Source organism: Abrus precatorius, unplaced genomic scaffold (assembly GCF_003935025.1).
Source record: "Abrus precatorius isolate BTA unplaced genomic scaffold, Abrus_2018 Scaffold11, whole genome shotgun sequence".
NCBI lineage: Eukaryota > Viridiplantae > Streptophyta > Magnoliopsida > Fabales > Fabaceae > Abrus > Abrus precatorius.
In genome coordinates this window covers 22433417-22499679 of record NW_020874303.1, presented here as the reverse complement: position 1 = coordinate 22499679, position 66263 = coordinate 22433417, and the positions used below count along the sequence as shown (strand labels likewise).

The following is a 66263-nucleotide window of genomic DNA, read 5'->3' as shown; positions in this document are numbered from 1 at the left end:
ACATAAAGTCTGACCCCTGGAAGCTTGTGCTTGACCTGTCTCCACAGCATATTAACAGCATCTTCTCTTTTTGCAGGGTACTGGAATTCATAATGATGGGAGATGTTTTTAAGCTGCCTCCACATTTCAGTCCATTTCTCCTTTGGAAATCTATGAAGCTGATCGACCATGTAGCCAGGCTGTAATGCCTCTTTGAAAGAGAAGAAAATCGAGAACTGGGAGTAGTCAATCTCATCCTCAAATGGGAGTTCAATTTGATCGCTCACAATGACAGGAACACAGTGGCTCACAATGGCATCAAAAAGACGGCAAGATGATGGTGTGTCTCCTGCTGGATGCAAACAGAACTTTGATGAACGCATCCCTTTAGACGACTGTTGTATCAAAAGCATTGGATAGAAGAAAACTCATTAATGATTTTAGCATCATAAGAAAAGGGGGACAAAAGGAAAGAGAAAAACCAATTGACTATAATTCCCCTCCCGCAGCAAAGATAGTAACTGATTTAGAAAATATCATAAAGGAAGTTTCAAGCTCTTTGCACCCTCAAAATGGAAGATGTTAGACTCAGGGTTGATATGAATGTTTTAAGAGAGAGCGAGAAATTAAAACTAGTACTCTTTCACAGATGCAAGCTTTCAGGACATTGGTGATTGTATGGTTTGTCTTGCAAAATAAATAAATAAATAATCCCCCTTTGGAGACGATGCATTTTGTCCACAAAAGGCAAAGCAAATTGTGTGTCAGCAATCAAATTGAGCGTCAGAATGCATGGGGAATACATTACATAGAGAAGAACATCACACAGTCATTTCCTTTTGTGTAAGTTATCCAAATTATCTTTTGCTTTTCTAAAGTGATTCTCACTTATGCATTACAATGATGAGGAAGAAAAATAATAGTAAAATCAATCTTATAAACGGTTAACCACAAAAATTCTAACTGCAGGTAAGCCATAAAAAAGGACGATTCAAATATCAATTACATAACTATACTGCATACCGCTTTTATGTTGTCTCCAGTAGCAACACTTCGCTCATAGTGAACATCATCATAACCAGACAATATCTTTGCTAGTTTAACACGAACAATGCCATCCTGCAAACATCACAGACCTCACAAAATCAATAATCATGGAATTTAGAGAAGAAAAAGCTCTTCTAAAGTGAGATTGTTTTTAAAGGGAGCTAAAGGTATATCCACCATTGAATTATAGTGAGACAAAATCACAAAGCAGTTTATATTAAACAAAAGGGTGGATACAGCCTTACATGCCCACTTTAAAGACAAACTTACTTTAGGGGAACCCCGTCATATTAAGAAATGTGTTATTCCTATAATTAACTCTTGGTTAGACATACATCCTTCCTGAAAGTCCTCCCTCGGAAGAAAAGCAGTGTGGAGCGAGACTCATACGGATCTTGAGACTCATCATGTGTAAAAGAATCCACAACATGGACGTATGGGGTCACTACATCTTTGTTCAAATTAGACATGCCTTTGGGGTAACGGCCAAAATCCACGACAACCTGAATAGACTCATTCAATTGATCTCGTAGGAACCTAAAGGCATTTGGGTGTGTAATGGGAAATACGTGGTCTCTACCTCTAGACCTTTGCCAGTATTTGGATTTCTTTAAGAATTCCAATAGATCAACCTGACACCAGAAACAACCCTGTTTAACATTGATAACAGAGATTTAAAAAAACAAGAGCTCCGATGCACAGTTAGGCACCACCCTGCATTTTTTTTTTAATTACAATGAAGGCATGGCAAGATAATAATACACATAAACATGTTTACATCAACTTATAAAACACTTAAAAACAAAAGAGTATTATCATAACACATCATACATAGAAAATAGCTTTTATTTTCAGTAGCACAAACACAATTAAACGCTAGCATTTATCAATTTCTTATGATTTTCAGTATCTATGCTGTTTGACGAATATCCTATATGGTACATCTTCAAGTATCCTTACTAATTACATTCTATAGCTCGTTAAACATGCAAAGGAAAGCAGTGAAACTAACTGCATTGTAATTTTGTAATCGAACCATTCATCAATCAATTTCCAGAGAAAGAGACAACCAACGATCAGTTAAAGCCTTCGTCAATTGCGAACGAAGAAACCTAGCAACAAATCGGTGACGCACCTGCAATTGGCGATCAATCTCCGTGGCCGAATCCGTCATGGTGTGGCCATGCGTGTTGAAACTCAAGGAAGAGAAAAAAGGCACAAAGAACGCATCAGCGAGTTCCGGATCCAAAACCCTAACCGCTTCTCTGCCCTCGTCACTGTGAAGGAGCGAGCCCATCATCCAGTACTCCACGCTGTGCTGCTTTTTAAGCCCCCAATTGTCCGGCCACGGCGGAAAGTCGCGGGCGATGACGGGAGTTTCCGCCTTGTTCCGGTGATCAATCATGGCGACATTGAATCGGCGAGGAAGATCGTACATGTAGACACGAAGGGGTGGGTCGGGTGCACATGGAGCGGGTGCACCCGCTGATGACTTTAAGTTGGGGTTGAAGTAAGATCGAATGTCGATTGTGCCAATGAAAATTGAGTAAGAAAGAATGAGTAACAGCACGAAAATGAATGAAAGAATCACTTTTCCATACATGTTTCTGTTCTTTTCTTCTTCTTCGTCTTCAAATTGTTTTGCGGTGTTTTAAATAATTAATATGTTATCTTCTTCTGTTGCTTCTGCTACGAGGTGCTTTCTTGTGATACCCATTTTCATAATTTCGTTCTTTCTCTCTACCTATCTAATTCTGTCGGGAAAATGTGCAGTGCACGAAGATGCACTTCTTCGTGATGAGCTTCTCTTAGCTTAAGTTGTTCCCTGTATTTTTTTGAGTAATGACTAATTATTCAATGAAAAATAATATTAATTATGATACAATTATGTTGATTAAACATAATAATAATAGTAATTAAGAATGTAGGAAGCTATGTGTTATGTACAGTAGATAAAATTTACAGTTTTTTAATGTTAAAATGTATTCCTTCATTTTAAATGTGTTAAATATAAGGTCTAAGGTCAGCACCTCTAGCCTTGCACGCTGCATTTGAAAAAATAACAATACGCTCAAATTGAGACCTTAAACGGCTTCGTTTAGGAGACGAAAAGCACAAACGTCGAATCCATAAATACCAGCAAACAATAAACCAATGTGAAGCAATAAAATCAAATAGAACTTACACTTGGTGGGATTATCGGGCTCTCTTGAGTACTTCACCTACGAAACAAAGATTGCAAAATAAAAAAATAAGTAAACAATTCAAAGAATCCTATTAACGAAGTGAATAAAGTAGAAGCATATATGCAAGAGAGGGTACCATGCGGGCTTAGTTTAGCACACCTTCACAGAAGTAAGAAATGGCTCTCGGCAACGCAGGATCAAGGGATCACGGAGTTTATATAGCGGGGCTTAAAACCCTTGTCTCATAGCTTTCAGACATTTGTTATATGGTGGGTCGATGAGGCCCAAATATTTTTGTCAAGGGCCCAAGGTTTAACTCGTCAATGCCTAGGAACCAAGAAAAGTCATTTGGGCCGAACCGAATCATGTAATATTTTTGTCAAGGGCCCAAGGTTTAACCCTTGCATATGAATTTTTATCATCTTGTATTCTTACACACATTTAAAAAAATGTATTATAAAATATACACTAAATAAAAATGTGTATTTATGATCTTGAAAGCATACAAAATTAATAGTTTTTTTAATTTTAATTAAGAATATCTGTTATAGTAAAAAAATTTAGTGGCTGTTTTTGTTTTTTATATTCTTACTTATAATTCATATACTTTTGTTTTTAATAGCAAACACATTTCATATGTTCTAATTATAAAATATGTTCGGTTACATTAATGCATTATTTTGTTCTCATTTTTTTCAAACTTGTCTTTCAATATTTTCTTTTTCGACATTTTGCCCGGTAAAATATCTGAGGCAGTAGCTGAATAAATACAATGTCCGAATCCTCAATCCAAACTTGTTCTGGGTGGGATAATTCATATTTTGCCAACACATGAGCTGGGTCATTAGTCCTTCTCCTAACAACATGGTTAATATTGAAAGCATGGAAAAGTGTTCCTAATTTTATACAATTAACTTTAAGTATAGCATCGTAATTATTTAATGTCCCTTCTCTTATATCCTTCATCATTCAAGGAAACAGCAAGCCACTTCCGAGTCCCGAAGCCTGTGTTACCATTTTTGTTGGTGTGCCATTAAACTTCATAGCTGTCACGGACCGCTGCTCCAATGCCCCACTCTGCATCCATTGACAAGGGGTCCACAATGATGAGTCTCACACCGACAGGCAGTACTTACGAAAATCAATTGTTAAAAATAAAATAAAATTATGACTTTTGTTAAATAGATAATAATAATAATAATAATAATAATAATAATAATAATAATAATAATAATATTTTATTTAGAAAAATATTTATTATATTTTTATAATTTTAATACAATAATTATATATTTTTTATTAAAAAAAATTATTTATAAATGCTTAAATTCAGTTCTTAATACTGAAATTAATAAAACTCATAAATTATATAACTTTACCAAAATCTGTTTAAATAAAAAAAGAATTTACAAATCTTGCGATTAATTAATAAAAGGGCTTTACAAATCTTGCCATTGATTGTTTAAATGACTTTGTTTTTAGTTGTAAGTCAAGTAAAATTTATTCTTTTCCTTATTTGTAATTGATAATTCTTATTGTTCTCTGTGTCTTGTTATTATGTATGTTAACAATTATTAAGACAATGCTCTTTGTTGGTTTTTCTTATTTTTAATATTTAATTTTTTTAATGTAAAATTACTAATTGTGTTTTTAATAAAATTCATTTATTTTTTAAAATCAAATCAAATATATAATTCATTTTTTTCATTTGTATGGAAGTTGTTTTCATTAATTTAATATTTATTTTATTGATTCACTATATTTTTATATCAAAATTGATTTTAATTTATTGAATCCTCTTTCGAATTAATTATTAAATTTTTACACGGGATTGGAAATAGACGGTCTTATTCTGTAATTTATCATGACATGTCATTTTAAGAAATCTGAACTGGTCACAATAATAACAACTTCGTTAACAAATCAAAATCAAAAGAATAAATAAATCAAAAGAAAAAATTGTTATTTTCTTTTAATAATTGTCAATATTTTAAAAGAAATGTTTTGGTTTAGGACATATTAAATAAAAAGAATAAATATATTTATATTTTAAAATATAAAAAATCAATAATTTCTTCGTAAAATTTATAAATATAAAAAATAGAAATATTTAATATATTTTTAAAAAAATTATAAAAGGAAGGTTAATAACATATTTTCTAATGCATTTTTATTATTAGATAAAATTTATTTAAAAATTTAAAAATATGGTGAAAAAATTAAGCTTATATCATTTTTATATTTTTAATAAATTTTAATTAATAATAATATATATTAAAAACTATATTTCTATCATTCATCGTAAATAGAAAAGTGACATTATTTCAAATTTCTTTAAAATTATTCTATGATTTAGATTCTCTCTAATTGTGGTAAGAATTGAATATCCAGTTCTATTTTTGCTTAAACAAAAATATATCTGCTTAAGTAAAAATATAAAAAATAACAAAATTTTTGTAAAAAAATTAATTTAAATAATTTTTTTTGGCTTAAACAAACTATTCTAATTTAAATGAATTGTGTTTTCTCTTTTTTTTTTTATACCTAACACTCTCTTCTCAACTTTCATATTCAATCCTCTTTAATCTCTATATTCAATCTTTATCTTACTCTCATACCTAATTTTTCTCTTCCTTTGACATCTCTTTCTTCTCTTCACTCCATATTCAATTCCTTTTTTCTCTCACCTTACCTCATAGTTAACTCTTCTTCTTTTGTTCATATTTAACTCTTCATCCACCGCTCCCTCTACCATAATTTTTATACCATTCACTCTTTTTATCTCTATCTATCTTTAGTCTTCTATCTTTTCTTATACTCATCGTCCATATTCTCAAATTCATAAATTTCATTTAAGGTAAAATAATTCAAACTATAAAAATACGTTGAAATTAATTTTACATAATTTTTTTTAACTATACCGTCCACTCCGTCAGTAAATTTTGCACCCTTCAAACAAAGTTGCAAAATTTTCCTTGACTGAGAAGTATAGTTCTCAAAAAAATGAGACTGCATCCCGATCCTATTCTATCAGGACCAGTTATCGAATGGGACATGCTACAAGTCATAAATGACCAGAAATGTTCTTTGACACGGAGGTATGCTGTAAACAAGTCAACAATGACAGCACTTCCTCCTTTTTTTTTTTTACAACCATCGTCCCTGAGACGTTGAAATTCTGGAATAATATTTATCAAACCCTTTTAAATTAATAGACATTTACCAAAATACACACAATATTAAAATAATAAATTATTTTGTTTCAAATGTAAAAGTATAAACTAAAAAAAGAACAGCTTTATTCAATATTTTAAAATTAATTCCATGTATCTCATAAATTAATTTTTATCAAACAAAGATAAGTAATTCTAACGTTTAGCATTTTTTAGTAACTGGAGATTTTTTTTGTGGTTGAAATATAAGAAAATATATGTCTTTAAAAAATTTATGAATCTTGTTCTCAAAATTAGTTATGATCTTAAAAGTTAAGTTTTACTTTACTGGAAATCAGATTTATTTACAGAAGAAAAAATAACAAGAAAGCCTCATATTGACCTATAATTAACACTGTATTTAACTTTGCATACTTAGAATTATTTTTTAACTGATTTTTATCTTTATATACATTTATTTTTAAAATTATTTTCTAAAATAAGAAAATAAAAATTATCAGTAAAAATCATTGTTCATTCTTTCTGTCTGAAATTAGTTGTCTCGTCATTTTGATTGGTTCATTGTTTGATGATTTGAAAATAAAAAATCAACGGTTGAGTTATGACTATGAACAGTGCATGCTTTATTAAGTACGTGGATGACAAGATATTTTCTTTTCTTTATAGAAACATAGTTTGCCAGAGTACCAAATAAAATTTTATATATAATAATTTTTTATTAAATATTATGAATTTTAATAAATATTTATTATTTATTAACTTTTTATCATACACCTTCGGACACTACATTGAAAAAACTGATAATTTAATGCAACTTCACACTTCCAACGAGCTCTCTTAGTTATTTTTTGCAAAAAGCTTTGATTTGGGATTTCTGTTTCTCATATTCCCACTTAAAAATAAGGTTTATTTATTTTGTACCTATATTATAATTATAATATCTTTTAATAATGATATATTTTTTAAAACACAAAAATATGGAAAAATATTAAATTTAAAATAAAAAAGTTATAGTTAGTATTTTTTATAAAAAATATTGAAGAAAATATAATATTTTTTTTTCTATTTTATTTGACGACACTTTTGTATCCAAAAACAATTTCTCATAGTCAACTGTAAGCATTATTAAAGAATGTATATTTCCTAATTTTTTTGGCATGCGATGACATCAACGGCGGCATGAATGCCAAGATATATCCGTTATTACTTTTATTTTAAAGAATACCATATAAAATAATTTTCTTATTATTATAGGTATAAGAAAATATTTTAAATAATAATTATTTAAATAAAAGTGAAACAAATATCTAAAAGGACAATAGACATATATACTTTTTAAAATATAGAATTTTATAGTTAATTAAATTTTCAAAAAGTTAAAATAATTAACTCATAAATTAATAAACTTTTTTAAAAAAATTAATGTTTAAAAATAATTTTTATTTTTATTCTTATACATTCCTTTAATTACCAAATAGAATTTTTAAATATATTTATATTTTTAAATAATATATATCTTATTTTATAAAATAGTAAGAAAGTTAATAAATTAAATAAAAATATAATAAAGATATAAAAAAAATATATTGCTAAAATTTGTATAAAAATCAATTCCAAAGATGCATCGAAAGTTCATTAGGTTGACTATTGCGCCTCCTCCAACGTACCTTTTTGAAAATGTGTATTGCCATTTAAAATATTATTATTATTTTAACTGATCAGTCAAAAATATAGTTTATATAAAAATAATTTTTAAAAAGGTAATGATAAACAGCGGCTTACTTTTTTTGAAGGTCACAATGTTCTGCAAGTCACTTTTTGACAAACATAAAATATGTTTTGAAATTTAAAATATAAATTTTTATGCTATATTTATTAATTTAGAATTTTCAGGTTGTGTGAAGTATTTTTACGATTGTTTACCGTGGTGAGAAATGCTAAATTATATATATTGGAGAATATTTTTCATGATGGTAATAGGTGAGTTTGGGATGTTAGTTGGCGAAAAAGACTCTTTCAGCATAAGATCTCAAACTTTAATCTTTTGTTGGAACTTGTGGATGAAGTTTCTATTAAGTTACTACAAGAAGATAAATAGGTATAGAGGGCAGATTCTTCAGGTTGTTATTTAGTGCAATCTGCGTATTTATGGCTACTTGAACTTTTTGATAGTCTTAATAATGTAGATCAGTGTAGGCAGATGTCTTGTAAAGGCTATGGAGAGGAAAGGTTCCTCTTAAGTGTCTGGTATTTTTTTGGTAATTGTTGTTGAATATACTTATTTGTAAAGGTTTGCTGATTGATCATGGTGTTCAAATTGATGATATAACATGCTGCTTCTGTCATAGTTTTGAAGAATTTTCAATTCATTTATTTTTAACGTGCTCAGTTTCATCTCAAATCTGGTACTGAGCATGCCTTCAGATTTATCGACTCACTTGCTTTATTGGGTTAATGTTGGCTGTAATAAAAGAGAAGAAATATGCTTATTAATTGTTTGGGTAAGTATAGTGTGGTCTTTATAGTTACATAGAAATAGAATTGTGTTTTTTAATGGTATTTTGGATGAGAGAGAAGTCTTAAATTCTATTATTCTGAGGTCCTGTAAATAACTATCACTTGTTAGTAAGGGATAAACTATTTTGTTAGTTGATTGATATTTATACCCACAAAATTGCATCTGTCTTAACTTTGTATAAGTATATTTTTATATTCTATTTCTCTGAGTAAGTAAATTTTTTTTGAGTATATGAGTTTTGAGTTCCCCTTGAACTCTCTCTGATAATATTTATTTTGCCTATCAATTTTTTTTTATTAATTTAGAATAAATTTTATTAAGTAGCAAATCATGTTATTACTATGTTTTATACATATATTTTGTTTTTCTCTAACTAAAATATATTTAAAAAATTAATTTAAATATATTAACAATATAAATATTTATATTTATAATATATTTTAATTGACCGTCGTCGATACATTAAAAATAAATTAAAAAATTTGCAAATGACGTGTTGCATGTCTTTCTTTCCATGGGAAAGTGAAGCACGTGTGACAATACTCCATAAAAAAATATTCATTTATTTATTTATTTAATATCGTTAGCTAAATATACCTAATTTAGTTATAGTCAAATATGAAGACAAGACATTTTTATTTTAGTAGGTTTCATGTTGAAACGTTCGTGTGTCATTGGGCGGGAAATAAAACAGGTTAAGATATATTATTTTTTGCATTTTTTATTTGACTGTTTAAAAACTAAAAATTAGCATGTTATAACTAAAATAAACAAATAAAAATAAATATCTTATATTAAGATAAAAATATAATGAATTATATTAGTTTAAGCTAAATTTGTTTTTAAATCATTATAATAAATTTTTATATTATTTATTCATTTAAATAAATAAAATTAAAATTTTAATTATTTATACATTTTAATTTTTTTCTCTTTTATTTTAAATAAATAAAAAATTGTTAGCAATACATATTTCAATAAACTTTAATTATTAAATAAAATTTATAAAAAATATAAATTTTTAATCTTAATTTAATAAATTTATATTTAATTTAATAGTATATTTCGTACTCTTATAATTTATAATATATTTTACTTGTATATTAAAAAATATAGTTCTAATGTCTTTCTTTGCCGCAAAGAGGTGATACTCCCAATGCAGAGGCGGCTACGTATTCAAGTTGCCTTGTATCAACATGCAAATGATTTTTTTTTCTATTTTTCATGATTATAAACTTTAAATTATTAAATAAAAATATTAAATATTTTATTATTTAAGAAATATTTATATATATGTACATTTCATGATTATATTTATTAATAGATAATTCTTTTATAAATATTTTAAACTGGTCAAAAAGTTTAATATTTAAACCGACCTAGCATTTTAACATTTTAAAATATTTTCAGTATTTATTTATTTTAAAAAATTTAGATCGATGAGGGCAATCAATTTAAGATTGAATAAAAAACAGTGTAACTTAATCGTTAATAAGACTAGTATTGACTTGTACTTTCTAAAATTTGAAGAACTTGATCCAATTATATTATTTAAGACAAATTCCCTCTTATTTTATTTATACTATTTTAATTTTTATCAATTTTTTTATTGAGCATTTTGTGTCTATAATATGAAACATATTATTTTTAATGTTGAGTATATCTCAAAAACAACACGTGTATATCTTATGACACAACCCAATTCTTTTCGATTTTGATCAATTAATTCAGGTTGAGTTAGTTAATTTTTTATAAGTATAAAAGTTCAAATTTTATTTGAGCTCAACTCAATCTAACTTGACTCTAAATTACTCGTAACATTATTGTATGCGAATTTAATTAAATAAAGTTTAAGTTTAAAGTTGCTTTTTTGCTAAACTTATATAAAAATAATTGAAAGATATAAATATACGTGTTATCTAAAGAATTGTTATATTGATAAAAATAATTTTATAATAATTAATCTAAACATTATATTTATTATATATTTTAATTGATTAACCGTGTAAAAATTTTCCAAAATTAAATTCAACTTATGTAAACAATAAGTTAAAAAAGAACAAATTGTTACTTAATATTCTTTTATCAGTCAAAAACTCTATTCTTCCTTGACGGCGGGAGAGTGCGGGTGCTTATTTTTCCACTGGTCAGAATCTGAGCTTTGAAGTTTCACCATTTGCTCCTTTATATAAACCCAGAACTGAGAACAAAGTCACTCACCAACAGAAATACTTTGCAGTTTGCATTTTACGTTTATTATCATTATCAATTATTTTATCGTAAGTTTGCATTAATTGCACTACTAACCATGGAGGGTGACACATTAAACAAGAACATCCTTCAGAGTCCAGCACTTCTTGAGGTAATTAAATTGAGCCCATTGCTTACTTCATTTATTTATATGCTTGAAAGCATGTGTGTTTGTGTGTGGGTCTAATTTGTGAGCAAAATGAACATCTTCATCGTTTCCTCATCAAGCCCTGTTTATCAAAACTAAATTTGTTTAACAATTTTTTAAAACCAATTATAAATCAAGCTTAAATGTTTTCTCAAAATTGATATGGAAAATTATTTGCAAATCTTTATCTCTCTCCTGGGACTCTTCCTCAATAATTGCAAATCTTAATCAAACTATACCAATTGAATAGAGATATTAAATTTTCCGCTAATATATTTTGCACAGTACATCCTGAAAACGAGTGGCTATCCAAAAGAGCACGAGCAATTGAGGTTACTCAGAGAAACCACCGTACAAAAGTACAAGGAAGATATGTAAGTTAACTGGATTCGACTTTTTTTTTCCCTTCTTTTTGTTTTGAACATATAATAATAGGAAATAATATATTAATCTGTAACATGTTGGCAGGAGTTATCTGATGAATGTGCCAGTGGATGAAGCGCAGTTCATGTCGATTCTTCTTAAAATCATGAATGCGAAGAAAACACTCGAGATTGGAGTATTCACTGGTTATTCTCTTCTTGCTACAGCTCTTGCTCTGCCTGATGATGGCAAGGTACGTTGTATCTTGGCGTCCCTCGTCTTACCTTTTCAAGGGGTTATATGTATAAGCCACAAGTACCAGCTTAAATCAACAATATTCATTATTTTTGTTTTTATGATGTCATTTATGCGATGTTCCTATCATCAAAATGAGAGTTTAATTCTTCATATAATTATAGTTAACAAGCTTTTGATAAAGCAAATTAAAAGGATTAATTTTACTGTGTGCTCCAGATAACTGCAGTTGATGTAGATAGAGATGCCTACGAGGTTGGGTTGCCCTTCATTCAGAAGGCAGGAATGGAGCACAAAATTGACTTTATCCATGGTGATGCATCATCAGTCCTCAATGATCTTCTCGCTGTAAGTTTTCCTCTTTAAAATTATTGATGTCTTCTTTTTTGCAAATATAATAATATTAATACACATACGCGCATTAAGATTATATGAAAAATTTATAATTAAACTCGAGTGATCTTTTTGTTTATAAATTGTAAATTACGTTATAAACCTTAGTCAGATTCACGCTAGCAAATTATCATCACTAGCTGTATTCATCATCTTTAACTTTTGGATTGGATAATTTCAAGAAGAAATTGATAAAAAGAAGAATATAAAGAAGGGGGTGGGGGTGGTTGATGTATTTATTGACCACAATATGTCATTCGTGGACAGAATTTAGCACCGAACATACGGAAAGAAAAATATCTGATTGTAGTATTAAAATATCTGTAGTTTAATTAGTTTTATAATCCTATACAGCCATCAGTCACGATCTGCCTTTGTAGTTTTGTCGTTGTTATGGGCATGATGTCTCGTTAGTGATGGAGAAATTATAATTATTATATGAGCTTTGTTTTGATTTTATTTTTTATATTATCAGTATTGTTATCATTCAAATTCTGATAAGGTATTATTATAATAAACCATTCTAATGATGCATAATCTTAACAAATCAAAAATAAACTCGACCATTATCGGTTTTGATTTTCATTTTTATAATTAACAATGGAAATGAACGTGTTAGATGATTGATTATTCTTTTTATCTAATAATAACTTGCATATTATAATTAAACATGTATAGTATACAAAATGTTTTAAACTAATAATCAACCAAAATTTAGTTCTTTACTGTATGCCATGAGATTCAAATTTTAATCAATTAGAGTTATGGGGTTTTCTGATAGTATTTCTAAACAAGATGATTGTTGTAGTATATTCAATATCTTTTATTATATTGTTGCCCTTGAATTACCATTAAAGAGGAGAAGAAGAAAAAGTAATAGCCAAAAATTGCAGGACAAACAAGAAGAATCATTTGATTATGTATTTGTGGACGCGGACAAGGCAGAATACATTAAGTATCACGAGCTGCTTCTGAAATTGGTGAAGAAGGGTGGAATTATTGCATACGACAATACCTTATGGTATGGTTCAGTGGCCATGCCTGAGGAAAACGTAAAAGAAGACATCATAAGGAAGAAAAGAACGCCTTTGATTCAATTCAACAACTTCATCGCAAACGATGCTCGCTTGGAATCAGCCATTGTTTCACTTGGGGACGGCATAACCTTCTGTAGACGTCTGTGATTCCTTCACAGTGAAGAGAGATCATAAGGACAATTGGGACATCATATTATCAGAATAATTTTATAATTTATTTTTCCTAATAAAAGAAATAAAAACACTGAATAAACCATCACTTTTAACGCTACGTGGCACTGATGTTGCTGAGTCAAAGTTTATGCTGATGAAATTAAGATAGGCCCAATTTGTGGCTTGTTTGAGTTTGTATCTTGTACCGTTGTATAAGAGATTTTCAAGTTGTATTAATGTTATTTTCATTTTGATCTTATTACAATGTTCCAATTTTAAAGCCACTTTTCTATTGAGGAATTCTTTTTTCTTTTTTTCAATTATGATTGAAAATAAAATAAATTAATGAACTTCGATAACAACTTACTTTAGCCAAACAATCAACATAATGCATTCATTTTTACATGCTGCAATTGTATCTTGTAATACTTCGCAATTAAAATTATGATTAAACTAAGATTAACCGAAGCGTAGGTCATGCCAAGAACACTGAGTGCATGAAATTAGTTTCCCAGCAAAAGAAGCTTGGAAACCATGCTGGTTACCGTTTGGATTTGAGATTTCCAATCGGATAATTATAATTATAAATTTATTAAGTAATACTTTAAGGACGATATTTAAGAAATATTTTTTATTAAAACATGTAACGGTGAGCTTAATTTAATATAAATTTATTGTTTATTAATTTTTTAACTAATAACTTAAAATTTTGATTAACAAAACCTCCTAGAAGAGATCCAAGGATTGCATCCCATGGAATGTAAGGAATATGGAATACATAGTATCACTTATGTAAAATGTGATATTCTAGGAGTAAATTGATATGCTCTAGCTCGTTAGGTAATTATAACTAAAAAAAATTAATTACTCTACGCGAGTATTGAGCGTATATATTTATTTCTTTTAGGGTGCCTTTAGTGTATATGTACTTAGAACTGTACTCATCATTATAATTTTATTAAAATAAAAATTTAATTAGGATAATATTTTATGTGTGTGGATTACCCAAAAAATATTATATTTATTTTGATGCGATTGATTAGAAGTGATCATAGGTAGGATTATATTAAACTTGAGTAAAAAAGTGGATGTAAATCAGTGAGCAGAGTGACTGTTGAGAACAGAAAAAAATTATCAAGAAGCAAAACTCAAATAGAAGAAATGGAAACTTAATCTAAGATAAAGATTTAAATAAATTAGAAAAAAAAGGTAAAAAGAAAACGTAAAATTTGTCAGTGAAATAAACATCTAATAAGTGTTCTCGTTAAATGGTGAGCAATTATAAGGAAGTGACCAAGACAACAAGTGATCATGATATTAGCATCGTGAAAGTGTAAAATTTAAGAAAAACTGAAAAAAAAATATTCTAAAATAAGGTGAAGAGCAACAAGACAGAGTCTTAAATCGTAGAGTCGTGAATCGTTGAGTGAAGATTGGAACAGTAAAGGAGCAGCCACCATGAGGACAGTATATGCAAGGGCATCTTTTTAATAATGGAGACATAACGCTTTAGCTCTCAACTCTATGGCTATGATATGGGAAGAATGAAGCAGCTGAAAAAGTAATATTTAAAAATGATTAAATGTATCGTATGGGAAATGATGGAAATACGAGTCATTATTATTGATTTTTGTGTTATTTAAAGACAAAAACTGTATGAGAAATAATTGATAGAAAATAAGGAACTTTTTTTCTTTTTAAATTATGCACTTTGGAGGTTCTATGAAGAAGAAGAATAAAGGAACTTTATAAAAATTTTATTTTTAAAGAAACCTTTTCATAAGTGCGCTTCATAAGTTTATAGACTCAAAATATGAAAGCATATGAGTACTACCTATAATACTTTATTTATTTCAAAATAAAATATTTTTTACAATTTAGAGGAGATAATAAAAATTTTATTTCAAATGACTTTAAATATAATGTTTCAATAAAGTATTTCAAAATATGAAATATGTTACAAATTTGAATCAAAATAAATGTTACAGGACTTGTTTAATATATCATAAATTTTAAAATAATTTTTTAAGTCTTATAGCAGTATCATCCATCTTATTTATTGAACTTGGTGTTGATTGTCTTAGTCACATGAAAAATAAACGTAAGAGTGAGTTCTTTACACTATCACATACACAAACGTAGAGACTCATCTTACATATTTCAGAACATTCCTAATGTAATATAAATCATACATTGAACAAGCACAATTCAATTAATTACCATGATGCACACATCGATCATTCACATATGTATGCTCATTGTACATGGAATCAATTCACGCTCACTATGACATTGTGATCACAGTTTCTTAACGCCTTCAATTTCAGGGACTTATTTAGTTTCACACTATGGATGGTCATCAGTTAGCTCCCGCCTCACAGATGTGTGCGGTCACAGGCTCCTTAGCAAAGGTAGTGGTCAGATGATGAGTTAGGAGAAGAGTGTGTGACCTGTGATGTACTCACGCTTACTGTCCACCCTTTTTTTCTAAGGTATTTCTACCACCTAATCTTCCACACCTAGTGTATCGCTGTAACCATTCATAGTTCCAACCATTTTAGACACATCACAATCAATATGTCATTCACACATATTCATCTACATTCTCAATTATTTCGTAGTATTCATTCTCAACCAATGGCACCTTCACACATATTTAACCACATTATACTTAATATCTACCACATCATGCTCAACACAAAATTTCCATCAAACACACATATTCTCACGTTCTATCTCAATCACATTTCAACACATAAACTAACATTAAACACAAAGAAGTAGAGTAGAGTGCTCCCTATATGTATCATCACCCTAAATACATGAAATAATCCATGAGAACTGAGAAGAACGAAGATTAAATAAAAACGAAACCCTAACTCATGAAACTTATCTCCAAACGTCTTCAAAATACAATCTCAATCTTCAATTTAGGGCACACACGACTTTAGAGGTAATTTAAGTAGTGAAATAGGGCTGAGAATTGAAAGAGGGATGAAGGGAAGAGTGGAAAAATGTGTTCTCCCAAACCCTAACCCCTCAAATACTCTCATGAGTCGCGATATTCTCGCTACAAAGAGACTTTTTCTCTACAATAAAAATATCAAACAAAATTGCGCTTAGTTTTTTTGCATAATCTCGCTACAGTGATGCTAAACCCAAAAAATACACCATCTCTGTTGCCCTCTCACTACATTGAGGAGTCTCTCGCTACAGCGAGAACGTAACAAAGACACTTACATCTCCTGTGACTTTTTCGCTACATCAAGGATCTTCTCACTATAGTAAGAACGCAACAAAGATACGTTAACTTACCTAGGATTTTATTGCTACCGCGAGAATCCTCTCGCTACAGTGAGAATGTCCATGCAGTACCACATCAACCTCACTCTCATACATTTTCAATTCAATCACAAGTCAACATTTACAGTTCAACCACAACATAGGTGTATATATCCATTACCAATATAACTCAAGATGTACATTCAAATAACAATACACACACTTATATTAATAATCAAATAGGAGTTACAAAACTTAGGGCATTACACTACGATGTATAAGAAAGCGTATTTAATGAGGTGAGCATTTCTTGATATGCTTAAACAAAACTAAGAGAGTATTTTAGGGAACGGAAACTCATGATTGTTATTTGGTTTAAACGGTGTCTTTACTTTTAAAAGAGTGTTCTACATCTTGAAAAGAAGGTAGCAGGTGTCTTTGAGCATAGCTTGCATATGGAGGCATTAATCAACTTTCTACAAGAAGGAGGCATGTTGAGATATTAGGTAAACTCATTCTCCCATAAAAGCATTTGCTTAATTCACTCCTAGAAGTTAAGTATCTATGAACTCACTTCTTGTAATTTTTCTAGTCCAAATCAATGAAGATAATAATAATAATGTTTGAAGTAGTGATCATGACAATCAATATTTGTGATAGAGATGAAGGTGATAACAACCTTAAATGATTGTAATGATGATAAAAATCAACACAACAACAATAACATTGAATATAGTACTAGTAGTGATGATCATAAATTAATGGTAGTGATGATAATTATGTTAAGTGAAGAATGATAAACAGTGAAATATTAAGTGACGCGATGTTAAAGTTTCTCATTTAAAAAATAAATTAAAGTTAAAAAATTAATTTTAATCTTATTATAATTTCACATAATTAGGGCTTAAAATTATTATTTTAATTCTAAAATAATTTTCAAACATAATAATTAGAAGTGGCAAAAATTATTCATATGTTTGAAATTCAATTAATCCACCCGTTTTAAAAAATAAAAGTAAATAAAATGAATGCATCGTGGATGGTTAATGATCCATTCATTTTCTCTGAATTCATATAATTATTAAAATATTAAAAATAGAGTAGATGATTCTTTGTCCCGTTGCTATTGAAAATTTGTAGTATTCAAAATTAATTTTAATCTTAAAGCGTAAAACTTAAACTTACTTAGAAAATCAATTTTATTAAAAAAATATTAACAACAATTATCATATCAACCTATAACTTTATTTTTTTGTCTCATTATTGAGACATTTAATAATTGACACCATATTTAATATTATGTATTACTATCTTTTTTGCAACCTACATATGTTTTAAAATATTATTTTAAAATAAATATTACAAAACAACAAACAATTATCCCTTATATAAAAATTAATAAAATATACTTAATGAATATATCGACATTTATTAGCTTTTTATTATTTGAATATTAAATATTCCAATATCTTATAAATATAACTGATTTGTTATGGTATAATTTTGTTTTGTAGTGATTTTCTGGCCGTATGACGTATTGACCAATAATACTTTGACTGATTTTAGTTCAAGATTTATATATTTTTTTTCTACCAAAGATGCTGAATCATTAGTACAACGAGTATTTAAATTACCAAAATTAAATATAGTATGTAATATTGTATATTTTTATTATTTATCATATAAAAAATATATACAGAAAAGAACACAAAGATGTTTTAATCACATTTTGGCTTATATTATATATGACATGAATACAACAACTTCACACTTCCAATAAACTCTTCTAGTAATCCATAAATAATTCCTTGTGCGAGTTAGAAATAATGTTCTGCCTATCTTATACCTATATCATAATAATTATAATAATACTTGGGAATAAAGAAGTTTCTATTTTTGTTTTTCTAGTATGTTAAACATTTTTATATATATATTTCTATTTTTTATTGTTATATTGAAGTTATACAACATAATACATAAATATATTTTCTCATAATTCAACTGTGTCATTAAACTAGAAAAGTTATTAAGTAATTTAAAATAATATGATTCCAACAACTTATAGGGTATTTTTTGTATGAAAAAAAATTATCAAACTATGTTATTTTAGAAAAAAATTATAAAAATTAAGATTTTAAAAAAAAATTATAGTTTCAATTTTTTACCAAAATTCTGATGGTGTTTTTTTGCATTGGAATTTTTATTTTATTTTTATAATATATAATGTAAGTGGCGGAGCCGAGACCGTACGATTTTTGTATATGTATATAAAATTCTCTCTTGTTGAATTTTTTTAAACATTTGTCAGTTAAAGCATGAATTTCTAAGGTTATGTTGTATGGGGTGACGTCAACGGGCAAAAAGTAGCTGTCATTGTGGAAAATTGCTCTTCTTGCATTCCAAGGTCATCTCCTTAGTCTATTTTTCTTACGATCAGAATCCTCGCCACTTTACTTTTTAATCGATGATGATCTGTATTTATAAAATAGTTAGTTGTTGAAAAATTATATTTTATCAATATAAACAATAAATTATGGTTCATCGGATTTCAACTCTCTGCTGTGAAGTTGCTCTAGGTTATGATTTATTTGATGGAACGTGACGAGTAAAAAGGAATGCTACATGCACCAAGTTTAAATTTTTATCATATTGTTATGTGTAAATACACAAAAAGAAAAACATAAAACTGGATGAGTTAATCGGAAATGGCGGCACAGAATTTGTTAGAATTGCTCGTAGGATAGCGTTGGGTGTTCCCAACCTTAACGAATCACAGCCTTCATCTTCCACCAGTTTACTACTGTTGACGAATGCAAGAAAAGTCTAAAGTTGGAAGTGAGAAAACAGAGTTACAGTGCAGTGCCAACAGTTTCTAAGCTTTTGAAATCGTTTTGCGCAGTGCATCACTCACATCGTTCTCAATCGATTCCACAAACCACTTCTTCAACTTTTTGTGATTTTTTTATTGTGAATGTTATGCAGGTTTTCTCCCTGTAATTTGGAACCATGTCGAGTCCCATGTTGCTTGGTTAATTCCACTCTGGAGAAAGCAACGAAGAACTCAATTTACAAAGAGGTGTTGGATTACAGTAAATTTCTTTGATTACGGTTTTGGAAAATAATTGATGAAAAAATACTAAGGAAGAATGCTTAGAATAACTAAAAGAAAAGAAAAGAAAAGTTGAAAAAGGGTTTTATGAGTTGAGTGAAGAGTCAATTCATTATTTAACAAAAAATAGTTAATGAAAATAACTAAATTTTAATTTTTAAAAAAGTTTATGAACAAATTTTAATAAATTTATCACAAAAAATATTATTTTTATCATAATAAAAATATAATTAAATTTATTATAGTTTGTTTTTAATATTCAACGGCATGATTAAACTAAAACTTGAGAATATCATAGTCAAAAGAGGTGATGTTATAGTTTTGACTTTTCAGCTAACTTTGTCCTTTCATAAGAATGAGCGTCCAAGTTAGGCACGCCCTGCTGTGATAGCAAAAACTAACCTTCAATTTATTTTATTTATGAGGTCACCTAAGATAGTGAAATATTTGTATGTATTGCAAATTTTGTTAATATGAATGAAAAGCAACTTGACCAGTAACACACCAAAAATAGGTATATTTAAAAACAAAATTAATACTGCAAGAAACACACACACAGAATTAAATAATAAAGGAGGAGGAGCCAGCATCAAGAAAATGGGTATAATAAATAAATATTACAAAAATATTAAGTGATATTAAAATATAGTAATCGATTGGATACGTGTACAGTATAGTGACTTTAAGTTTGTGTTTAATTTTGAAGGAAATGAATGCAGACTTGCAGAGAGGTGTTTGAATTTTGTTTTGGTTTAAATATATTGTGTGTTTATATATCTTATTTGACTGAGTGAAAAAATAATGCTTTAAAAAGTTGTTATGATTTTTAAAATATTTTTATATTTTATAAAATATTATCAAAATAAAACATTAAAAAAAAAATCATGGCCCTCGCTCCTCCTTTCCTCACAATTGTACACTTTGCATGAAATATTGTTTTTATTTTATAGGATCCATGAAATTTTTCTTTTCTTTTTTTAACTTTTAAAACATTGTAACTAAAAAAATATTTTTTTCCCACTAAATAAATAACTTCTTTAATTTTTCTTTTCTTCCAAAATAAATGTAACTATCTTGTTTTGCGTTTGTTTAAGTGAAATTTTTTTATTTAAGTAAATTTTAGTAAAAAATAATTTTAATGTAAGGTCAAAAAATTTGTTTAAAAGTAAAAAAAAAAAGACCGGGAGATAGTGTGATGGCTTACTTTTCCTCTGCTCTGAATCTCGAGCTTTGACGTTTCACGATTTGCTCCTTTATATAAAGCCAGCAAAGTGATACCAAAGCAACTCATCTACATAATACTCAGCAGTTTACATTGTACATCAACCATGAAGAACATCCTCCAGAGTCCAGAACTTCTTAAGGTAGTTAAATTAAGCCAATCGATTAATTTATGTATTATGTACATGAAATCATTTGTGTGTAATTTGCGAGCAAAGTGGACATCTTTATCGTGTTTATCAAATCTAAATATGTAGAACCATTTTCATTTTGAGTTAAATATCTTTTTAATTCCCAAAATACATTATATTTTTATATCAAAATTATTCATTAGATAGCTAATCACTGTTATGATGAAACATCTAACTCAAATGTTGTCGTGTATTAATTTTCTATCACATATAAATATGCATATAACATTTTTTAAAATTACACAAGTAACAGAGATATTAATTAAAACCGATTTTATGGCTCTTGTGATCATCCTAATTTAATCAAAACTATAATAGAGATATTAATTTTTCGGCTAATATATTTTGCACAGTACATCCTTGAAACGAGTAGCTATCCAAAAGAGCACGAGCAATTGAAGTTACTCAGAGAGACCACCGTACAAAAGTGCCAGAAAGATTCGTTAGTTAACTGAATCCTACGCTTTTATTTTCTTCTTTCTGAATAATCATTTTGTTTTGAACATATAATGAGAGGAGAAATATATATTACCATGCTCGGATCCATAATGTTTTGTTTTTTAAAACGTTCATATATATGTTGGCAGGCTGTTCTTCATGAGTGTGCCAGTGGATGAGGCGCAATTCTTATCTATTCTTCTTAAGATCATGAATGCAAAAAAAACACTAGAAATTGGTGTCTTCACTGGTTATTCTCTTCTTGCCACAGCTCTTGCTCTGCCTCCTGATGGCAAAGTACGTTGTATCACATTCTTTTATGTATAGTGTTTTTTTTTTTCTCTTGTGAATCTTAGCATGCCCGTTTTACTCTTTTATGTGTTTATATATACGTTCCAAGTGCCAGCTTAAATCAACAATCCTCATTATTCTTGTTGCTACTATATCATATATGCGTTGTTCCTATCATCAAAGGAGTTTAATTCCCCAATTTAATTTTTTCCATAATTGATAAGCTTTTAATAAAATGATTAGTTTATACTTACACGATTCATGTAAAGTTTACGCTTGCAAATGAAGCAAATTAAAAGAATTGTACCGTGTGCTCCAGATAACAGCAATTGATGTGGATAGAGAAGCCTACGAGATTGGGTTGCCCTTCATTCAGAAGGCAGGAATGGAGCACAAAATTGACTTTATCCATGGTGATGCATCATCAGTCCTCAATGATCTTCTCGCTGTAAGTTTTCTTTTTTAAAATTATTGTCTGTCTTTGCAAATATGAGTAAATATAATAATATTAATAAACATACACACAGTAAGATCTTATGTAAAATTTATATGTAAACTCGAGTGATTCTTTTTGTTAATAAACTGTAAATTACATGATACCCGTCAGTTTGGACTAAAACAAAATTACTGTCACTAGCTATGTACATCTCTGTAACTTTCGGACAAAATATAATACAGAATATACCGACTTTACAATATAAAAATATTTTAAACATTTAATTACTTAAATAAAAATCACCAGAAGACCCATTATTCTGATGTGGTAAGACCTGCAGTAATTGTTGATGTACATGAATTATAATTGAAGAGGATAAAAGAAAAATAAGAAGGCAAAAATTGCAGGAAAAACAACTGGAATCATTTGATTATATATTTGTGGACGCGGACAAAGCAGAATACATGAAGTATCACGAGGCGCTTTTGAAGTTGGTGAAGAAAGGTGGAATTATTGCATACGACAATACCTTATGGCACGGTGCAGTGGCTATGGCTGAGGAAGAAGTAGAGTTAGATGTCATAAGGAAGAAAAGAAAGCATGTGATTGAATTCAACAAGTTCATAGCAAACGATTCTCGCTTGGAATCAGCCATTGTTTCAGTTGGGGATGGCATAACCTTCTGCAGACGCCTGTGATCCCTTCAAAGGGAAGAGATTGGTATAAAATACTATTATGAATAAATTTATAATATAGTTCCCGAATAAAAGAAACATAAACGTTAAATAAAACATCACTTTTAGTTAATGATATGCCTCTCGCACTTATGCTTTAGAGAATCAAAGTTTATGTTGAAGAAATTGTTAAGCGATGATGTGTATTGAGTTTGTATGTCTTGTACCGTTGTAAAAGCTATTTCCAAGTTAGTATTAATGTTATTTTTGTCTTGATCTTCTTTTATAATGTTTTGATCTTAAAGCCACTTTTGAGTCCAGAAAATTTTATCTTTCAATCTCGATTGAAAATTAAAAAGCAAAGGCTGGAGAAAGGAGAATGGAAAGAAAAAATTAATGAAGTTGAAGGATGGCTATGTAACAATTAAGCCTAAGAAAAGGTTCAAGGGGGGCATCCCAATGACAATTAGATGGAATGTGTGAAATATGGAAAGTTCGTTAGTTAAATAAATTTTATTAATTTTACTTCTTTTTGGTCTCTTTAGCGTATAAGACTTGAAAGCTGATTTTTATCAAATTTGAAATTTGTTCGAAGTAATAATGACCGGTAGAGGAAAGAGTTTAACTAAAATAACAAAATAATCCAAAAGTTTGATGGAGACAATGATAACACTAGGATTAGTGAAGACGAATGAAGTAACTATTGAAAGAGTTGAAAATGACAATAACGGGAGGTACGGGTGTAATTGTGTAAATCAGCTTGAATTGAGTGTTTTAAATTTAAGTCTGTTAAAAATAAAATTAAGTTTGGCCAGTTCATTTGAACAAGTCAAATTTAAAATTTGAATTAACTTGATTAATAATTTTAAAGATCGAGTTTGACTCATTAATTTTTTTTAAAATTTTGAATAGTTTTTTATTAATTTAATATTTAATAAATATTTTATTAACTCTTTTTATTTTGGATAATATTCATCATTATAAAAATAAGGAGATGTGTTGGATGTTTGAAGATATTTATAATAAATTATAAATGAAATAATATATTAATTTTTATTCAAAATTTATCCAAATCATCTGCTTAACGTCCCCGTTGATATTTCAATTTCAAATTGCAATTTAACGTGAAAAAGCCAACAATACTTAGAGCTCATTTAGATAACATAATATATTTAAAAAAAATAGAATACGAGAGTTAGATAAAGAATAATGGGATATCTTTATAAAATTATAATATATAAAAAATTATATAAATGATTATAAAAATAAATTTATATAATTTAATAGTTTAATTAATAACATTTATTTTTTATAAAAATTCATCAAAAAATTAAATTAATAAACATCATTTCCTCTAAAAATACATCTTTTACTTTATTTTGGTGTATTTTTCTTTTATATTAAATAACTCAAACATTTAGAAATATTATTTTTTTATATTGCTTTTTAACCTTTCATTTTCAAATATTTTGAAAGTACTGTTTTAAAAAAATCTTGCTTTTTGTTTTCTATTTTATTATTTTAACACTAATTATCATATTATAAATATATTAAATAAAATTAATTTTTTATACAACAACCAATTTATATATACATTCTTTTGAAATTTAATAAAATTTTATTTATCATTTGTATATGATTTTAATATTTCTTCACTTATATGATTACATAAAAATTGAAAATAATTTATGTAATTAAAAAGAATATGAAACATTATATGACTACATGAATTAAAAATATACATAATAAAAAAATATCAATTTTTAAGAAATATAAATATAATTTGGCATGATAGGATTCTGTGATAAAAAAAATACATATATCGTGTACAGCTGCACGACGCCACGAGTCACCTACCACCCTATTATTTGGAGTATTTATTTATTTATTTATTTTTGTGAGTCACCCACCCACCTACCCTTCTCTATTCAGTAATAACCCAACCTGCACTATCACGTGCTGTGCATTGGGATATGCAGTTATGCACTTTCCTATGGACTACGTTTTCACTTTCAATATTTAAAATTGAATTTAACATTTAAAGGTAGCTTATTATTTTTAGATTACATTTTATATTATTAATACAATAAATATATTTTAAATAAAAATAACACTTTTAATTGTTAATAATATAATATCTAACGCACACTTAAAAGGTATATTTTTATTCTTAATTAAAAATAATGAAAAGAATAACAATTATATAAATTTTATTTTTAATGTAATAATTCTTAGTTATATTTTTATAATTTTATTTAAAAATATGTTAAAAAATATTTGTTTGACGTTGTACAGTTTATGGCCTCATAACCGGGTCATCGTAGGCCTTCGAGACATAGAAACCATTTTTTAGTTGCGCATTTGTTACCGTTTTTTCAGGCGGGGTGTCACTGGTGTATGGATTCTCTTCGGCCGAGAATTTTATTATACGTATGCAGTCGCATTTTTAACCGTTCATTTTTTAGTTAAAATATTTAATTTGAAAATAATATATACCAATGGTTGAGATCGATAATTAGAATGACTACAGAAGAAAATGAGCGTAGAAGATTGGGTCCGTGTCATGGAGGCAATTTAAGAACGAAAGGGACTGTGGGCCAGTGCTTCAGTGGGAATGATTCACACCATCTCCGCTTAAATGAAATATCAACGCTCAAGTCTCAGATTTTATCACTCGTCTGCTGATACTCTGCATTCAATTTGCTCTTTGCCTCAACCATGGAGGGCACATCATCGCAGAAGAACATCTTCAAAAGTCCAGCACTACTCAAGGTAAAGTTAGCTAAGCCTGTTCATCCATGTACGCGTACACTTGATTTTGATAACATACTTGTAATGTTGCATTATAATAATCTTTAATTTGTTTTGGAAGACTGAAGGTGGCTTTCTTTCTCTGATAGTAACTTCATGGATCCCGATTTACCAAATTTTTGTAAAATAATTCTTAAATAATCAACTATCATTCTCTCTTCATGGTTTTCCCCTAATCGTTATGAAAATAATGTGCAAATCTATCTTCTTGATTTTGAAAATCTATTATTAAGAGTGTGTGTTGGGATCATATACTTATAATTTATTTTAATTTTTTAGCTTATTTTTTAAGTAAATGAGTTAGTTAAGTTGTTTAATAAATAATAAAAAAGGAAATTTATAGTTTTAAAAATTAATTACCATTCAATTTGTTGAAAATTATGTTAATTTTTAACTATTTAAATAAGCTATGAGTACTCATATAAGATAGTTTAATATTATTTTTAGATTGTGTTACAAAAATTTAAAGTTTATTTAGAATTTTATATCCATTTTTTGTGTCAATAACTTGCTAGAGGTGCTTCGTAAAATAAAAATAAAAAAATAAAAACTTGTAAATTTTAAAAGCTAATTTATGAAAAAATATTTTTATGTCATTTTAATTTATTAAAATTTACTTTTTTTACTTTCACTCTTAAAGTTTTAAATATTTTTATTCAAAAAAAATAATTTTAATGCTTTTTTTTAACCGTTTAACATATTTTAACCACTGATTAAACAATTCTAATTCAATTAATTAGTTATCAGCTATATGCTTCCATTTAGTTTTCTCAAACAAAAGCTTCTTATCTACCACATTTTAATTAGTTATATAATTAATTTTATTAAAAAATTATAGTTCAATTAGCTATTTATAAGTTTTTAGCTAGCTAATGAATTATAAAATTCTTAGTTGATTAATTTAATCAACTAGAGTCTACTTGTAAGTCATTTTTTTCCCTGATATATACAGTTCATTTGATCATTCTAATTCAATTAAGATACCTTGTATTTTCCTACAATTTACAAATAGGGGTATTAATATTTCTGAACATGTGTATTGTAACCAGTACATCTATGAAACGAGTTGCTATCCGAAAGAGCACGAGCAATTGAAGCTACTAAGAGAGACAACCATGCAGAAATACGGGGAAATGTGAGTTACGGTTCAATGCAGTTCATATATATTTTTGCACTGAGTTCAATTAATTCAAGCCAAATATATCTTATAATTTGTTAACTGGATCTTATAATTTATATTTAAGCTAAAAGAACATATCAAACCCGTTGAAGATAGTAAGAAAGTAACACACATCTGGTATAAGGCTTGACATATATAGATGCATATATGCTGACAGGAGTGTGATGAATGTGCCGGTGGACGAAGGCCAGTTCATCTCAATTCTTCTTAGTGTCATGAACGCAAAGAAAACACTTGAAGTTGGAGTGTTCACTGGTTATTCTCTTCTTGCTACCGCTCTTGCTCTTCCTCCTGATGCCAAGGTATCACCTTCACATCTTTTTCTTTTCTTTCGGAGCTTAGGCCTGAATTGTTTTTTGGTCCATATGTTAAATTGTTTAGCACTTGGCATTTTTATGTAATAGAAGCCACGTTGGCATCACAATTTTACAGTTTTAACTAGTTTATATTTTCATGTTTTCATTGATTCGCATCAGTCTTTTCAAAAATTTCTTTTCTTTTCTATAATGGATATCTACAGACAATATGTAAGATGGACTCTCAGGTTTGAGATAATGATTAAGTAAACTCCTCCTTTTATTTCAAAGCAAGTAATTTCACAATTGTTATCGTAATAGTATTTTTTTTATACAATTAATAAGGTTTCCTACTTTAAGAAAGGAAAAAGAAGAATAATGACACAAGTGCCAAAAGGATTTTGTTGAATGAATCAAGTACGATGTATCAAATTGTTATATTTATAGTTTTTTTTTTTTTATTTCTCTCTTTTGAATCTTAGCATCCCTCGTTTTAACCTTTTTATGTGTTTATATATACGCCACAAGTATCAGCTTAAATAAACAGTATTCACTATTTTGTTGTTTCGATACCATTTATGTGCTGTTCCTATCATGAAATGAGTTTAATTCTTCAATTTATAATATGTTAAAAATATTATTACACGATATGTAAAGTTTACACTTGCAAATAAAACAAATGAAAAGGATTTTATTTTGTGCTCCAGATAACGGCGATTGATGTGGACAGAGAAGCCTACGAGACTGGGTTGCCCTTCATTCAGAAGGCAGGAATGGAGCACAAAATTGACTTTGTTCAAGGGGATGCATTAGCAACCCTCCAAGATCTTATTGATGTAAGGCTTATTTATTATCTTGATCTTGTCTTAAGGCTTTGTTTTATTGCACCAAAATACATATCTTGATTTTGTTTTATTTCTTGATAATAGTTCTAAACAAAGTCATTGTTTTATATTATTCAATAATATCCTTTAAACCCATCTTTGAATTGGTATTCAATTGGAGAATGATGAAAAGGGAAAATAAAGAAATGAAAAATTGCAGGGCAAACATGAAGGATCATTTGATTATGCATTTGTGGACGCTGACAAGAACAGGTACAAGGATTACCATGAGCTGTTGTTGAAGTTGGTGAAGAAGGATGGAATAATTGCATATGACAACACCTTATGGTTTGGTTCGGTGGCTATGTCGGAGAACGAACCAATGGAAGATGTCATAAGGCAAAACAGAAAGCCTACACGTGAGTTCAACAGCTATATAGCAAATGATACTCGCATTGAATCAACTATTCTTTCAATCGGGGATGGTCTAACTCTTTGCCGTCGTCTTTGATCTCTTTCAAGGGTCCTCCAAGGGGAAGCTTATGTTGAGGGCCATGGCCCCTCTATGTTAATTGTTGAATTTTTATTTATGTTTATAGTATCTGAACTTCGACTCTCGATCTCATGAATAAAAGGATTGTTGTGGACACTATTTTCAACTCGTAGGAGAGAGAGACATATGATTATGGTAATAATTGTTACCTTCAATTGCAAAGAAGGCAAAACTAGTAAATTAGGGAATGGTAAGAGCTAATATTTGTTATTTATTTTGGTTTGCGAAGCGCATAGTCTGTGTTAGTTTCTTCTTGTTTTTTAATTATACGGTATAAAAAATTTTAATGTAGCAGTTAAATCTTAGAAGCCATAACACAACCCATTTAATCCACTGCATAATCCTCATTTTCTGAACCCATTTCGTCTTATGCAGCCAATTTTATGTGGAAATTATTTAACAGTTTAAAATTTTTTTATGAAAAAAAGTATACAGTTATTATATTAAACTTATAAAAATATAATAAATATTTTTTTAATAAAATTTTACTATTATTAGTTATTTATGAATTGAGGTTAAGAAAATTTTAAAAAAAATAGTAAATTGAAATGATCTGTTTTTATTGATAAAAAAAAAATTTGCAAATAATATATGAAGCATGAGACTTTATTGATAGATATAAATAATTTCAATTTTTTTTATTGATATAAAGCATGACTAAGTATTTTTATTTTTATTATTGGAGAATGAGGTTAAAATGGTACATATTTGGTGCCTAGTTTTCTCCACTGACTTTGACTCCAAGAATTAATAGGAGAACTTAAAAAACGTCAAGTCCTCCTCTCTTCGGTTTTTTCAGTTTTGGATTTGTAAGCCCAAGTCCATTCCTGGAGTCACTAGTCCATCTCAGGTCATCTTCTAGACACTTCACAAAAAAAAAAAAAAAAACGGTCATTGTTATAAAGAAAGAATAAAAACTTGCCACCGTTATAAAGTTTTTAAATCCTTGTCAAAACATCAAATAATAAAAAGAAAGCTAGAAAAAATTTCACCCTGAATAAAAATACAATTTCAATACCTACAAAGAAAAATATAGAATATTAGGGTATATAAATATGAATAATAATACAAGGTTAAAGTATTATGTATATAAAATATTAATTGGTTATTAATAAAAAAAATCATTCTAAATTTATTAGTATTTTATTTGTTTCTACATATATAAATAAATTTATAAATTATTAAATTCATAAATTAGAGATACTAATAAATTAAATTATGAGTCAATAAAAAATAAAAATTACACGTGAGTCATCAAAAGAGTCATTAAGTTTTCAAAGATATATCCATATATAATTGAGCAGTGTATTATAGATTATTAAAAAAATTAATATATATCATATTAAACTCTATTGTATTTACGTGTGTGGTCATTACTTAGTAGGAAGGTTTTTGTTTAAATGTGCTAATTTTTTTCGGATCAGCAGCAATCAACTGATCTTGAACAATTAAGACAATCATCCCTTTTTAAAAGATATTTTTATTATAGTGCACATTTGTTTTTAAATCCAAGCCTTATGTTAACTTTTAAAATGAATTATTATTTTTTTTATAAATTTGAATTTTAAATCACTGTGAGTTGTAAAAACATTTATTTTAATTATATAAGATCAAATATAAAATGTAAAATTGATAACATACATAATTTGAAAAAGAATAGGAATAATTTTACGTATCATAAAACTTAATTATTTCAATTACAATACTAATCTTTTGTCCATTCTCTACGCATAATTTTTGTTTTAAATATTTTTAATATATTGTTAGACTCGAATCAATAACTTTGTTTATTTTATTAATTCATAATTGTTATTATTATTATTTTTTTATTTCATGAATGTATTACTCTCAATTCTATATTTTTAATAAATTAATCAAAATAAATATGGTCTAAAATGAAATCACATTATTAATTTTAAAAATATTAATTACATTTATTATTATGAATGAATCACTGGTGATTTAGCAGCAAGTAATTTGATAGATAATTTTAAAAATTTATATAATTAATTAAGCAAGTACATCATTCACTACTAAAAAGTCTGTTTATACAGACAGATTTACAGACAGATTTTTAAAGCATTACAGGCGGTTTTTTCTATTACAGATGGATATAAACCGTCTGTAATATCCTCGTCTGGTAAAGAATTACAGACGGATTTTTCTGTCTGGGATTTACAGACGGATTTTTCCGTCTGTGAGTTACAGACAGATTTTTCAGTCTGTAACTTATAGACATATTTTTTCGTCTGTAACTTACAGACGGATTTTTCTGTCTGTAATTCGTCGGTGATATATTTTGCTAATATTGATATTTTTTTATTTATATAGATAGTTATTTCCTGCTGTTCTTGATTATCACAATTTATAAACAAAATAGAAACTATAGATTCGGCATCTAAACATTTCAAAATGATTTATAAAATTTAAATGTTATTACAAAGGAAGACAAAAAAGCATCTAAATAAATACATTTAAATATAAAATACAATTTTTCATCAGGAATAATCTGTATGGTCATAATCCGAAAGAGCATCATCATCAGTAGAAGATGAGTCAGTAGAGGAATGATGCATGGAGGTGAAAACCGGTGGTGCTGGAGCTGGTGAAGGAGGAGGAAGAGGTGTGGAGCTGCTTGCTCTCATGAGCTCAAAATAAGCATGCATCTACTGCATTTGCATATGCTGCTGGACCTCCCTTTGCATTCTCGACGCCACCTTCTTCTCTATCTTCTTCTCCATTTTCTTTGTCCACTTCTTCTTCCATGCACTTTCTTTACTCTTTCACATCTCCTCATTCTGCTTCTGGAGTTCTTCATTGAGGGCATGGACCTGAGTGCGGACCATGTCCTCCACATCCTCAAGTGCAAGAGAAGGGGCATCTCCAGTGACAGATGCAGGGGACATGGAGTCTGCAAAGCGGCCCCCCATGCCATAAATGCGACCTTTATAAAGGCCACCTACTGTCTGTGACCACATAGCATCCTCATCTACTGACTCTGGATTCTGAGAAGATGCTTCCTCAAGCCTTTGAATATAGTCATCCTACAGTTCAGTTCAGATAATTAGATATTAGTTTGGAGAACTATTTAATAAGTCGCTAATAATAACTATGACTTACATATGTGGCCTGAGATCGTGTATCAACCCACAAGTTTTTGTCCTGCCTGCGAGTGTGTGTCTCCTTAAACAACTCTCCAGTAGTAGGTGGCCTCTTCAATGACTTCTCCTGCAATTACAAATAAATCACAATCTCAATTTACACACCATAACTCTTTCAACTCATCAATCAAAGGTTGAAGGTATACATCAATTTTAGCCTTTGGATTTTCTGGACCAAGAACTATTACAGTCAAGAATAAATATGGATTTTTCATGCTCATTTCAGGAGGAAGATTAAAAGGTGTAACCACAATAGGCCAACAAGAATATGGTTTATTAAATTGATTGTTTGGAGTGAACCCATCAGCACATAACCCTAACCTTACATTTCTAGGATCGGATGCAAACTCAGGATATACTTGATCAAAATGTTGTCAAGCCTGACCATGAGATGGATGAGTCATTATCCCATCATTTCTTTTATTTTCAACATGCCACGTCATGTAAGGAGCTGAACTCATTGACGCATACAACCTTTTTAGCCTAGGAATCAAAGGCAAATAATGCATTCTACTTTGCGGTACATCTTTATGTTTACCACTTCTACCACCTCTTCTTGGTTTAAACCTAGGCTCTCCACAAAATTTGCAATTGGTCAAAACAGCATCATCTTTGTAATACAGCATGCAGCCTTTCAAACAACAATCAATTTTGACTTCTTTTAATCCAAGTTTGGAAACTAATTTTTTGGCTTGGTAAAAGTCCTTTGGGATGGAGTCAGGTTCGGGACTAAGCTCACTAATTAATGTAGCCCATTGATCAAATGAACTCTGACTTTGATTGTCTTCTGACTTTATGCTTAACATTCTTATTGCTAAAGATAACTCTGAATGCACACACCCATCCCATAAAGGCTTGTTTGCTGCTTCTAAAACATTATAAAACTTTGCAGCCTCTCCATTAGGTTCTTCTTCAGCTTCAAAATCATGAAAAATTCTAAATTGAGGACCAACAGCATCATAAACCATTTCTTGATAACGACTATTGCTTTCTTCCCAACTTACATTACCTACATGACCACCTGATTGTAATATATTTGAATTACCTACTTGATTTTCTAAATTAACTTCTTCCCCATGCTTAGTCCATATCCAATAATCATGTTTAAATCCAAACTTATACAAATCATATCTAATTGAATCAATATCCAAAAACTTTCTACACTTGCACTTAGAACATGGACACCTAACGACCTGATTGGTGATGAATTGATGCGAATTACAACAGACGCGTATAAATTCCTCTACACCCTCAAAGAATTCAGGTTTTATCCCCCCCGACTTGGGTGCAACCTATCATACATCCACTGACGATTTCTGAGAAACATCTTCCTCAACAACTATATAAACCTAATACAAATATACAATGTGGTATCAACCTTCTAAAATACATTACAGAAAATTTTAATATAAATTTTGGCAGAATCTCCCCTAATACATGTTAATTTCCTTACATTTGTTTACCATTTTTTTACAAAAATGAAAATTTCACCTAAAATCAACTAATAAATTATATAACAATAAATTATTCGATACATCAAACAAAAACACATCACAATCCTAAACCGTTCTAGAGCACATCCCCTTGTAACTCCACAATATGCATATTCTACAAACTCCACAAACACAAACAATCCCACAGCACACAATAATCAGGTTCAGAGAAGGACCTCTATGCCCTTCCCCCCAATCATACAATCTCCAATCCTACAACTCTATCTTAGAAATTTTAAGCCTCTAAAAAACATAAAAAATTAAAAAACTAAATCGATTAAAAGTTAGAGTATCGTACCAGGAATACAATGATGCAAAAAAACTTTCAAATGGTTGCTCCAATCACTCGCAATGGCTAAAACACTGAGCTCTTAGAGAGAGAGAGAGGGGGGAGCGAGAGAGAGAGAGGGTTCTGATAATGAGGGAGGGGAAGAGGAGACGCGGTTTTTATAGGTTTCAGTCATTACAGACGGGAAAATCCGTCTGTAATGGGTTTAATGAAACGGTGCGTTTAAGGTGGCACATTACAGACGGATTTTTCCGTCTGTAAATGCGTCAATCTCATTTACAGACGAAAAAATCCGTCTGTAATTTATCACCTGAAAGGTCGGCTAAAACCGCCACATTTATAGACGGGAAAATTCGTCTGTAATTTCCCGCTATAATATTTCCTCCTATTTTCAAATTACAGACAGAAAAATTCGTCTGTAATTTCTGTCTATAACATTTGGCGCCAAAAGGCGGGCTAAATACAGACGAATTTTACAGACAGATTTTACAGACGGATGTTTCAGAAAATAAAAAAAAAATTATTCCACAAATCCGTCTGTAAAATTCGTCTATATTAAGCACTTTTCTAGTAGTTATCATTTATGTAATTAAACAAATATTTAATCAATTAGTTAAATGTTTTATTACTACCAATCAATTAAATATACAATTTAACATATTTTAAAGTTGAGTTATGTATTATTAAAATTTTGCTAATTATAGAATATAAAATTTAAAAAACTTATATTATATTTGATACAATTATAAATATGTTTGAATTAATATTTTGCACTAAATATTTACATAAATAAATTTAAAAGGTTGCTTGGATTCTCTTAGAATACATTGATTATATCTTAAAAGGTATACAACAAGAAAAACTTTAAAAGCGACTTTTTTGCACTGAGTGGTATAATAACTCTTAGGAAGGGGGATTGTCCTAAAATCCTTGAGAAGAAAGAATGCATGAATAGGGTACACATGCATGCATAGTGGGAGTTATCATGTATATCATGACTTCTACAAGACTTGATGTCACTTATGCCTTAAATGTAACTAGTCATATCATGCAAATTTTGGCAAATAACATTAGAATGTGGTTAAGACTATTTTTCAACACTTAAGAATAATTAAAGATCAATTTATCACTTATGAAGTTCAAACTAAAGAATATTATTAGATGAATATGATAATAAATTTATTTCAAGTTATATTTTCATCATAAATAGTGGTGTATTAAGTTTAAAATGTTTTAAACAAATTAAAATAGTAGTTTCAAATGTTAAAGCAAAATATATTGCTACAAGAAAGGTTGCTAAAGAAGTAGTAATAGACAAAGTTTATATTTAAATTCAGTTAAATCTCCTCAATGAAAGAGTGGATCTCTTTGTTGTACAACAATAATGGATCGAGTTATTGCTAATGCAAAATAGTCCATATCACACCAAAAGTATAAACATATTTTGTGAATATATCATTTGATTAGAAAATTCTTTGAACATGGTGACATTAAAATTCAAAAGTTAATGAAAAAAGAATGCGGCAAATCCATTCATTAAAACACTTGGCACACAAGAGTTTAACAAATACAAATGGAAAACAGGAATGACATACATGACAAATTGACTCAAATTGTAAGTGAAAATTTGTTGAAAATAATTTTGTAGGCCCAAGATATATATATATATATATATATATATATATATATATGTATGTATAATATTCTTATAAGGTCCTTAATTAAATTTTATTATTATCATGAGAAGTAATTTTTTTATAATCTTAAATTAAAGAATTTCTAATAATTAATATTATTACCAAACTGTCTAGTTCATATTATTGATCATATCTACATGTGAATATATACTGAACCAGTGAATTGGACCTATAATTGCTAAAAGGAGTGTAAAGCTCGAACCGCTGTACCATTACATAATAATTCAGTTATATATATGATTTACTAGCAAGCATGTAGATGAACTAACATAGGGTTATTTCAGTTTAATCTACCTCGAATATTACTAATCATATAAATTTACATGCATGATTGATTAAATTCCCAACGAAACAAAAAGTTGAGTGGCTTAACATGAAATCAAAAGACCACATGTATAATTAAGGGAAAGTGCAATGGTGAGTAGAATGCATCTTTTGATATTTCTTTGATTTACAATGGTCTCTACAATACACGTATATATTGGAAAGATGATAATTCTATATATTCTGAGGGTTGGGCTTGGTAGTCATGGTCAAGCCCCACCACTTTCTTTTAACGGTATGAAGGGGTGCTTGATGCAGTCGATGGATACTGCATTACGAGTCACTTTCCTCTTAGGGAAGGAGATCTCACACGGCTTCATATAATTAATTGCTATTAACATTCACATATTGGGTCGATCATGGGGTATGAGTCTATAATCTTATATATGATGACCTACGAGGACTATTAAAGTATCAAAAGTTGGCCAAATCGTTCCACTACAATTTTCTTCCAAGGCTCTCCCGAAGAATCTACTACAGCCATATATATATATACCTTTCTTTTTCTCAGCTGCAAAGACAACCAACCTTTTCCCTATTAATTAAAAATTGTTAAACACCTGAATCAATTCACATAAATTATTTTAGTTTAACAAGTAATCTGAAATTTTAGTCAATAAATACTTGAAAAAGTAGCTTCTTGATACATGTAATTTAGAAACAATGATGAGCAGTAGTGTAATATAAAATACAGTCTTGTGTTGAATCCTGCGGGCTGTGGTTGTGTTTGTGTTTGTGTTGGTGATGCTTCTTTCTTTCTCTAAGTGTAATAATTTGTTATCCCTCTGAACGGGCCATTCATTTGGTGCTTTCATCCAATCATCACTTCACTGCGCAATGATGTGCGTCTGAGTTAATGGGGGATGCTAATATTTTGGATCCATGATTTCGTGCTTTCTGAAAAGTGGAGCCCTCAAGTGTACTAAATTAACCCCAGTAATTAGATGGAATGGGTGTCAAGATAGCCACGCGTCTTTCGACTTTAGGATAAAAATATTTTATAAATATATTGTTGCAGATATTTTATTAACTAAATCAATTAATTAATCGCAAAGAAGATATTGGATAGATGTGGAATATTTTTTGGACGCTTCCATCACCCAAAATCTTCATTCCTTTTTTTAAGATCACACTCCCTTCACTAATTATGTTATTATTATATTACTATTAATATTTTAAACTTTACAGATTTAATTTATCTGCGACACGGAATATTTTGACTAGCTAAATGTAGCATAAATTCTTTAGTGGTCCCTCCCTGATTTTTAATTATGAGAAATATTTTTTGTACATTTAAAAGTAAGACATCTTTTAGTATATTATTTCATTTTAATTTAATAAGTGGGTATATAAAAAAAATGAGAAAATTAAATAATTATATACAGTATTATTATATGATTTGCTGGAAACTAAAATGGGAAGTCTACTTATTAATTTGCAGTGGTACAACATCCATTTAAAACAAATCTTATCACTTTCGAGTGGATTTCTCATTCTTGGCCAATAGGAATAGAAAATACATTAATTCCCATTAGAATTAGTAGCTACTTGCAATATTAAATGGTTTTGAAGCCTTAAATCTGGAGAACAAACCAGGTTCTTCCCAAGTTCCTTGGATACTGTGGCCTTGGAAATTTGTATAATATATGGACAACGTACAACGTTCCCTGAAATTGGTGAGGACGTACTCACCAATTAATCAAATGTGTCTTGAGAACCATCTTGAATCCCCTGATTAGCTAGAAAATTGGATGGCCTCAGTCGCAACCTACAATGAATAGAATAAAGTTGTAACTCATTTTTCCCTCTTTATTTCTTTCTGTTATATTACCCATTTTATTTATTTATTTATTATTATTTTTCCTTAGTCTTTAATTGTACAAGCTTTTATAATTTTTGTGAGTATCATTACTAATATTATTTTATCAGGGATGAAAAAAGAAATTATGTTTGATATTTTTAAACGAGTAAATTTAGTTATTGGCATCTCATTCATTTTATTTTGATTTCTTCGTTTTCAAAGTTTTTCAACCGTATCCTTAGTCAATACATCATCATCATCATTATCGTTAAAATAATGATTAAAGAATTAAAATAAAATAAAATTAAAAAATATAAGATTAATATATCTTTATTGCAATATTAATAAAACTGTTTGCTTATCTTTTCTTTACGTGTAATGGATATCAAAACCATCATCATCATATTATGGATGTTTTTCACTCGAATAAGATTGTGTTATATGAGATGTAAAAGGTAATCCTTTTCCCTATGTAAAAGGTAAGATTCTATAAATAAATAAATAAAGGTATTATAAATACATCCATAGAGGGTGAAACAGAAGAAACGAGTTGTATTTCTAATAAGTAAATGGCTACAGTCATAGAGTAAGTGAAAAGTGGGTATTCTAGACTTTGAAGTATGGATCAATGGTTGGAAAGTTGATCACATGGGTATTCGATGGTTGCGTTCTTTAATTCTTTAATGTCCAGCTCTTAGTCACAATTAGGGATGACAATGGGTAGGGTACTATATTACTCATCTTCATACTCGCATTTTAAAAAATACTCGTACTCGGCTCTATACTCGCGTAAGTATGAACATTAATCCTCGTACTCGTATCTTCTAAATACTCGCATACCCATCTTATATCTATTACCCGCATTTGTTTGATAAAAATATGTTTATATAACTTCACATAAATAGCATAATAATACAAAAATTCAATATGTAATTGGCGAACAAGTACAAACATAGATAAAAAATAAATATTCAAAGGTCATAAATGTTAAATGTATCTTAATATAATAATTTTTTAAACTAAAATTCTTAAAAATAATAAGCGAAACTAAACACACAAGTTATTTGTCAGTGACAACCCTATTTTGTGTGAGATTTGATCTATTGGCAATGTCAGAGCGACAACGAAATAGATATGTATAATGGTTGTCCCTTCGTGTGGGATCACTTGATGACCTTTTGTGACGGCATTGACAACTAACTCTAATGAATAACGTTTTATAGTTGTTAGGTTTTAATGAGACAGACATTAAGAATGAAAATAGAGTTAGAATAGAGAAGTTCAATACTAACGACATAAAGTTGATACATAAAATATTTTTTTTAACTTTTGAATTTAAAATTGTAAGAAAAATAATAGATTTAATTAAAATAATATATATATATATATATATTAATACTAGTATTTTTAACTCATATACTATACGAAAGTATTTGATTAAAAATATAAATTTTTGAAAAATTATTTTAATGAATTAAATATTTATAATGTATATAAATTTTAAAAGAAATAATTTGAATAAAAGATAAATGGTCACAATAAAATTTTATAATAAAGAAATATATGTGTATATTAAAAAAGTTATACTTTTTTATCTGAAAAAATTAACAAATAAAAATTAACAATAATTTTTTATATTTTTATTTTTTCAAAAATTCCTTTGAACGTGAATAAATAGTAAGAATAATATTATTTAGATTTAATAGATTATAGTTGTGTTTGTAATACATATGTTGCATAAAAAATATTATTTTAAATTAAAATATAAAAAATAAAATTTAAATATTATTAATAAATAATAAATTTACAGTAATAGTAAGTGATTGTAAAATTTATAAAATATTTACAATATATTTATTATTTATCATTCGCTTTATGATTTAAACATTAATATAATTTTATTAACAAAAATATTTGTATGATATATAATAATATTTTGAAAAAAAGTCAATCTCATATTAACTATGTAATAATTAAATGATATAAAATAGTAAATAAATTTTTCTATTAAAAATATAAACCAAAATAAATTTTTTAGTTTAGTTTATTATTAAATATATTTTTATATTAATTTTATATAATTTCACATAAGTAATATAATTATACAAAATTCAATGTATAATTGTAGAATAAAGTTTAAGCATATATATAGTACTTTAAATTTTCTTTATAAGGAGGCCTCGACCATATTGTGAGGTACCCTTTCATTTAGCAACATAAGAGATATTTAAGAGAGAGAAGCTCTGAGAGAAAAACTTCTTGTAAGCCTTCTTCTTCTTTGGGATCTTTCAATAAAATTTGCTGTTTCAAAATTATTTTCCTCTCTTCTCCCTCTTAGCCGGTCCTGTTCGGACTACCGTCGCTCCGGCTTTCTTCTCTTCTCCCTTCACTAGATCTGTGTGGGTTATACCACCGTTCTAGTTTCTTTATGAGTTAACTGTTTTACATACTGCACTTTTAATTTCTGTATATCATTTAGTAGTCCTGCTACTGCCTACTTTCCTTTCAGTCTTTTAATCTACATATTTTTGTTTCCTTGATCCACTTCGGGTTATCTGGTATCAGAGCCTGGTTGGGGAAATAGGAATATAACTGTTAATTGTCTGTAACTATGTTTTTCTGGATCTGGACTTTAAATTCCTTTTTGATATTTCTGTAACCATGGTTTATCGGCTAGACAGCTGACAGGCCCTTCGGGTGAGATCAGTAATGATCGTCCCTGTCTGTAACAACGCCACGAACTAATGGTTCTGAAATACTGCTTTTGTACAGTTCTTTGTTTTTAGAAAATCCTTTACTGGAAGTACAGCAGTTCTTCGTTCTTTTGAATAGGGCTGTAGCAGTAAGTCCCGTATGGTTGAAAGGGCAGTAAGGCTAATTTGACGATGCTGTATTCAAAAGAAACAAAGAACATAAGAAGCTGGTGGCTATAGTAAAAGAATTTTCAGAATTTTGTAAGTATAAATTCAAAAAAAAAAAAAAAAAAAAAGTCCACAAATAACCAGATTCAGTTGAATAAGTTATAAATAATTAACAGATGTATTGTTACGGAACCAAATGAGGGTGATGAGCCAGATGTTTTTATATAATGTCTAGACTCTTACGCTCTTTCTCTCGCATTTCCTTTCGTTCTGGCTCCAGTTCCTCCTCCTCTTCTCCAACTAAAACCAATCTCTTTAATGACCAGGAGAATCATTCTCCTGAAATCACACCCAAACACAACCTCTTCGACGAAGAAGTTCGTTTTGAAGAGATCAATCAAAGTATGGATGACTGGACCATCCCAGTCATTCCTCAGGATACATTATATGTTCCTGAAGACCAACCCAAGAAAAACAGTTCTGATTATATTATCAAGACTGTTGAAAATAATATCCCTTTAGGGAAAGGTATAGGGGAAGAATTTCATCTCCTGTCCAAATCCTCCCTCAATGACCATAAAAGAAAGTACAAGTACCTTCACATAGGATGTGTTCAGGTAGCAATTAAACCATTGATAGACATAGGCATAGATGATGCTGTCTTAATTTGTCTAAGAGATATTCGTCATAATAAATTTGATGATTCTCTCATAGGAACAGTTGAAACCAGTCTCGGTCAAGGTCCGATTTATTTTAATTGTTTTCCCAACAAAACTGTGAGTCTTATGGATGAACACATCCTAGACTCCTTGTTTCTCAATATTTGCTTTCATGGGTTAGACATGAAAGAGGGATCTATTCCCGCGCATTAATCTATAGGATTCAGTATAAGGTCATGAATTCCTGTGCTTCTAGAGTCCTTCTCAAGCCTCAAAAGGGAGAAACTACTTTGTTTATCACTGATATGACAAAGGCTAATGTTTCTCTACCTAGAGTTATCAAATGGGATGAGGTTACTCTCCCAGAAAAATGGGTGATGGATAAAGCCTCACCCAGTGTTCCTCGTCCTGCTCCTCAAATACAGGACATCTCACAGGACAATTCTGGAAAGGTTGAAATAACCTTTGATAGGAGAAACTCTTTCTCCTCAAGGATCGATGCTTATAGTAATCGATCTGACTTTGTCTCTGCTAGAAGATCTTTTTCTTCTAGATCTTATGTTAGACCTGATATTCCTAGGTCTGTTAATCATGACCCATCTCTAAATCTTCAAGGTTTAGACACTTCTTCTAGGATTCCTAGAAATGTTTATCAGACTTCTGAAAAAGAAGACGAAAATCAGAGTATCCAATCTCCAACTTACTCTTCCCTTAATGAGTCTTATGATGTTATCTCATAAATTCATTATAGATAAGGAAACCCTTAGGAAAGATTTCTACTCTGAGGAATGGAAACCTCAAAGAGAGTGGTTCTTTCAAAATTATAGGGGAAAAGACAGGTCTGTTATCCAAGAGAAATTCTATCAATTTCTCGAAAAAGTCAAACAAAATATTCCATTCTTTGATTGGTATCATGCTTATACCATTCGAAATAATATTAATTATCTCTGGCAAGAAGATGTTATTAGTACCTCCTCTGCTAATGTTATAACCTGACAAATCAAAGACGGACAAATAGTCCAAAGTGATTTACCGCCCACATCTCAATACCAATTGCCTAATTTGAAAGACAAAGGCGGTAACCCTGTTACTGCTACTCCTTTTAAGTCTAAAAATCCTGATGAGTCTATCACTCCTCATGACATCCAAGGCCTCATGGAACAGGCCAATTATACCAATAAATACCTTCAGGTTTTAGGTGAGAAAATCTCTGTTAATCCTGTCAAACCAAAAATTGAAGAAACTACTTCTTCATCCTCCCAACCACAATTAGAAAAACCTCTATTTAAACCTTTTAAGATCAGCGCCAAAGCTAAGCAGAAAATCTTAGAACTCAGGCAAAAAGAGAAAACCAAAATAAATGAGGAAAACCAAAACGAGTTGCTTAGTAAAATTACTAGCCTCCTCACTACCATTCCTGACACTCCTCAGCCCTCTGAAGAATCTAGTGCTAAACCCAGGACTAGGTCTCTTGCCAAAACTATCAATGTCATCTCTAAGACTGATTCAGAACATTGTTCTGAAACAGACTCTGTCTTAGCCATTAATCCAATCAATAATTGGAAAAATTCTTCCAAGCTTTATTATAATAGAGCTACTGCTCCTGATCTTATTTTAGAAGAAAAACAAGATTTTATTCAAAGTTTTAATTCTAATGATATTTATATTTGGAATATCGATGAATTATCTGAATATAATATCATTGCCAAACTTCAAAATATGTCGGTTGTCGCTATGGGCTATTTTACTAACCAAAATATGCCTGAAGACACCATTGTCTATATTCTCGTTGCCGGTTTTACTGGCCAACTCAAAGGTTGGTGGGATAATTATCTCACTGAAGCTGACAGAGATAACATTCTCTCTGCAGTTAAAATTAATGATAAAGGGAAAACTATTGTCAGTGACAATGAGCATCTCCCTGATGCTGTGTATACGTTATTATACACAATATCCCAACATTTCTTAGGTGATCCTTCTCTTTGGAGAGAGAGATCTAGTGAGTTACTTTCAAAACTCAAATGTGATTCCTTAGAACATTTCAAGTGGTATAAAGATACCTTTATGTCTAGGGTCCTTACTAGGGAAGATTACAACCAAGCCTATTGGAAAGAAAAATATCTTGATGGTCTTCCTAAAGCATTCGGAGATCTTATTAGAAGTAAACTCCGAAGTCGTTCTCCCACTGGAGAAATCAATTATGATAATTATGATTATGGTCAGCTTACTGCTATCATTATCCATAGCGGTATTAAAGCCTGCCAGAAAGATAAACTCCAAAAACAACTTGCTAAAGAAAAAGCTTTGAGCAAGAAAGAATTAGGTTCATTCTGCGAACAGTTTGGTCTTCCATCCTGCTCTCCCAAAAGGAAGAAACATGCCCCTAAGAAAGAGGCTGTAGAACCTTACAAAAAGCCCTATAAGCGCAGGTACAATAGAAAACCCAGTCCTAAGAAACAAGGGGATAATGTCATCCCCACCAATATTCCCAAAAAACCCAGAACAGGCGTAACATGTTACAATTGTGGTAAACCTGGCCATATTAGTAAGTATTGCAGGCTAAAGAAAAAGATTAGTAGCCTCAATCTAGAGCCTTCTTTAGAGGACCAAATCAACAATCTCCTGGCTAATACCTCTGATGAAGATTCAAATAAAGAATCTGAAGAAGAGGTCAACCAAATTCAAAATGATGACCAAGCTTCTTCTTCTGACAGTGATGAAACTCCAGAAATCAATGTTTTGACAAAAGAACAAGATCTTCTTTTTGAAGCTATAAGCTCTATTTCGGATTTTCAAGAAAGAAAAGAATTTTTAAACAAATTCAAAGAGGTTTTAGAAGATAAACCTAAACCTAAAGAATATTTTACTTCAAACAAATTTGATATTACAGATATTTTCAAAAGATTAGAAAAGAATTCTAATATTAAACCAACCACTATTCATGATCTCCAGATTGAGATAAATAATCTCAAGAAAGAGATCAGAGAAATCAAAGATCAACAACAAATTCATCAAGTTATTCTTTCTCAGTTAGATGGTGATTCTGACATTGAGAAAGTAGAACTTCCTGAGGATAATGATTCTGTAAAGGTTGATTCTGATAATCCAGAAGAAACTTTTATGTGTTTGATCAACAAGGTCAAAATACAAAAATTTTACATTAATATCAGAATCGTTATCGATGATTTTGTTCTTGACACTTTGGCCCTTTTTGATACAGGTGCTGATTCAAATTGTATTTTAGAAGGATTAATTCCTACAAAATATTTTGAAAAAACCTCTGAAAAACTCAGCACTGCTAGTGGTTCAAAACTGAAAATTAATTATAAGCTTTCTAAAGCTGTAATTGAAAATCAAGAACTTAAGATTGAAACAAACTTTCTTCTTGTTAAAAATTTAAAAAATGAAGTTATTTTGGGAACACCTTTCATAAAGGCTCTTTTCCCTTTGCAAATATCGAAAGATGGTATATCCACTCGACATTTAGGGAAACAAATAACCTTCAAATTTTCTAATAAGCCCTTTACAAAAAATATTAATTTTATTCAAAACAAAGTTAATCAGATTAACTTTTTAAAAGAAGAAGTTTCTTTTGCTAATATTGAAAAACAATTAGGTAATTCTTCACTTCAGAAGAAAATCCAGTTTCTTTTAAACAAAATCCAAACTTCTATATGTTCTGACCTACCCAGCGCTTTCTGGAATAGGAAAAAACATATTGTCAGTCTCCCTTATGAATCAGGATTCAAAGATACCCAGATTCCCACTAAAGCCAGACCAATTCAGATGAATGAAGAACTCCTTCATTATTGTCAGAAAGAGATTACAGATCTCTTAGACAAAAATCTTATTAGGAAAAGCAAAAGTCCTTGGTCTTGCTCTGCTTTTTATGTTAATAAACCTGCTGAGATTGAGAGAGGTACTCCCAGACTTGTCATCAATTACAAACCCCTCAATCAAGCCCTTCAATGGATTAGGCATCCTATCCCCAATAAAAAAGATCTTCTTAACAGACTTAATTCTGCTAAGATCTTTTCAAAATTCGATATGAAATCTGGATTTTGGCAAATCCAAATTTGCGAAAATGATAGGTACAAAACTGCCTTTACTGTTCCCTTTGGGCATTACGAATGGAATGTTATGCCCTTTGGTCTAAAAAATGCTCCTTCTGAATTTCAAAAAATCATGAATGACATTTTCAATCCTTATTCAAAATTTGTCATTGTCTACATTGACGATGTTTTAATTTTTTCCCAATCCATTGATCAACATTTTAAACATATAAATGTTTTTATCAATGTTATTAAACAAAACGGTCTTACCGTTTCAAAATCAAAAATTAGTCTCTTTCAAACCAATATCAAATTCCTTGGACATAATATCCACCAAGGTACCATTATCCCTATCAGTAGGTCCATTGAATTTGCTAATAAATTTCCTGACAGGATTCTTGATAAAACTCAATTACAGAGATTTTTGGGATGTCTCAATTATGTAGGGGATTTCATCCCCCACCTAAATAACATCATCAAGCCTTTACATGATAGGCTTAGGAAGAATCCTCCCCCTTGGACTGATGTCCACACTAATGTTGTTAAAGAAATCAAAAACAAAGTCAGGAAGATAAATTGCCTATATCTTCCCATCCCCCAAGCCTTCAAAATCGTTGAAACTGATGCCTCAGACATAGGTTATGGAGGTATTCTTAAACAAAAAATCGAGTCTCATGAGCATATCATTGCATACACTTCAAAACATTGGAATTCTGCACAACAGAATTATTCTACTGTTAAAAAGGAAGTTTTGGCAATTGTTTTATGCGTTTCAAAATTCCAATCTGATTTATTAAACCAAAAATTTTTAATTAGGGTAGACTGCAAGTCTGCCAAAGAAATTTTACAAAAGGATGTTAAAAATCTTGCCTCAAAACAAATTTTTGCGAGATGGCAAGCAATTTTAAGTGTTTTTGATTTTGACATAGAATATCTCAAAGGCACTTCAAACTCCCTTCCTGATTATCTTACCCGTGAATATTTACAGGATAAGTAAGATGCCTAGAAAGGCAGTTACCCCTTCTAGGGGAGGAACTACCAGAGGCGGCAAAGTCAGATTAGCTCTGACTCTAAACAAACCAAGACCACAATCTGCTTCAGCAGATTCAAAAACCTCTTCTTCTGGGTCATCCACCCCTATTGAGTCATCGACTCAAAAGGCAATCCAAATTGTTGAGTCATCAACTCAGCAATCTGGAACTCCAAAAGAATCCTCCAAAAAGACTGATTCTGTTGTCAAAACCACCAAACAAACCAAAGCAGACTATGCTCTCCCAATTAGTACGCTTTTAGCTGTCCAACAAGGAAGCTTGAGTAGCCTACCAAATAAATCTTGGGCAGACATTGCCTCTGAAGAAGATATGGAATTAGATTTAGCTAGCCTAAACACTATACTTCAGTCCTTCAACCAAACCCAAAAAACAATAACCAATAAGACAGAAGGGACCCTTGACCTTCAAAAGGGAAAACAAAAAACTTCAAATCCAAGCCATTATGTAGCCAAAGGAAAATTCTCCTCAGTCATACAAATGGAACCTGAATTTTGGGACAAAAACCCATACAAGGCAATTACTAAAGTTTTCCCACCAGGATTTCATTTCAGACCATATCAGGCTAATAAAACCAGGCAGTTTTATGAGTTTATCTTAGTGGATTCAGATTCTGTTTCCATTAAACACTACAAAGACCACAAAGATCCGTCAGTTACAACCCATTCGACAATCCAAATCCTGAAAGTCTTAACTCCAAAGGCTTTTGGAAAAAATTTAAATTCTTATAAAAAGTTTTCCCAACCATTTGATCCAGTAGGATATAATTATTAGGATTACATTGACGCATGGACAAGAACTTTCTGGTTCCAAAATAAACTTAACCGACATTCTTGGTTAATATATTTTAAAAAGAATCAGAATTATGACTTTCCAAATTGGTTCCTCCAATGGTGGGATTATTTTGGGCCAATTGAAGAAATCCTTCCCACACCTGTCAAAGAAGGATACAAAATTTACAAAGGCAGGTATCTGCGAGAATCAAGAATTCCAGCAGATCTTAAATACTTCTCTGACTTTGCCCTAGCATGGGTATTCTCATGGCAATACAGATATGGCAAGACAGAAAATGAAGACACTCTCCCCCTGTTGCACAGGTATTCCTTTGTAAAATGGTGGAACCAATTCAATGCGGAACATGCCGGACCAGATGGAGTTGCTGAATATTTTGGGAAAAATCCCAAACTATTAAATCTAGCAGACCCAGCAACATTTCAATTCCTTAATCAGAAATCCAAAATTGCAGCATTCTTATCAGGGTGCGATACCAAAGAAAAAATGAAGAAAAATCTTCAAGATGTTCTCCTGCTATTGCAAAGCCAAGAAGAAGGAGAATCTTCTAACCAAGATGCCAATATTGAAGAAAATCAAAATGAAGATGATTGTTTCGGCATTGACATCCATGATCTTTAGAAACCGGTACTATAGTGAATAGTTCCAGTCATGAACCGGAAATGGGGCGGGATGGGTACTTAGATAACCATACTCACACACCTCTCCATTAAAATTTACGGATTTTTATCCACATCCATACCCATACCTATATAACAGGTAAATACCTTACCCATTGTGGGTAAATTTTGCGGGTGCCTATCGGGTACTTTACCCATTGTCATCCCTAGTCACAGTGGTATAGTTTAATGCGTGGAAGAACTGTTATATAAATATTCGGTTTGGGCTAAGTAAGATTTATTAATTATTACATTATTTTATAAAGATAAACTAGCTTAGTAAGCATAATGCACGTGTATTTTATTTTAGAATATATAGACATAATTAAAGAATAAAATTTTATAAACATAAAATATGATATTATAGTATAAAACTCAAAAGATATAAAAGTTAAAAATTATACATGATTATAAAATCAATTATATTAATAAAATTAGATTAATTATAATGTATACAGTGATAAGTATATTTTTTTACGTAAAACTAAAAATATATAATTATTAATAAATTAAAAATATTATAAATAATAGATTAAGTATTAAAAATTATATAAAATAATAATTTTTTATAAATTTAAAAATAGATAGACATATTGTTATCAATTAATTTTAACTCTAAAATATATTTGTGGGAATAATAAATAAAATAGTTTTATTAAATATTCATTTTTTAAATAATAAACTCTTCCAGGTGATAAATTGTTTTAAGAATTACTAAAAAAATTAAATTTTAAAATTAATGGATTTTTTTCCATCTTTAAAAGGTCAATGATTTTTTTAATCATCGAGTAAATATAACATCAGAGACAAATTTTATAAGGATCAATATTCGAATCGAACAGCGGTGAGAAGAAAAAAAAGAGTCTAATAGGATTTCCACCAATGAATCTCATTCATTAATAGCTCGCAGCTCCTTTGCCATGGTCTTGCACCGATGTTCATGAACAACATTTGACTAAAAAATTAGGTTCAACTGAAGAAGTGGAAAAAACAAAATTCAATTATTTTCGTTAGTTTTAATTGTCATAAATTTTAAAATTTGTAAAATTTATTTATAATGTGACGGGTATTTAAACATGATACATTATAATTATTAATATGATATGAATTTTATATTTATAGAAACTAAAAATATATATATTTTTCTCCGTTATAAGCTTATTATTCGATACCGGAACATAACAAGACTCATTCATTGGCCTACTAGCAGTGAAGAGATACAAGAGAACTCCCTAATTTAGACTTACATCATGATCTCCGTCTTTGCATGCACACACGCACACTATGTTAATCTCAAACTCAATTCCATTTGAGAGTTCATGTTACGAACAAAATTTAAATATTAATCATTTCGAAACAAAGTTTTATGCCAATTTTCTTACCCTTAGTTTAGTATAGATTTATACGGTAATCTTATGTAGCTTTTAACAAGAACATCCTACTATCAACCAAAAAAATTTGAATGTCTATTTCTATATCTACAAGTCATTCGTGTACTATATGTTCAAAGCTAAATTAATTCCGAAAATTTTTGTTCCTTATTCTTCTTACCCAACTAAATCATGCTCAATAGAAGTTTTGTATAGGGTATAGCACTTAATAGATTTCAAGGCCTATTTATGTAATCATAAGTTCTCCGTTTAAAAAGTAAGTTTCGATTTTGTTTGAGACAAGTGGAACGGTCGAAAAATAAAGGAAAGAAAAAGACAAGTGGAGCGTAGTTTTACAAAATGATAGTTTTCACTTTCGAATATCGGAGGTTTTAATGGGGAAGCAAACATTAGCTTCATGTCCAAAGCATAACGTCATTGAAAATTAATTTCCGATTATAAATTCTATATGAATTTAGGAACAAAATATTCAGAGACAGAAATTTCTGTCCAAAAATTTGTTCGATCACCAATATAAATTTTTGATACTATTATTTATTCAAATGTCATTAACCGTTAAAAGATTGTTTAATTATGGTAACAACTGTTTAAAAGTAAACATTTTATTTGCAATATATTAAGACATAATTTTTATTTATTTAATATTTTTATCCCAACCCAAAATTCTGTTAATTATTGATATTTTTTTATTAAAACATTACAATTATGAATATTTACTGTCAATGATAATTTTACTCAAGTTGAAGAATATTTATGATCTAGAAAAAAAATGATATTTTATCCTGACTAACATTAAAAATAGTATTAATATCCTAATAAACACATAATATTTAAAGTTATTTTATAATAAATGTTTAAATAAACACATAATTTGATGAAAATTGAAAACATAGTTGGCCAAAGGCAGAGACATGATTGTGACGCGTTCAGCTCGGAGGTAAACAGCACATGCCACGGTGAAACACATGTGCAGTTTTTGCACCTTCCAACTGTGATGAGTGGATGTGCTTCCATACTGCATTATTGCGAGCTATGAAATATCATCCGTAAGATTTGCAGTAACACATGGCGATGAGAAATGTGGCTTAACCCATATTATTGTAAGGGATTGTCCTTTCATATACTAAAGAGAAGAAAAAGGAAACCAAAGTAACCCAAAAAGCTTACAATAAAAAGAAGAATCTATAATTGTTAAAGATAAAGTTATTGCATTTTCTTCAATATTTTATATGTGGACGTAGTTGAGTTGCACATAGCTGCATAGGTGTATTATTCGGATCCAAGGTCGATTCACGTAAAGGATAAGATTATCAATTTTTCCCTGTTATAACAAGTCAAGAAACTTCAAAAATTTTAAACAATATTTTAATAAATTACATATAACAAAAATGCTTTAATTATAATATTTAATATTATAATCAAAACTTTCTCATGTAAAATGAATTAACTTGAAAATTTTATTTTTACAAAAGACCAACAAACTAACCAAGTCAACAACCACACTAACCCAAAAGCCGAGTTCCTAGAAACATACCTTAATAAAATGGGTCGAGTTTGATCCTTAACCATCTTAAAATTCCCACATCCCCCACTCCATGACTTTAAGAAACAGTCCAATCAGCCGAACTAGGTTATATATAAATTTGAGTTCATTATTAAACTATGACTGAATTGATTGAATGAAAAGAATTATAAACACAACCTCATTGACTCCAGTGAATCTTGAACAATAGGAATATTAAAGGCTTAAACTAATAATTTAAAAAATTAGTTAACCATTTCTTTGAAACACTCTAAAGTTAAGCAGACACAAAAAATCCAATTTGTGCAGTCGTGACTTTTTTGGCCACAAGCAGGGTAGTAAAAATGACGTTGGTGTTCCTTATCTGTTATGTGTGCGGCTAGGTCACAGATAGCCAATCTAAGGAAAAAAAGGGGAACAGGAACAGGAGTGGTACTTGTACTATTTCTCAGTCATGTATTCCCCAAATAAGAATGCAATGTGGTTTACCGCTGACTAATATCTTTGCCGGTAACACGGGGAAGTGGAAACTTTATACATTCATGTCGGGGCTCACCAAATCTTAATCTCAGAGTCAATAGATTGTATATACCCATTCTGCCTCTAAAACGACAAACAATTGCTGAGGCCATAACCTATGCTCATTAGCTTTACGTTTATACTCCAATCATTAATTCATTCACCAGCATTCGTTGCCTACACCTGAGTTTAGTTTATGCCCTCTAAGATTAACACTTCCAATTTTACATTTTAATTTTTCAATTTTTATTCTAGATTCTTTAAATCAACATTTTTTAGTCTATAATACCTAGTAAATAATAATATGACTGTATTAAATATTAACGTTTCTATTTTTAGAATTTTGTGTTAATTTTTTTATTAAATATCATGACATTTTATATTTTTTAAAGTAATCACTTACGTAATGAAGTAATATAACTAATTTCTAAAAATGATATTTAAGAGCGATTATGTATAACTTTTTGATAAATTAAATTTTTTTAAAATTCTAACAATTTTTAATTTATAAATTCACGTTAAAATAAAGTACTACTTAAATTACAATAATTTTATGATTTTTTATTATTCTTTTTTAAATAATGATACTTGTTAAAGCGTTTTAAATTGTTCTGTAAAATTATGCAAAATAACTCTTTAATATATATTTTTTTATAATAAAATTATATCGTTATAAAATATTAAAAATAAAATATAAAATATTTTAAAAATCTAAAAAATTATAAAATACAAAAATAAAAAAATATTTAAGCCATTAAACAACAACACACCTTTTTTTTATAAATATTATTACTTTATATTAATTTATTTATGTCTCGTGTTCTCTCCCTTCTTATTAAATAAGAAACTATACAAATATAATTTTATTATTATTAATTAAAATTTATCAATACTCATAACTTTATGTGCATCTGATTTTGCCCTCTAAATGACATGCTACACTATGAATGTTTATTTGTGTTGAAAAGACAGCAAATAGGGTATGGATTTAACATGGTAATTACAATTAGCTAGTAATGTTGATCCATGACTAATAAATGTGAAAATAAACATGCACTGCATAATATAATAAAACAAGTGAGTTTAAGTTATTCAAACTTGACTTCAAACATGTAGTAAATTTCATTTTCTGTACATAATAAGTTTCACCTATAAATTTAATAATTTTCACTCAATTATAAAAATTGGTTTAGAAAAGTACTTAAGAAAATTGTGTATTTAACATTTCTTAACTGCCATATCCTAATCTGATTATACATGCTTAATCATCTATTTTATTTATAATTACTACACGAAATTCCTTTAGAAACGGATATTCTGTATTCTTCTATACCAAGCAATACCAAGGACATTTTTTTTTATATGGGGTCCTATTACGAGCGAATGTCTGATCTTCGTGAAAGCAGAGAGCATGCTTGTTTAACACACAGTAGATCAAAAATTGTAAAACAGGGCTGTTTTCTTCTAAATACCTCTCTTGGATGCATGTTTTTTCCTGAAAGTAACAGGCGATTAAAATATATCATAGTTAACTCCATAGATTTATTTTTATTTTTATTTTTAAAAAAGGGAGAAAATCAACAGCAACGAATGATAAGTAATTCAGCACCGTTTATTGTTTTTTAAATTAAAGTATTATCAACCTTAAAAGTTTATTATTACTTACTAGCTAAATTAGTATTTTGATTTTTGTTCCCCAACGAAGAAAAAGAAGAAAATAATGACGACAATAATTAAGAAAAAAATAAATATAGTAAATAACAAAGTTAAATATAATTAACAAAAATAACCTAGTTAAAAGATTAAAAAGCTAAACTAAACTTAAAAGAAATAGAAATTAAAATTACTAATTTTACCTTATTTAATCATCATGTATTGACATGTTAAGTGAATGTTTGATTTATTAAGCGATTGTTCTTGAAAACATTTTGAACAAAGGGCAATTGAACTCAAATGTATGGGCAGACCCGAACAAGGTAATTGGATAGGTAGCAGTGGCAAAGGTCAAGGATGAAATGATGGAACACCAAGTACGTCCCAGGATATAATGGATCTTCCATTCACAAAAGCCTTCAAGAAAGTTTCACCAAATATTTTGGGGTTAGGTGTCATATACTACCCATTAAGAGGCCGTAAATGTTTTTAATAGAATCTGGGCGAAGCTTGAGTCACCCTATACGATCCTTTGTTTGAATAATTACTTTAATTAACTATTTATTTAATAGAGTTTCATATATAAATTAATAAAATCTTATATTTTGATAAACAATACTGTTGTTTGGTATGTTTAGAGATTACAAGAAAGGAGTGAAGAGACGTGTGTTTTATAGGATGAAAATAATAAAAAAAGAGAAAATGAGACGAAATAAATTAAACTCTTTCAAAAACTACTTATGTATAGAAAACAAATACAAGATTATATTAAAAAAATAATAGCATAAGGGTAAATTAAGGCAACATAGCTAATAAGAACCGTGCGTGTAAAATATTATAATTTTTATAATATTCCAATGGCGGTGATCTCCAAAAGTATGTTTGTTTTAAAGTTAAATCAAATTAAGTTTGACAAAATTACTGTTAAATAATTAAATATAGTTAAAATGTGAGTTTAAATTCATTTTAATAATAAAATTTATATTGAACCTAATACTATTTAATTAGAAAAATTAATTATGGTGATAACCAAACAAGCAAAAACTCTTATAATGATTTATTGCGTAAAATTCTACGATCACACTTCATCAAACTAAAATCCGTTTATTGATATACATGACTTTTAGTTAATGTTATTAATTAATTTCGCTTGATCTTAGATTAATCAACTAATGTGTTAAATATGGTAAATCATGTACATGTTTAACAATTTTTTTATTTTTAATCGTTAAATTTAAACATATAATAATCATAATTTTTTATTATTAAAAAATATTTATTATATTTTTCTATCTTTAATAAAATTTATTATTTTTAGATATTTAAATTTAACCTAAAAATTGAAATTGATAAAATTGTATATGCGAAAGAATATTATAATTATTTTATTCGTTTCTATTTAAGATCATTATTTTAATTATTAATTTAATATTTTACAATTAATTATAAAGGGTAAAGGTATTATAAAAAAAAAAGTAATAATTAAAACAAAACTTTTAAAGTGATAAGTAAAATGGAATTTTTTTTAAAAGGTAACAATAGAAAAAAGGGAAAGAATAACGTATAACACTATAACTATAACGTAAGTAGTAATTAATAATATTGTATTTCATTATTAAGTCACAGGATCAAATCGGTTCAATTGCACAATGAATATAACAATCTATTGAATTGATTACTTGATTGAGTTTACAGTTCAACAGGTGAAATCAAGCCGAGTTTTATATTATGCTTTCAACCGTACATGTTACCTTGTAACTTACTTTACATTATTTTCCATGCAACACTTCGATAGTCTATACATATATCACTAACAGTATCCATTACATACAATTAGTTAATCATATCAGATACACAGGTAATTAATATTCTAAATGTAATCGACATTAAAATAACGTACAATTACTGATGTAGATATTGCGGGTTTTTTTTTCTCTTTTTAATGAAGAGGTGTTGGTGTTAAAAAGAGAAAAAGCAGGCACGCTGTGGGTCTGATTCTGACATAAAGTTACATGTTGCAGTGCAACTTCTTAATTAGAATATTCACACGTCATAACCTCTTAGCTCCTGTGTGTGGTAGTTCTTAACCATGGTTACCTTAACCCAAGGATCCTTAACCAAGCCCCTTCCCAATCCCTATATATACAATTGATCCCCACATGCTGGATATACAACACCATCATCCCTTGTTCATCATTGACCATAACCATCTTCATCCATTTTTCCTTCTCTTTTTATTTATTTGAACTATAATAATCCTCTCAAACATGAAACCCACGGCAACATTCCTCTGGTTCATAACCTCAACACTCGTTTGTCTTGGTCTTGGAGCAACATTCCAAAGCACCCTCTCTTCTTCCTTTATCTTTCTTTCCACGTTCCTCACCCTCTTCGCTATTTCCCTTAACTATTGGCTTCTCCCTGGAGGCTTTGCATGGAGAAACTATCACAACAATCACTCCCAGAAACTAAACAGAAAACTCACTGGGCCTATGGGCTGGCCCGTACTTGGGACTTTGCCTCATATGGGCTCTCTGGCTCACGCCAAACTCGCGGCTTTAGCCACTTCGTTAAACGCAAAAAGATTAATGGCGCTGAGTCTTGGAGCCACCCCTGTTGTTATAAGCAGTCACCCTGAGACTGCTAGAGAAATTCTATGCGGTTCATCATTCTCTGATCGTCCAATCAAACAATCAGCACGCACGCTTATGTTTGAGCGTGCCATTGGTTTCGCTCCTTCTGGAACCTATTGGCGATATCTTCGTAGGATCGCGGCTTCCTACATGTTTTCTCCGAGGAGGATTCAGGGCTTGGAGAGTCTTCGACAACGTGTGGTTGATGAAATGGTGAAGAGTGTGTTGAAGGAGATGGAAGAGAAAGGGGTGGTGGAAGTTCGGGGTATATTGCAAGAAGGGTCTCTTAGCAATATTTTGGAGAGTGTGTTTGGTAATAATAATAAAAGTGTGGAGTTAGGTAATATGGTTAAAGAAGGGTATGAATTAATTGCAAAGTTTAATTTGGAAGATTATTTCCCTCTAAAGTTTTTGGACTTTCATGGGGTGAAGAGAAGGTGCCACAATTTGGCGGCTAGGGTGACTAGTGTGGTGGGTCAAATTGTGGAAGAACGAAAAAGAGATGGGAAGTTCGTTGAGCAGAATGATTTTCTTAGCACTTTGCTATCTTTGCCCAAAGAAGAAAGGTTGGAAGATTCAGATATGGTGGCTATTCTGTGGGTAAGTACTCTATCTATTTTTTTTCTTCTGTCAATTTGCGCTCATAACCCCACACTCGGTGGACCTCTTCATCCATCGATCATATAATAAAGTAAAACGATAAAACCATCCTTTTCCCTACGTTACATTTAAATACATTAATTCCCTCACGGTACCAACTAAAAAGATTAATACATAATTTTACTTATCATGCCAATACTTGTTAATTACATGCATAAATTCATTACACAACACATAGCTACATACAAGACAAATTCCTTAGCTACCATCTTGATTTGTTCTAGATATTTCTAAAACATTAACCTATAGTTTCAGTTCACTATCGATATCCTCATCTTCACATAGAATAATCTAGCGCCATAACACTATCAATATTATTAGACTTTAGTTTCGTAAGTACAAGCCCGTATTATAATATTGGTCTAATTTTAGGGAAATAAAAACCTTTGATGTAAGATTATGACCTCAACATAGTTCAATGAGTAACCCACTGGTTACATTCACTCTTTAGAAGATCCAGATAGGGATTTTACAAAATATTATAGTGCTTCATATTCTCGCTGTTTTGTGCAGGAGATGATATTTAGAGGAACAGACACAGTTGCTCTACTCCTTGAATGGATCATGGCGAGGATGGTTTTACACCAAGACTTACAAATGAAAGCACGCCATGAAATTGACACGTGCGTTGGCCAAAATAGTCACGTGCGAGACTCGGATATTCCGAATCTCCCTTACCTTCAAGCCATAGTAAAAGAAGTTCTCAGGCTGCACCCGCCGGGCCCATTACTATCATGGGCCCGCCTGGCAGTCCATGACGTCCACGTAGATAAGGTCTTTGTGCCAGCTGGCACAACAGCAATGGTTAACATGTGGGCCATATCTCATGACTCGTCTATTTGGGAGGACCCATGGGCTTTCAAGCCCGAGCGGTTCCTGAAAGAAGACGTTTCCATCATGGGGTCAGACTTAAGGCTAGCACCATTCGGGGCCGGACGTAGGGTATGCCCGGGCCGGGCCTTGGGCTTGACCACGGTCCATCTCTGGCTCGCACAACTTCTCCACCGCTTCATATGGTTACCGGCGCAACCTGTTGATCTTTCAGAGTGCCTTAGGCTCTCTATGGAAATGAAGACCCCGTTGCAATGTTTAGTGGTTCGTAGATAAAATGTCGTAAGCGCTTGAGCCCAACCATGTTAAATGTGCAATTAGAATATTAATGTGTAGTCAATGAGTTTGTATCTAATGTTTGGTAGAGTGGCGCGTCTTCTCTCCTTCTTCATGAATTTGGTATTCCCTTAAATGTCAAGTGAAATATTTAGAGATGAGTTTTTGCCTTTTTGGTATGATTTTGAAACTTATCTCTACGTTTTATTTCACTTTATGTTTAAGGGGTATCAAATTGTTAAAATAAATATCTAGTGCGAGTTGACTAGAAATGGATGTAAGAAGCTAGAGAGTGATTAAGAAGATATTATGTCTCTTGAAAAATGTAAAATGTAAATTATTGTATTGTTATGCAGTCAATTGCTTTTCTATGCGTTTTCTTTTCCTTTCAGCTAAAGAAACTTTTTCGCTTCATTGATTTTCTTTGAGGTTCACGTCTTGTTTCATTAGGCGTTGGGTTAAACATCATCAAACCACGCAAGCTGTATAGCAAATACAATCAAAAACCGTGGACTTATTCTCACTTTAGATAATTTTTTCAATAAATATCAGAAAAAATAAAATAAACTTCTCTAAAAATTAAAATTAACTTGTCGACATTAATTATTCTAGAAAATTTTTTATTTAACTTTTCTAAAAACTGATATACATAAGTTACTTTTAATACAAACAAAATTATTCATGTATCAGAAATAATTCTTAATCACCTCCACTGCATGCACATTTTTTTAATAGAAATATAATTTCAAATATTATGTACTTAAACTTAAAATATAGTGTGGCTTATAATTCTCTAAGTGTTCAAAATTTGGACACGTAGAATATGTCTGCTGTGGCAGATTGAAATAAACAAATGATACACAGGGACAAACATATAACTAGATACTCAAGGGATGACATCAAATCGTTTTCCATATATATACAGGGTAAACATTTATTTTAAAAAATGGCAAGATCTAGTATTTTTTTTTGCTAGAGATGTCCCACCACTAAGTCACTAACCAAAGCTTAAGCCTTTATGATAATCATTTCTCAAATTAAAGCCACTACTACTGGTTCTCACTATCTTTTGTTGTCTATTTTTTTATGATGCATTTGTACGTAACTGCTAAAAGCATTAAACTTTAAACCCGTATCTTTGAAAGAAATAAAAAACATATGCCTTTTTCTATTTCAACCTTTTATATGTGAATAATTTTATTTGCTGTCTACTACTCACCTATAAACACTATTTTTTTTTTCAAATTTAAGTGACCCATGTTATATATTTTTCTGAAACCCTGTACATGTGTTTGAACTTTGGATATCGATTGTGATAAATAAATTCTACCAACATAATGTACTGTGCTTTCTTCTTCTCCTCCTTTTAACTTTTTTTCTTCCTTTTCCCTTTTCATTTGCACTTTAATCGCAACTCTCAAAATCATTGCACAATCCCTTTTATTTATTTTTTGTTTGGCTATAACTTTTGTTTTAAAACGAGGATGGGATAAATCAGGCGGTCCATCAAGAGATAATGATCCGAAATTTTTAAAAGTTTATTTGACAAATATGTTAACTTTTAAGTTATTTACAAAGATTTTAGACCTAACAAATTTATTTATTTAAATAAATACAAATAATAATATTTTATTTTTATCGTATTGAATGTTTTATAATATCTTGAAATTAAATATTTGTTAGTTTCTATATAACTATTATCACAAATTTGATAATAATTGCATATATATGTGTGTGTAATCAATGAAAAACGTTGAGATGACATAATATTTTCATCTGACCACACCAAACATGTGTTAGAATACTTGATGTATCAATTGTTTCTTTGAAAAATAAAAAATACTAAAAGCATAGATTTTAACATTTTTTAATATATTCTTTATTATTAAGAAAATTTTCTATGAGTCTCAGTATTAAACTTAGACCCAATTTTTTTAATAGAATTCATACAATAATTTAAATAATAAATATGTATTTACTTAAACAATATTCTACTAAATATTAACACTGTACTAAAAAGATAAATCCAATAAGATCATTTTTACGTGCCAAGCTAACTTAATAGGGAAGAAAGGGCGATCATAGATTTTGAAGTATCATTCCACTTCTCAATTCGGTGTTTCCCCGATCAAGTTAGTGGAATTTTGAGAATCTCATGATATGCATTTTCCAATTCTAAGATTCTTCAAGTGGAGTGCAATTTATTTTACGATTGACAAAATGATCATTAGAATATGATGTGTTGGATAAAAACCAGGTTCTAAACTAGTAAAGTAATTAAAGATATTTAAATCATGTCCCCAAAGTTTTTGGCTTTTCTAATCCAAATCAATGCTCTTTTCTCGTAGTCTCCTACAGCATAAAAGGCGAAGGCCTTTATTCCTTTTGAAGTAAATACATACTCATACTTCCAATAATCATGTTAATGCTCCACAAATCTGTTGTCTTATTGAATTGGGTCCCAACGTAGCATCACCTTAAACTTAACATATTCTTCTCAGGCGTGCCCGTGTACCATTAATTGATCATTTTATATGTGCGAAATTGCCAAAGATTCTGCATTATCCTTTCATAGAGAATGTTATTTAGGCATTTCAGATTGATTTTATTTTGTAGCCTTTGTAATGTCCATGATCAGCCTACGGACAGTGATTTCAATTATCAAGTCCCAGCGCTGGTAGTACCTGTTTGATTTATTTCATGTTGCAAAGTCACATATTTGTTAAAACTGAAATTGATATATTGTATTTGAATGATTTATAAACCATATTTGAATGATTTATACCCATAAGTTCAATACCAAAACATCATTAACATGACATTAAACGATATAGCTGCGTGCGAATTTGAATTGTACAGTGATGTCAAAATTTTAAAAATTGAAATTACCATTATGAGAAAGGTAATAATATTATATAAACAATATAACCCTTCTCTTAATTTGAGACGGAGAAGCTGAGAAGAATTTCTGCTCCTTTACTTCGTTCATGTGAATACGTACAAATAATAATGTTAATGTGGACTTGGCATGAAAAGATCCGAAATTGGCCTTGCGCTCGAACCATTATACTTCTCGTGCAATTTTGCACATTATAACTGCTTTTGGATTGTTTTTTTGCTTAGCATTTTCCTAAAAAGCCTTTCAATATTATCATGTCATCTTATCAGTTTGTGTGATTAGATTTTACTAAAAATTCTACTAACTCTGTATCGCCTTCTAATTCAATTCATAATCGAATTACATTTCCATTATCATATCAAGCTTTTGTTTATTTTCCTATCTTCTCTTCACTGATCCAAGTTTGATTCCCAAGAGATTTCAATGCCAAGAATTATATTTACCTTTTATATTTGCTTTAATCAAGGATGTACCAATCAGTTTGATTCAATTAATCAAAATTAATTTATTCAATTTTATATAAGTTTAGAATGATTTTTCAATAAACGTTAATCAATCAACCCAATGAAAAAGGAGTTGGTAAGTTGTATGTATTTTTAAAATTACAATTAAAAATTGTGAAAAGATTAATAAATATTTTGTAAGAAATAAACTATTTATCATAAAAAAAACTAAAAACAATCCTTGAATTTGGAATATTAATTAGATTACTTTTACTAAAAGAAATCTTAGAATAAAAGTATATAAGAATTAATTTGGTTTGAATTGGTTTAATTTTGTAAAATATGAATCCAATAACTAAACCTATAAAGATTGGGTCTACGTGATTGGGCTTGGATTGGATCCAAATGTACGAAAAAAATCGAGCCTAATTTTAAATCAATTGATCAAGTTCATCAACTTGATTCAATCCAATTAATAGGCCTACCTTTTAAAATATTTCAAAATGTTTTGCTTTACTACAATATATGGCTAAATTAATCAAGACTGACGACTTTAAGACTGTATTTGAATTAGCTGAAAAATATATCATTTCAATAATTGATTATATCCATAATTCATTACTGTAAGAATTCATTATATAAAATAAGTTTTATGTCTGGATATGTTAGGTGAAAAGTAATTTTAAAATAATTTTTTGTTTTAATTATATAAAATTGTAAATTTTTTAGAGAAAAATATCAGAAAATATGAAATAATGTGTATAATTAAATTTATATTTAAAATAATTAGGATAAAATAAAAAAATTAATTAAAAATGATTGAATAATTTTTAATCATAAGTTCTAAGGTTTTACTTGTCTTAAATAATTTTTTAAAGATAATTAATAAAAAATGACTTTAAAATTTAAAAAAAGGAATAATATTTTTAAAATTTTATAGTCAAAATTTACAAAAATAGTCAAATCCAAACACTTGTTTTTGTCAACATCCAAACACAGTAAATTAATGGTTCATTATATGACGGTATTTGAACTGCATGTGCTGGATGCGAGGCCCAAAAAATGCAGACTAATACTTTTCTGGGTAGCCCAAAAATTGCATAAATGAAAAGGTTGAAAAGAATATCATTATCAATTACTGAGTGAAGTTAGAAATAAAGAACATTTTAAAATTATATGAATCTCTGATTATGTTTCAAGCTTTGTTAACGTCAGCCTTAAAGTGATTAATAATAATAAAACTTTATTAAAAAAATATTTATTATATTTTTATAATTTTAATATATATATTTTTTCATAAAATTTTTTGATTTGTGAATGTTTAAACTCAACTTTAAGAATTGATGTTATATTTTATATATTTTTATTTATTTATTTTAAATATTCTTATCATCTGTTCTCTAAAATTTTAAAATAATACTAATTACTTTATTTTTAATTGTTTTTTTTATTCTTATATGTTATATATTTATATCATAAACGAAAACAGTTATAATAATTAAAGGCCTTATTGACAAGATGAAAAAATTATTAACAAAAATATTAGCTATCTTTCTTAATATTTGTATTATCTTTTAAAATAGATAGATAAGAAACAAAAAGAAATAGTAAGATTTATTTGTAACTTTTTTATTATATCATCTTAACTATTAAAATTTTTATTAATTGTTTTTTGAATTTGTGATATAAAATATTTCTATTTTTTCTTAGTATTTATTTTAATGTTTTATATGTGTATTCAAGATAATGACAGATATTAACGACACTCAAATTTCATAGCTAGTTTTCATAACAACTATATTATTGAATAAAAATACTTAATTGTCTTATTTTCCTAAAAAAAATATTTATATTACTGTTATTTAATAATTTTCTATTAAATACCATTAAAAATCAGTTTTAAACTAAGCAGTAGTCTTTTTTATCATTAAATACAGAGGTAACTATATATTTTTCAAAATTTAAATAGTGTTTTTTACTATCCTTTTTAATACAATATTTACAATTGGTTGAAATTATCAAATTTCATAAAATTCTATCTGAGGGTTATTAAATAAAAACGGACCTATTTAATTTTGTGAGTTTTTTTAATACATTTTAATATTAAAAAATATAAAAAGAAAATACAATAAACCTTATTTGTTACAAAATGTTGTGGTAATTTGACAAAAGCATATGCAATGAAATTACTTTTATAGAACTGGACATTAAAATCACCAACACAAAATAAAATGAAGTTATTTGTTCTTTAGGATAAGTAAATACTAAAAAGTTTCATTCCTTCTATGTAATTCAGGGTCTTGGTGTATATAAGCTAAATAAGTAAATAAAGGATTTTATTAACATCAATTTTAAGGATTAAGTTTAAGTATTTACAAATAAAAAAATTGATAAAAAATATATATTTATTGTATTAAAATTATAAAAATATAATAAATATTTTTTTAAAAAAATTACTATTATTAACTGTTTATCTTTAATTTTTAAAGTTGAAGTTAACAAAACCCATAAATAAAATATGACCAAAAAAAAAAAACTCACCCCATAAGCTTATTCTTTCTACTTCATCAGATAGTCATGCCAAAATAAATAAAATAAAATCCCTCCAAATTGATTCTTAAACAATCATATCACTCTCAATATATTTTGTGGTCCAAAAAATGAATTCGTGAAATTTAGCTGATAATGGAGTGTGGTCATTGAGTGTTTCTTTCTTGATGGGGTGTAAATGAACATATATGACGTGGGAATTATGGTCTTGAATTGTTGCCTGAAATCACCGTTTATAATTTCTAATTTTGTAAGGAATTAAAAAAAAAACTTAGTTAATAAATAAAAATAAAAAAATTATTTATTTTTAAAATAATTTTTATCATTTGGTTTAGACTACAAATATTATATATGAACTGAAAAGAATTACGGGAAGCAACAAAGTTATTATTATTTTTTTAATTTTTAAAAATGTTATTCAACTTTATTCATGTAGACTAAAATTAGTAATACGCTCTTTATTTTTTTTTAATTTATTAAAAATTACAAGAATTGTTTTACTTTTTTTTACTTTTCAGTTAATATTTTTTGTCTTGTACTTTTTTAATTTTAATTAAATTTTTATTAATAATAAAAGTATATTAAAAAGGTATTCGCATCAAATATCTGATGATTTTAATCAATTTATTTTTTGGAAAAATGGTTTGAGTACTTACAGGTCCATACTGTTTATGGGCGAATATGTCTCATTGTGGAATCTCATCTTTTTTGGGTTCGGTGCAATGGATGAATAAGAACTTAAACATTTTTATTTTAACAATATAATAAAACAAAAAATAAATTAATATAAAAATATTAATTAAAAATAAAATTTTAATACAATTTCATAAAAATTAGTTAAATTTTAATTATAAAATGCAAGTATAGTTTTCTCAGCAATTTATAATTGTTAACATACTTCAACTATAGTTTTACAATTTATAGCTATAATTTATTAGCATGTTGTGATTAAAAATATATTCACATTTATGATTATTAACATACTCCTCATGTGAATACGAAAAAAAAACAATTTTATAAAGTTATATATTCTTTTTTTAAAATAATTAATATTTTTATTAATAATAAGATTAATATATATTAATTTATTTTAAAATTTAAAATAATTTAAATATTATTATAAAAAAATTTTAAAGTTGTTTTTATTTATAATTAATAATTATAATAATATAATATAATATATATATACTTTGTTCTTATCATAATATTTATCTATATTTTATATATAACTCAAATTTTATATTATATTAACATGTGTAATTTTAATTAATATAAACATTAATTTTTATTAATTTTTTTACTTAAAATTTTTAAATATATAAAAATATATTTATCATATTTTTCAATAAAATTATGTTTAATATTATTCAATATAATAAAATTTTATTATTATATATTTTTATATTTAAATTATAATTTTTATTTATTTTAAAATAAATTAATATAATAAATAATAAAAACAAATTTATGTAACATACAAATATATTTACTAATTCATAACTAAATTATTATTATTAAGATTTATAATATTTAAAGTTACATATAAATTAATTTTAACTATTATATTTATTTTTTATAAATAATTTATTTTAAAAAAAATCAAATTTTATTTAATATTTTTTATGTTTCTGTTATACTAAAAATAATTATTTCTATATTTAAATTATAATAATTTTAAAATTAAATTAAATTATATATATACAAATTTGTACGACATACGAACATATTTACTAGTACTTGTATAATTTATTAAAATATTTTTTATTAATTAATATACATTATTAAATTCCATTTTTAACTTGATTAATATCATTGTTATTTTGTAAAAAATAAATTTATTATTTATTGTAAATTTATGTTAATAAAATATTTAGATATTATTTATATAAATAAATAATTTAATTTATTTAATATATGAGCCACTAATTTAACCATTCCTTAATGTGAATATTTTTATTAACTATTTTTTATTAATCTTAACAATTTAATTAATTAATTTATTATAAAAAAGACAATATGAAGTAATTATTAAAAAGACACACTTTTATTGTCCTATTGAATATTTATACTTTTTATAGAAAATTTTTTACATACACATATAAATGATACACACGTAAATATTTGTAAATTAAAATATCTATATTCATTATGTATGTAATTATTGATATAAATATGTTATTATTAATTTTTAATCCTTAAATCATAGACATACTTATTTATAGAATAAGAACTTATACATCACACCAACTACTAACTAGTTTTTGGGGTATGGACAAATTGTTTTTCAAATTGAATTAAAAAAAGAAAAATTCAATGGAATCAACAGATTTTCTTTAAAGTTTTTCAGTTTAACTTTTAGTAAGTGTGATTTACACCATGCATTTGAGTAATAAAATTTAAGTGTTATTATTGGGCGGACCCAAATTCCTCGTATTACGGTACCTTATTGTTTGGCATAGAAATTAACGTCAAGATATAATATATAGCAGAGTGTCTGTTCTGTTTTAATATTTTGAAGTTAATGCAATATATTAATATAATTCAATGTTTGATTCCCATTTTCATCTATAAATGAGCTCTCTATTGTGAAACCTTGCTACTAGCAACAACGACTGACGTGCAAGTTTCCAAACAGAGAAAACAATGGCCACTAGTCAGGTTTGCAACAATCTTTTCTTCTTTTGTTTTTTAATTGTAATTAATTTGCAGAGATCTTAAGGTGGTTTATGCAGAAGGAGGTGGAGGGTGAACAACTGAAGCATCTTGTGTTTGTGAAGATTGCTGCAATTAAAGCTTTTGTGTGTGTTTCGAATCTCTACTACTATGCAAAGCAAAACTCGGGACCTTTGAGATCTGCTGTTGGGACCGTGGAATGCACTGTAGCCACCGTTCTGGGTCCTGTCTACAACAAATTCAAGAGTGTCCCTCAGGATCTTCTCCTTTTTGTGGACAACAAGGTTTTGCTCTCACACACACATCATTTCCTTCTTCCTTGTTTCATACGAAAATCCAGTTTTTTTTTTTTTAAATATTGTTTGATGTACCCTTTTGACCAAATCAGGTAAAGCGCTAAATAATTTGTCCTCTATTTGTAAAGATGAAAATTTGTCTGTATTTTCCGATCAAGATCTATTTTTTGAGTTTCCATCAAAGTTGAATTGGTGAACTTTTCCTTGAAAATCACGGCAAACAAGACCCTTTTGATAAAAGACACGAACATTTATTTTATATCATATGTGCA

At 28.9% G+C, this 66263-nt stretch overlaps 6 protein-coding genes across 9 annotated transcripts in view; 5 read left to right on the top strand and 1 right to left on the bottom strand.

Annotated features, from left to right (window-relative positions):
* The window catches only part of LOC113855393 (probable arabinosyltransferase ARAD1), a 3666-nt gene extending 266 nt beyond the window's left edge, over nucleotides 1-3400 (bottom strand). The window contains exons 1-6 of one of the 3 annotated variants that reach the window (XM_027487021.1): nucleotides 3349-3400; nucleotides 3212-3248; nucleotides 2162-2851; nucleotides 1362-1658; nucleotides 1003-1098; nucleotides 1-374 (exon numbers count right to left, since the gene is read on the bottom strand). The exon at nucleotides 1-374 is cut by the window's left edge and continues 265 nt beyond it. In XM_027487021.1, coding sequence (XP_027342822.1) covers nucleotides 1-374; nucleotides 1003-1098; nucleotides 1362-1658; nucleotides 2162-2629 — 1235 coding nt within the window. In that variant the 5' untranslated portion in view covers nucleotides 2630-2851; nucleotides 3212-3248; nucleotides 3349-3400. Of the gene's footprint in view, nucleotides 375-1002; nucleotides 1099-1361; nucleotides 1659-2161; nucleotides 3249-3348 lie in introns of all 3 variants that reach the window. The other 2 variants (XM_027487022.1, XM_027487020.1) reach the window with 2 other exon arrangements.
* Nucleotides 3401-11123: 7723 nt separating this feature from the next.
* Nucleotides 11124-13546, top strand: LOC113853767 (flavonoid 3',5'-methyltransferase-like). Of its 2 annotated transcripts, none has more exons than XM_027484369.1 (5): nucleotides 11124-11265; nucleotides 11587-11675; nucleotides 11770-11917; nucleotides 12139-12267; nucleotides 13206-13546. In XM_027484369.1, exons 1-5 carry the CDS (start codon nucleotides 11212-11214, stop codon nucleotides 13494-13496), a joined length of 711 nt encoding a protein of 236 aa, XP_027340170.1. In that variant the 5' UTR covers nucleotides 11124-11211; the 3' UTR covers nucleotides 13497-13546. The 2 variants fall into 2 exon arrangements, with proteins under 2 accessions (XP_027340170.1, XP_027340171.1); XM_027484370.1 differs by having other exon boundaries at nucleotides 11140-11265; nucleotides 11773-11917; nucleotides 13206-13496.
* A 7544-nt stretch (nucleotides 13547-21090) lies between these two features.
* On the top strand, nucleotides 21091-23429 carry LOC113853770 (flavonoid 3',5'-methyltransferase-like). Its single transcript, XM_027484372.1, has 5 exons — nucleotides 21091-21257; nucleotides 21659-21747; nucleotides 21893-22040; nucleotides 22354-22482; nucleotides 22878-23429. Exons 1-5 carry the CDS (start codon nucleotides 21222-21224, stop codon nucleotides 23166-23168), a joined length of 693 nt encoding a protein of 230 aa, XP_027340173.1. The 5' UTR covers nucleotides 21091-21221; the 3' UTR covers nucleotides 23169-23429.
* Nucleotides 23430-25783: 2354 nt separating this feature from the next.
* LOC113853769 (flavonoid 3',5'-methyltransferase-like) lies at nucleotides 25784-29021 on the top strand. Its single transcript, XM_027484371.1, has 5 exons — nucleotides 25784-25916; nucleotides 27005-27090; nucleotides 27293-27437; nucleotides 28139-28267; nucleotides 28476-29021. Exons 1-5 carry the CDS (start codon nucleotides 25863-25865, stop codon nucleotides 28764-28766), a joined length of 705 nt encoding a protein of 234 aa, XP_027340172.1. The 5' UTR covers nucleotides 25784-25862; the 3' UTR covers nucleotides 28767-29021.
* Nucleotides 29022-54919: 25898 nt separating this feature from the next.
* Nucleotides 54920-57286, top strand: LOC113855051 (cytochrome P450 78A5-like). Its single transcript, XM_027486498.1, has 2 exons — nucleotides 54920-55963; nucleotides 56537-57286. Exons 1-2 carry the CDS (start codon nucleotides 54998-55000, stop codon nucleotides 57128-57130), a joined length of 1560 nt encoding a protein of 519 aa, XP_027342299.1. The 5' UTR covers nucleotides 54920-54997; the 3' UTR covers nucleotides 57131-57286.
* An 8217-nt stretch (nucleotides 57287-65503) lies between these two features.
* Nucleotides 65504-66263, top strand: part of LOC113855244 (REF/SRPP-like protein At1g67360) — a 1680-nt gene continuing 920 nt past the window's right edge. The window contains exons 1-2 of the mRNA XM_027486798.1: nucleotides 65504-65680; nucleotides 65755-65979. Of these exons, the coding sequence (XP_027342599.1) occupies nucleotides 65666-65680; nucleotides 65755-65979 (240 nt within the window). The 5' untranslated portion in view covers nucleotides 65504-65665. The remainder of the gene's footprint in view (nucleotides 65681-65754; nucleotides 65980-66263) is intronic.

What these genes read in the sequence shown, in the direction of transcription:
- LOC113853770 (XM_027484372.1), top strand. Translation starts at nt 21,222, where the DNA reads ATGAAGAACATCCTCCAGAGTCCAGAACTTCTTAAG. An exon ending in CAAAAGTGCCAGAAAGATTC is followed by an intron (nt 21,748 to 21,892) that starts GTTAGTTAACTG and finishes ATATGTTGGCAG; the next exon opens with GCTGTTCTTCATGAGTGTGC. An exon ending in TCCTCAATGATCTTCTCGCT is followed by an intron (nt 22,483 to 22,877) that starts GTAAGTTTTCTT and finishes CAAAAATTGCAG; the next exon opens with GAAAAACAACTGGAATCATT.
- LOC113853767 (XM_027484369.1), top strand. Translation starts at nt 11,212, where the DNA reads ATGGAGGGTGACACATTAAACAAGAACATCCTTCAGAGTCCAGCACTT. An exon ending in CAAAAGTACAAGGAAGATAT is followed by an intron (nt 11,676 to 11,769) that starts GTAAGTTAACTG and finishes ACATGTTGGCAG; the next exon opens with GAGTTATCTGATGAATGTGC. An exon ending in CTCTGCCTGATGATGGCAAG is followed by an intron (nt 11,918 to 12,138) that starts GTACGTTGTATC and finishes TGTGTGCTCCAG; the next exon opens with ATAACTGCAGTTGATGTAGA.
- LOC113853769 (XM_027484371.1), top strand. Translation starts at nt 25,863, where the DNA reads ATGGAGGGCACATCATCGCAGAAGAACATCTTCAAAAGTCCAGCACTA. An exon ending in CTCTTCCTCCTGATGCCAAG is followed by an intron (nt 27,438 to 28,138) that starts GTATCACCTTCA and finishes TTTGTGCTCCAG; the next exon opens with ATAACGGCGATTGATGTGGA. An exon ending in CCCTCCAAGATCTTATTGAT is followed by an intron (nt 28,268 to 28,475) that starts GTAAGGCTTATT and finishes GAAAAATTGCAG; the next exon opens with GGCAAACATGAAGGATCATT.
- LOC113855051 (XM_027486498.1), top strand. Translation starts at nt 54,998, where the DNA reads ATGAAACCCACGGCAACATTCCTCTGGTTCATAACCTCAACACTCGTT. An exon ending in ATATGGTGGCTATTCTGTGG is followed by an intron (nt 55,964 to 56,536) that starts GTAAGTACTCTA and finishes TGTTTTGTGCAG; the next exon opens with GAGATGATATTTAGAGGAAC.